Here is a 71,633-nt window from a genome sequence, read left to right as displayed (position 1 = left end):
TTCCGGGGAGATTCAGACAAAACACTCTCAGGAAGCATCTTCAAAACGAATGGATCTAAAACCCAAGTCCTCCGATTGTGTATTATCAACGATGGGCATTCCATCTCACAAAAATCAAAGGACTCACTTGATTTACCTTTCTTGAGCTTCAAATTCACTGTCTTTCAAATGTGGGTGACCATACCTGTTTGACCTCCTAAAGAACTGCTGGAACTCACCAAGGAATTCATGCATACGCTTTCTAAAGCATGACATGCTGAACCAATGCAAGGCGCTGTTGCTTAGTATTAGTTCGATGGTGTTATAGAGCCTTAACTACCCTGTTGTGGCAGCCTTGGTGAGCACAGATCGCCCCTGCTGACATGCCCCTCCACTGTGCTCTGGCGGCAGACACAAGAAAGAGGTCACGTTCTTTCTCATTCCACCTGCCAACACCTGAACCTTCCTGTGCCCTATCCCACTGTGACCTCCTTTGGGACAGGGAGCTGTTCCTGCTCCTTCCTGTACCACAGGCAAAGCCTACCCCCTGGCACCTTAGAGATGCTCAGTAATTTCTGCTGACAAATAAATAAAAGAAACCCCAGCTCCCGAGCTGCCTCTGGGAAGCCTGTCTCCGAGCCATTCTAGCTCCTTCTCTATGTCCCTTGTCAAGCTGGACTCCAGGGTGGGTACTACAGTGGAACATCTCCTGAATCCCACTCCTCCAAGACTGGTTTCTCACCTGGGCCTCTCCCCTCCCCATACCTGACACTCCAAACAAGGCACTTGGTAGTGGTTTTGGATGAATGCTTTTCATCTCTTCAGTTTGGTGTGTTTCTTTCTGCACATGCTGTTCCCTCTCGGGGCACCCTCTTGCCTCTCTCCCCCACCCACTAATCTATCACCCTTCAGATCCCAGACAGCATCCCCCAGGAGCCCTCTCTGCCACTCTGACTTGGAGGATCCCTTCTCTTAAACCCTCTCAGAGCCTCACGGATCCCCTGTTCCTAGTGCTCACCTCGGTAGAAATGTTGCAGCATGGGACTCTTTTTTTCTAAATGTCCAGCTCCTAAACTGGGCTGTGAGCCAGGGTGGATCCAGAGCCGTTGCCTGCCTTGTGCACTGCTCTATTCCCAGAGCCTCGCACAGTGCCTAAGGGACAGTGAATGGAGGTCAAACGGGAAGACGCTAAAGTGGAAATGTCTGGGAGCTACTTGGAAGATCAGGGTGGGCGTTCTGCTGGCTCCACTAAAATCATGATCGTGACCACGTCTTACCAAGCACCTCCAGTGGGTCTGGCCCTGAGGCTAGTGCATATATGTGTGCGTGTGTGTGTATATGTATATATGTATATATGTGTATATATATATGTATATATACACACACATATATATAATATTATATTTATATATATATTACAGCATGTTGGGAGGATTAAATGTATAATATATATTAAATTATATATATAGGAGCACCTGGGTGGCTCAGTCAGTTAAGCGTCTGCCTTCGGCTCAGGTCATGATCCCAGGGTCCTGGGATCGAGTCCCACGTCAGGGTCCTTGCTCAGCGGGGAGCCTGCTTCTCCCTCTGCCTGCCGCTCCCCCTGCTTATTAATTTATTTATTAAAGATTTTATGTATTTATTTGTCAGAGAGAGAGACAGAGTGAGAGAGAGCACAAGCAGGGGTTACATGAGTAAGTACTCATGTAATCCTCCCCACACATGCTGAAGAAAGATTCCGATTTTACAGATGAGAAATATGACACCCAGCTTTGACAGCTGAATTACACCAGGGAAACACTCAACTGGATAGTTTTACCAACCACATCACCCACAAGTCCCAGATGTGTACCAAGAGAGGTGTATATGTGAGAATGTATTGGAGAGCCTTAAAGAAATTCTAAGAAATATAATTTATGACAACTTTCACTTTTTTTGTCCTAGTTTTCTGTCCGTGTACGAAGGAACGCAGAGAGGCCTAATTTTGTTTTCCCACTTTCTCCTAGAACTGCGTTCTGGCTACGATGTGCGGGCAATCTGGAGTTGGGGGAGGGGGGCACCTGCCGAGCATTGCCCTGGGCAAGTCTCCTCTCCTTCTCCCTGAGTCTCCTCACCCACAGAAGGTGGATAAATAATACTTCTCATGAGGAGTTTGGAGATTGACTTAATACTTGCAAAGCACTTTGAGATGCAAGTGCCAGTATAGGAGCTATTTGTGCCGGCACCCAGAACCTGCCCCTCCTGGGCCACCCTTTCCTCCACAGAAGCAACACCGCCTTTGCTTGTTCCCTACACCCAGGCTTCTCGTACCACACTTCTCCCCGTTCACTGCCCGGTCTGCAATGACCCTGCTCCTCTTCTCCACATATTGAAGCTCCAGGAGCACTTCTGATCCCATCCACTCTGTAGTCTTCCCTAATCATTCATTCCTTCATTCCTTCATTCCTTCATTCATTCCTTCAGCAAGGCTTTGTGGAGTGCCAACTATCCCAGGCTCTGTGCTAAGCACCAGGGACACTGAGTTGAATATTCTTGTCTCCATGTAATGGAAGAAGGGACTGAGGTTCAGACAGGTCATACAACTCGTCCAAGGTCACACAGGGAGTTAGCAGCTGAATCAGGATGGAATCGGGATGGAAACCCACATTTCCCAGGCTCCAGAACCCCCAGTGTTGCCTCTGCTTGGCACCACCCCCCACCACAAAGCAAGGTATGTGGTCCAACAGGGAAAGAGTTCTGAGTCAGCGAATATCATTCACAAGCTCAGTACACCAGGTGACTCAATCTCACCTATACGGACTGTCCCTGAAATTCCTTTCCTCACTAGTTCCCTGTCCATAGTGTCACCAAGTGGATGACTTGTGGTTGCAGCAAGAGAAAAGGAAAGCACTTCATTCTAAGAAAGAAAAACCTGTGCTCTCCCCCCAGGCCCACCCCCTTCCAGTAGCATTGTCATTGGCCACGGTCCCCTCAAATAAAAACCTCACAGACCTCTCTTTTTTGATGCCAGGGAGGAAAATTCAGGAGAGTAGATAGTAAAGTGGGCTTTGAAGAGACCCAGAAGGGATTCCTGCCCTGCCACTTACTGCCTGCAAGACCCTCGGCAAACCAGAAAAAACTCCTTGGGACTCAGTTTACTCATCTGTAAAGTGGGCACAGTGGTGGCACCAATCTGCTCGGGCTGCTGTGAATACAAAATGAGTTCCCATTTGTTCAGCCTCAGGCCTGACACAGTGAGGGCTGGATAAACTCACTGGCTCCTCTTTCTAGGGTGTGGACACTTCCAGGCTACCCACCAGTATGTCAAAGAGGCATACCAGAAAGCCAGCCCTGGAGTCTACCTCTAGGCTTTGTGCTTCAGAAATGCACACAGGACTCACTGTCCATAGTACTTACCTACCTTGTGATCTGTGATTTTGCTTCAACACTTTTGCCGTAAGAGTATTAGGCTCAGACAGCTTTGCTGAGGTGCTCAGGAAGTCTGCACGTGGATTAATATTGGCTTCCTTTCCTCCCCCTGGAGCTCAGTGCAGCTAGGGTGTCATTCGCCACCAGTCAGAAAACCATCGACACAGTTAATCATTGCACCAGTCACCCTGGACTCAGGCTAAGCAGGAGCCAAAGCACAAAGGTTTATGATCAGCCCTGAAGAGAAGCTAAGTTTCCCCCAGACTCATAAGGAGTTCTTGAACAAGAGGCAGCAAATGGGGACACTTGGCCCCTGACAGGTTTGGGTTGGCTGCTTTTGAAAATTAGATTTTATATTAAAGTACAATTTCTGACTTCTCTTGATACATTAGAAGATCTGGCAAATTTGGGCCTATATTCTGGTATGTCGGCAATGAGCTAGAGCTGAGGGGCTTGGGCCATCTGCTGCCCAACACCCTGCCCCCGCCATGCACGGTATCCCACAAAGGAAAGGGTCTGCTTCACGCACTCGCATTCTTTGCCTAGACCTGGTAGACATTTGAGTCTTCCATCCCTAATGGAGCCGTATCCAGGAACTAAAACCTATTATTCCTTCTGCCTGGAAAGCCTTTACCACCCAACACCCTTTCTCTGCCACATGGACTCCGCATCCTTCAAGACCAGTTCAATTACCACCTCCTCCAGGAAGCCTTTCATGATTACTATCCCCTCCCTTCCCAGACTGGGTTCCTGAATGTTTCAGTTGTCTACTGCCGCATAACAAACGCCTTGAAACAGCAATAAACACACAGGTCAGCCTTATTGGTGGGAGAGAGAACTGATTACATCGGGCATAAAATACAAGGATGTGAGGACCACTGGGAGCCATCACAGAGACTAGCTACCACAGAGTTTCTGTTGGTCTCCAGCCTCTGTCAAGGCACTTTCCATGCTGTATTGAAGTTCTTGCCTTCTATATCTCTCCCCATAAAATTAGGGCTTAATATGGGATTGTCTCTGTAATTCTGATACCCCCAATGTGGGCAAATATTTCCTGTGAGCTTTCTGAGGGGAGAAGTCCATCTTGTTCCTGATAAAGCTCTAGCACCTAGAACACAGTCGGTGTTCAAAAAATAAGCATTGATGTAAACAAATGAATGAGCTGACTCATTTATTGGCACTTCCTGGATCAGATGTCAGGAACGTTGTTATGTTATTTCAAATCGTAAATTTTAAAAATTCAAGATTCTCTTCGATAGGGAAGGTTCTAGAGATGCTCAGAGGTGGATCCACCCATGAGCATTTGTTCAGGATGCAAAATGAGCTCATGTAAGCAAAGGGCCTCGCTCTGTGCTCAGCACACAGCGGGCACCCAGCCAGGATTAGCTCCTGTCACTATGGAAACAGGGACTTGCCCCCCCACCACCACCGAGCTGCAGGGACCCCTCCTCCTTCAATATAGTGCGGTGGCCAAGGGCATGAACTCATGGAGGACAACTAAGCTTTCCTACCTATCAGCAGAAGTACCTTTAGCACCGTATTGAGCCTCTCTATACCTCCAGCTTCTCATCTGTAAAATGGGGGTTGACATAGATGCCTTTTCACATTCTTGCGGTGAGGACCGAATGAGAGAGCATGGTGTGTCACTCCGCCCAGGGCCTGATGCAAATACAGGAAACGTGGAAGAAATGCTAAATAATATCACTATTCAGCACTCCCACTGCAAGGCTGCAATGGAATATATTTAAAACGTCAAAAAGATAATTTAATAAACAGCATTTTTAATGTTTCCATTAGTATGGATTAGAGGATTAAATCTATTCTAATTCTTGCTGTCTAGGTGATACGTCAGCTAGGACTCTGTTAATATAAAACTGCTGCACTTACCTTTCCTTTGAGGAGGAAAAAAAAAATCAATGCATTTTTGTTTTCCTCTCTTATCCTTTGCTTATTTGTATGCCCAAATAAGGTTACTGCACAAAACACAGTTGTGTGATCCATAAATAATGAACAGCCTCTCCATGCACTCAGCATCAGCACAGAAAGGTCTAAATAGGTTTTTTTGCCCGAATCTTTTCCTGCCCCAGATCTGGCCCTCCGCATAAATATAGGCAAGCCTGGCTGGCATATAAAAGCCCGATTGACCTGTTGACCCAGTTTACAGAGACGGCACCACGCAGAACCACTTCAGCAGCAGCTGTCGAGAAACCTTTGGCCACAGAAGCCAAAAGCTGCTCGCTGACTCACTGCAATTAGTCCTTGAACCCCTGCTGCATCGGGGCCCTGGACTCCAAGCCCCTTGGAAGCTGTGCCAAAGCCCCCTTTTGTCCTGTGTCTATTACGAGCAAAGAGCAAAGAATAACAAAGGCTTTGCGGATGTTCCTAGAAGTGGCCCGCGGTAATGTGGCAAGACTGAGTGAGCAAAGCCTCCCGAGGATGCTCCCCCAAGCAGTGCTTCCCTCTGCAGCCCGCATCTGCCTCCTCTTCTCCCCGTTGCCCCAGTCTGCCCTGCTCTTCCTGCTGCCTAGGGCAGAAAGGCAGAATATTCCAGCCAGGCATGGTTCTCCCCCACAGGGCTAGGGGACTGAAATACTGGGGAACGTGGCCTGCTGCCTGAGGCTCACCCCAAAAATAACATTCTACGCAGACAGCCCCATCTTTTGGAAGGTGGTGGTCAAGTAATCCCAGCTCCTCTGTCTCCACTCCTGTTGGAACTCAGAGTCCCACGGTCACTAAAAGCCGTCAGTCCGACTTGGGGCGCCTGCTTGGAGGAGTCAGTTAAGCATCCGACTGTTGGTTTCAGCTCAGGTCATGATCTCAGGGTCGTGAGATCAAGCCCCACATTAGGCTCTGTGCTCAGCACAGAGTCCACTTGGAATTCTCCCTCTCCCTCTTCCTCTGCCCCTCCCCACCGCTCTCTCTCTCAAATAAATAAATCATTCTTTAAAAAAAAAAAAGAAATCAGTCGGTCTTACTTTGAGCACTTTCCAATTGACAAAGAGCTGTCCTGTGTTGTTATTTATTTCATTTGATCATACAACCACTCAGCTAAGTATGTGTGTCAGCCCCATTTTACAGATGGGAACATTGAAACCTCTCAAAGCAAAATAGCTTGCCCAAGGCCATGTGTTAATCCATAGCAAACCCAGGAGTTCAAACCGTGGTTCTCCACTCTGGACCCTGCAGTACGGCCTAGCGGTATGTGTGTGGTCCCTAGGGCTTGCCTGCCTGGGATCACATCCGAGTTCTGCCGTTGAGCCGACTCATCTGTCCGATGGGCGTGTCTCCCATGGCAATTGTGAAAATAAACAAAGATAATTAATACATGTGGCCAACACATAGCGAGTGCACATGGAGACTTCCTGGCTGGGACCCTCATCGAACCACCAGACTCTCCACAGAGATGAGAACTGCTACTTGTCTTCCTTCTCCCAATAATAAAATCCCAGTTTCCAGCCTCTCAGGCAAAAGGCATAGCTAGACCTATACTAAGTTCTGCTCAAAGGGATAGAAGTGGAAATGGGATGTCTTCCCGGAACTGTCCTTATGGAGAGGGGAGGTCCATCTCCCTTCCCCTTCTCTTGGCTCCCAGGCAGCTCTCTTGGACCCTTCAGGAGAAACCATATGTTGAGGACTGTGGAGCATCAGGATGGAGCCCTAAAACCAGCCCTGGGCAGCTACATTTTGAGGAGAAAAAAGTAAACCGAAGAACAAAAGAAGCTTGATCGCGAAGTTGCCTCTGCTGTAAGACCAGAGCTCGTGCCTCTGCTCACCGGCGCTCCTGCCGTGCCAGCCCTTAGGACCAGCCTCTCTGCACCTGCCATCAGACTGGCTTCATGCAGGCTGGGAGCTACATGATTTGACGACCTGCTGAATGCCAGGCACAAGGGTAAGGAATGCACATTCTCATAAAATGCTCGTGATAACACCACAAAGCCGCTGTTGGTCCCATTTTGCAGGTGAAAAATCTGAGACCCGGGGAGAGGCCATCACATGGCCACTAGGCATAGACCCAGACCTAAAACCAGGCTTCTTGACTCCCACCCCGAGTTTTCCCACCAAGGTCTTGAACTTGGAACTCAGGAGCGCCCCAGAGTCCTGCACCCACAAGCAGAGCTTTTCTCGCCACACGCAGATCTTGGAGCCGGAGGAGTACAGAGACGGAAGCCAACCAGCGCCTTCCAAGGTGAAACCAAAGCCAGACTTGCCGGGTTTGCCTCCCAGTTTAGCAACTCTGTGAACAGAGGCAAACACCTCAAGCCTTTCTGATCCTCAGCTTCCTTGTCTATAAAACAGGGAGGACAACCCACGGGGTTTTCTAAGAATTCACTAAGTGATCCCGTGCAAATCTTCTGAGGTCAAGTTATTAGTAGCAGTACTGTTGCTGTTGCTGTTGTTCTTTTGTCTTTTTTTAATGAGGAACAAATATGTAATATCATAAATGGGTATCACAAAGGGGTATCGTGTTGCTGTTGTTCTCTTGTCTTAAGCCTGAATCCCTGGAAGCAGAGTCCAAGATGGGGGCTCTTGCGTCAGTGGTTTCCTGGGGAGATGCTCTCGAGACAGACCTGCAGGGAGAAGGGAAGAGGAGGAAGAGGCTGGGGAAGGGCAAAGTGGTGATGTCAACTGAAATCCAGTCTCAGCCCGATCCCACGGGGAGCCCAGGACGGTGAATGGAGCCACAGACCTGCCTCACCTCTAAGCAAGGCACAGATCTGCCACTGGCCTTGAGGAACCCATAGGGAAGGGGATAGCCACCCACAAAGGGGTAACAACCTCCCAGGCATCTCAGGGAGAGGGGCTTTCGTTGGTAGAAGGCAATGCTCCAGAGGAGGTGCAACTCTTGGCTTTAGTAGCCAACCACCCCAGCAACCGGGGATTGGAGTGAGGCATCAAAAGATCAGCCGCTTTAGCATGAGTAATCCATGGTCCTTTCCCTCCCCAGGTCTGTCTCCATCCTCCCAGCTACTCCGTCCTTCCCTAGATCTGTCCTTCATCTCCAAATCCCAACCGCATCTTGACTTCCCCTTTCTTGCAGAACTCAACTCCTTATTACAGCCATTTAAGTACAGTACTTTATGCGTACCGCCCACCCCCTCCTCATCCCTACAAGAGTTCCATGAGAGTTAAAATGGGGCTGAAGATGAAGGGGGTTCACGGCGTCCACCAGTGTATCCCCAGGAGTTAGCACAGTGCTTGCCATGTAAGAGGTATCCTGGAGCGTTAGCTCAGACAGGTCAAGACGCTAATCATGCCAATACGAGCTCTTGCAAATATGTGAATGAAAGAATTAAAATTGAAGTTCAAAAGTTTAAAAGAAGCCAATACATCTATCTTGTGCAATGAACGTAGATGGATGCTTTCAGTAACTCCAATAGGAGTGCCCTGGGAGTAAGTGCCTGCTTCAGGCTGCGATTGGCCATGGTAGATTTTGTACCCTATGCACATTGTTCACCTCACCCTAGTCCCAACCTTAATTCCCCAAATCATAAGATTGGTAGCTGGTGTGTGCACCAGGGGCAGCATTAAAAAAAAAAAAAAAAAAAAAAACTTGTTCACCAACTCCTTATCCCTGGCCCAGGGACTAAAGTCACCAGGATGTAAATCACAGTCATTTTCTCAAGGAGCTTCTGCATTTGGAGAATACAGACATGAACACAATTTCAGCACAGAGGACTACTCTAGGCACCAACATGGAAGGGGGGTTCAGGCAACTGCCCTGAGCTCTGCCATAGGTAGAAGTGATCACAGTGGGCTTCACAGAGGAGGTGATGCTCAAGTTACGTCTCGAAGGTTGAGGAGAAATTTGACACAAAAGGACAATGATGTGCATAGAGATGAGAGAAGGGCAACGTGGATGGGAAGGGCAGAGTGATTCAGAATGGCTGAATCTGAAGACAGAAAATGGGTCATCTCAGATTCCTGAAAGAAATGTTCATTGAGGAGCTTCCAAGTTGGTGAACACGTGGAGTTCCTGGGAGGACAGCATGCCTGGAGGAAGCTCCATGCCACCAGCCCATACCGCACCTTATGCATCTCTTCCATTTGACCGTTCCCAAGATGTATCCTTTATAATAAATCAGTAACTGCAAAAAGAAGGAGGAAGGGGAGAAAGAAAAAAATTTTCATTTAATAAATGAAGGAAGGAAGGAGGGAAGGAAGGAGGGAGGGAGGGAGGGAGAGAGGGAGGGAGAGGAAAGGAAGGAGGGAGGGAGGGAGGGAGGGAGAGAGGGAGGGAGAGGAAAGGAAGGAGGGAGGGAGGGAGGGAGGGAGAGAGGGAGGGAGAGGAAAGGAAGGAGGGAGGGAGGGAGGGACGGAAGGAAAGAAAAAAAGAAGGTTCCCAGAAAGAGAGGTAGGAAAAAAAGGGGAAATTGTTGCTAAGGTAAATAGTAGCATTATAATATTATAAAATCATAATAAATTATTGCAAATCAGTTACATTTCAAAACTTTTACATCCATTCATTATCTCTTTTCATTTTTACCATGATCCAAAAGATAAGAATTCAAACCCCCCATGTGACAAATGCAGACCACCAGAAGTCAAGTGACAGCCAGCGCCCTCTACCTAAGTTGGAGACATGGCTTGGGTGCTCACTTGGGTCTTTCTAACTCTTTTCGAAGAAAGATTGCAGCCACCCCCAGGGATTGACCTGGGCGTTTGAAATCTTGTCAATCCGTGCCTGAGAGGGTTCATAAAAGTTTGGTTGAGCCCATCAAACTTCTGAACAAACTTCTTCTCAGTTGACTGTTAATTCCTTAAATGTTTCCCCTACTTTAAAAGGATGACAGGTTCGTTAAGCTATGAGACAGTATCCACTCATTAATGCGTGCTAAATTGCCATGCAATTTCTATAGAATTAAATTGCATATTCACTGAATAAGCAAATAATTCATCAAGACTAATGTTACTTCCATGAATGCCAAAGTACGATTTGGGCCATTTACTTATCAAATGCTGATTTTTAAAAAACTCACACTGAAATAATAAATAAATCATCAACTTGAAAGTTTAATTTGGTATTCTGGCTCAATCAGGAAAATATTCATAGTACCAGGTACCCTTCTTGCTTTCCAAATAAGGCGGCACATGGAAATATGAGCCCATCCATTTTCATTCAGCTGTGTGATTACCTGCTAAGGCTATGGGGCTAAAATACACACAAGCACACAAACTCACACACGCATAGCCAAGTGTGGATAACCATGCTACTTGATAGGGACCATATGCAAGCTCAGTAAAAGTAATTAAAGCAAAGTTAGTATTTTATAGGATCTACCTGACTCCGAGCACCAGCAGACTGAGATAAGATAAAGAATCACTTTCCTGCTCTAGAGTTCCCCAAGTATGGTCCCTAAACCAGCAGCATCAGCATCACCCGGGAACTTGCTAGAAATACAAATCTCAGGTCCCATCCCAGACCTGCTGACTCAGAAACTCTGGGGGTGGAGTGATTCCTCTAGGTGTTTCTGATACAGCTAAAGTCTGAACCACTAGTTGTTTAGCTGTCTAAAACGTCAAAGGAACTTGAGATTTTCCCTTATATATAGACTCACGTTTGAATCCTGATGGCTAAATGCCAGTTGTTTGATTCTAGGCCTCTGAACCTAAAGTTTTAACATTTATTTTTTTAAAAAGGGGAGGAGGGTAAAGGATGAATGCTAGCTCCTTCCTGAAGTTGCAGCTGGGTTCGCAGAGACCGTGTGGGTAGGGCCTGCACAGGGAACAGCACACATTGGGGAGTATCCTACAGTTAGTTGGCTTCTCCCCTTTACCAGATGGTCTCTTGTGGAAACCACATCATTTCCCTTCCTTCTAAGTTCTGCTCCACTTTGCACAGAAGAAGCGGGGTTCTTCTCCCCGAATACCCCTCCCCCAGTGGTTCCCAGAGACAACCGGCCAATGAGAGGGCCGGGCTAGATCTGAAGGGCCCAGGAGAGGAGGGGCCTTTGCTTTGGAGGGAGTAGCAGCCCAGCCTGAGAGATTTACAGCAGCCTCCCAGAGGGTTTCTGAGAACCACCGTTTTCCTGCCATCATCTGAGGACTTGGGTGGGAGCTTCCCAGACATTCTTGTGCCGCGGAGTTCATGAGAACCCGTTTGGGTGCTCCGGGCTGACTGGCCGTGGTGGTGTCCCCTGATGTCCTCTCCCCCAGTTATTCCAACAATCCTATATGCCCCTCATTCCTTTCAGGGGAAAGCTATCCCTGAAAGCTACAGAGCAGAGCTTGTGTCCTAACAACCAGGCCCCCACTTACACACATCTGTTTATCTCCCTTCCCCAGAAAAAAACTGTATTCCCTTGCTAACCAGCAGGATTTCGCTTCCTTCAGAGTTGGGAGGATCTCCTGATTATCTAAAGGCACCCAACCTAAATGTGCAGCTCCCCACGCATGAACCTTTCTTCAAAGAATCCAGTATGTTTACTGTCATGAGACATCCATACTCCGGGCCTCTATTTGGTATCTTAAAATAACTGCTTAGAGATTTTCGACACTTCTCAGTGTGATTCTGCTTCCTTGCAAGCCCCCTGCCCCCGTGGAAACCAATCATCATTCTTTATGCAAATTGATGGGGAAATATGATTCAATTAAAAGAAACTGCCTTAACAGTCATCATGCACTGGCTTGTTTTTTATTTGACTTTTAATGTTTTTATAACGTCATATAAGCCATTTTTCTCCCCTCTTCCAGAAAACGGTTCTAAATATAAGAGACAAAATAATAATGAAACCTCAAAGAGGTAAAGCATTTACAGCACTTCAAAGCCCCGTGATATTTTATCTCTGGTCAACAGATATTCTCAGACTCACACAGAGAAAGAGTCCGCAGCGCGAAGAGGTCTTTCGTGTTACACTAGGTCACGCAAATCGTTAGAGGAAGTGTGATAACTGGTCCTTCAGGTCCCCGACACCCCATCTCAGGTCCTTACTGTGTGGAAACATGTCTGTGATTAGATGCTAAATAAATTATCTGGTCCTTAGGAATAAATTCCTTATTAGCAGAATTAGGTCAGAATTGCAGAAATAACTCTCTCTCGCTCTCTCTCTTTCTCTCTCTGAGAAGAGACTTTTTTGGAATTTTATTCATGCAAATCTGAACAGAAGTTTGAGTTCTTTGGCTAAGAGATTTTCCCCAGAACATGGGCAGGTTTCCATACTTCTGTTGCATAATGAATATTCCTACTTGGACTCCTCAGTTTTCCAAGGCCATGGCTACCCAATCTGACTGTGGTAGGGATATCGTTACACTAAATCAATTAAGTTCTGTAATGCAGAACTTTTCCCAGAACCAATTCACAGAGATGGTATCTTTGAGGATAGGAAGGAGGAAAATGTCCTGAGACATGAGTCCCTTGATTTTCAAGTTGGATACAGAAAATATAACTGGAGGTAAAAAAAAAAAAAAAAAAAGAAAGAAAGAAAGAAAAGAAAAGAAAAGAAAAGGAAATTGAGGCATATTCTAGAATGAGGTCTTTGAGCAAGATGCAAAAGAAAATTAGAATAAGTGGCAAAGATCTGTATATAAATTGTTTAAATCTCTCATACAAAATTGAGCGTAGAGGGGCACCTGGGTGGCTCAGTTGGTTAAGCATCTGCCTTCAGCTCAGGTCATGATCTCCAAGTCCCAGGATGGAGCCCTGAGTCAGGCTCCCTGATCAGTGGGGAGTCTGCTTCTCCCTCTACCTTTGCTCCTCCCCCTGCTCATGCTCTCTCTCCCTTGTTCACTCTCTCTCTCAAATAAATAAATAAGATCTTTTAAAAAAAAATTTTTTGAGCATATAAAAAGGATCAGTGCTACCAGAAACCACAGCTTTTCTCTTCTGGAGGAAGATGGTATCTCTGGGTCACCCTACTGATCCAGACCGAAAATAATCCCACAGTCTCTCTCCCAGAGGTGACGAAGAGAGCTATTTCACACCGAAAGGGCGGTTTGCTTTACCATAGGAGTTATCCTTTGCTGCACATCCCGTCACCCCAAAGCTTAGTGGCCCAAAACAACAATGACAATTGGTGACTTCTCAGGGGTTCTGGGCATGAGGAACTCAGAAGCAGCCCGGCCGGCTCTGACTCGGGCTCTCAGACGCTGCGGTCAGATGTCATCCAGGGCCGCATCATCTGAGGTTTGGCCTAGGGCTGGAGGGTCCCCTGCAAGGTGACTTCCTCACATGGCCAGCAAGTCGGTGCTGGCTTCTGGACAATTCTTTTCAATGATGTCATTTCCAAAGGGCTTCTTGAGTCCCAGAGAGAGAAAATCAAGGGACCAAATCTATAGTGTCATTTATGACCTACCATCAGAAGTCATCAACTGCGGTATTCTACTGGTCACACAGGTCAGCCCTAATTCTGTACGGGAGAGCGTCAAAATCAGGAGGCTAGGATCAGCAGGAGCCATCTTGAAGGCTGGTAGTATAACATCTTCAGCATACTGCATGTGACTTATGCTGAGACGTCTAAAGGGAGAAAGGCTCACTGAAGCAGCCAAGTCAGCAAATGTGCGGCAAAGGATGTGGGCTTCCCATGGACCAGATGTGGCCTTTCTGTGAAAGAGCCCAGGGGTCATCTCAGATTGGAAGCATGGCGAATATAACAGGCCAGAGGCAGGGTCAGCTTCATGCAATCACACAGGGCCTTGCTCCCTGCCACACTTGGGTTTAATGCTCTGCTACAGTCATCTTGAAATCCCTACTAATTTTTGCACAAGGAGCCCAGCGTTTTTATTTTGCACTGGGTCCCATGAATTACGTAGGCAAATGAAGAAGATAACCATCCATGGGAATAAAGATGCAATTGCCCGGGCCAGGAAGTGTGGATGAGACATTCCCAGGAACAGGGCTCCCTGAAGAACCCAGGAAAGCACCTACAAAAGGGTCAGCTCGAAACCTCTGAGAAATCTGAAAGGGTATCGAATTGCTGCTAGACTTCTAGTTTAGCCTGCCTTCCTCCAAAAAGCATAGCTTAAGACAACGGCTTCCATGAAGGTAGTCTGTTATGGGGCATGGCCACTAGACACAGGAGGGGCAGTCCAGGAATCATCCAACAGGGTAGGGGGAAGAAGCTGGCCCCTGGTGCATTATTGAGCCCGATTTTCTGTGGGTGACCAAGGTTCCATCTCACTGCAGGGCCATCTAAGAGTTTGTAGCATGCTCCTCAGTATCAACCTTCTGAGACATGGGAAGAGGAGCACTTGACCTCCACCTGCCACCCTCAAGGGTCAACTGTTGTCCAATGGGGTTATCCTCCCCTGGGCATACATGAGAAAGCTGGGGGGGCGGGCATCCAGCAGGGTGACACCAAAGCAGCCCTGGGGCAGAAAGCAAAGAATATGGAGTTGCTCCTGCTTGAACTGGTTGCTGAAGCAAGAGGTGGAGTGAGAAGTCGGGCTCACACGGCTGTGCAGTGTCCAAGCTAGTGTCCCCCACCTCCCTCCTTCCCTGAACCCCACAGCAGAAGCTCAGAAGCCCGGAGATGTGGGGCAAGGTAGGATGGGAAGAAGCAGCAAAGGACAGAAGGAGCCCACCCTATCCCTTCCCCACCTGCTGACTTCCCTCCTGAGCCAGAGGAAGACAAAAGCCTCGACCTTATTCAATTTAGAGTGGTATTGGATGAGACATTTTAATTCCTCCATTGCTGATAAAATGAAGAAGGACCAGGACAATCCTGGGGCCGCCCTACGTTTTCTTCCAGGGCCAGGAGGATTAATAGGCCCCCAGAGTGGACTTAACAGGAAGGGATGGTGGGCCAAATTCAGTTCCTGTATGATTACCTCCCAGGGGTCTTGCTTGCTCACCCTAACAGAATACATTAGAAATATTCAGAATGCACTGGGGGCGAACAAGAAGATCATGTGAAGGGGGAAGCAGTGTGTTATTATATGATTCCCCCTATGGTTATATGAATACCACTGAAATGGAGCCAGAACCCACATCCATTTTTTTTATTTTTTTTATTTTGTTCAGTTAGCCAACATATAGAGTACATTAGTTTTTGATGTAGTGTTCAATGACTCATTAGTTGAGTATAATGCCCAGTGCTCATCACCATACATGCCCTCCTTAATACCCATCACCCGGCTACTCCACCCCCTCAACTCCCTCCTCTCTGAAACCCTCAGTTTGGTTCCCGGAGTCCAGAGTCTCTCATGGTTTGTCTCCCTCTCTGATTTCTTCCCATTCAGTTTTCCCTCCCTTCCCCTGTGGTCCTCCACGCTATTCCTTATGTTGCACATATGAGTGAAACCATATGATAATTGTCTTTCTCTGCTTGATTTATTTCACTTAGCATCATCCCCTCCAGTTCCATCCATGGCGATGCAAAGGGTGGGTATTCATCCTTTCTGATGGCTGAGTAATATTCCACTGTATATATGGACCACATCTTCTTTATCCATTCGTCTGTTGAAGGGCATCTCGGCTCCTTCCACAGTTTGGCTACCGTGGACATTGCTGCTATGAACATTGGGGTGCATGTGCCCCTTCTTTATTTTATTTTATTTTATTTTATTTTATTTTATTTTATTTTATTTTATGTTTTTCTTGTTATTAACATATAATGTGTTATTTGTTTCAGGGGTACAAGTCTGTGATTCATTCATTCGCACAATTTACAGTGCTCACATCCATTTTACAACTTTCTGCTTTCTCATGCACAATTCATCGTGCCTGAAACCCCCTCCACCATCAGACTCACCCCCCTCTGTCACATGTCAGCTGAGGGGTCCCCTCCTCAGATGGGGGACAGTTAATTATTATCATCATATCAATCTTTTTTTCTGCTTTATACCAGAAGTATCCATGGAAATTTAAAAATTAGAGCAAACATACATAAATTAAAGGAACTTAAGGAGGAAAGATTAGAAATTTTGAAAGGGATAGGAAATTATAACAGACTCCAAAATCTGGCTGTAGTGCTCTGCATATGTTGAGTTACTGACGGGCGCTACGGTGAGCTCCAACTTTGGCCCCAAACTCAGCAGCCGCTGATGTGGATCCTGCCCCGGTCAAGGTGAAAATGAGCCACTTCTCAGGAAAAAAAAACAGACATTTCTGGTTCTGAAGCCAGATGAACACTTGTTCCGAGGGCATTCCTGAGAGGACACACAGGGTCCACACATTGAGTAACATTCCACCCGTGACAACAGCACCACAGCCAGGAAAGAATCGCCAAGGCCCCAATTGGTGGCCAACACCATCGGGCCCCCTTGCATGCTGGTTCTCGGCCCCTTCCTCGCACTTAGCATTTTGTGTTAGAACAGTTTCTACATGTGTCTTTTTTTTCCCTTTTTGTTTCTGAGTGTCTCCAGGGCTAAAAAGTGTGTCTCACGTGGCCACACATTTTCCTCAGTGTGTCTCCTGAGCGCAGACATTTTCTGCATCCAAGGGAGCCTTACAGATGAAAGCTCTTGTACTATGGGAGGCAATGTACAGAGCAGGAGACAAACAAATGGGTGTCAATCCCGAGCTCTTGAGAAACGCACCTCACACAGTAACCAGATCGGCTGGCCTCTGAGGTGTGAGGAGCCAGGTGGGACCGACTTCTCTGCCTGAAGGAATCAGAACACGTAGTACAAAGATCATGGCTGCTAAAAGCCTCAAAAGTTTGTCAACACCCATGTTGGTTATTTCTCCTGCCCATGTCCCCATGCGGATGATGGATAAAATTCTTTCCAAATAAAAATATCCTTTGTGTTCAACTTGAGGCAACAGAGCGGGAAAAACAACCCCGCGGTCGTCATCCCTCTTTATGTTGAGTGGAGCTGTCTAACACAGCGTTTAGGATAGATGGTATCTGACCTCCCTTTCTTCAGTGGTCATTAACTGAACACTGCTGTGCTTGGTACAGAAGATGAAATGGTGAACAAGACAGAGTTTTTGTCCCCAAAGAACTTATTGTCTATTTGAATCTTTTTAGCCATGTGCTGGGTTTCTTCAAACCCTAGTTATTTCTTTTGTTTAAAAGAAGAGGAAGAATACTATTTACTACACACTGTAGTCAAAATCCACACCAAGATTTATCCCACTACTTTCTCACCAAAGAGACCTGTCTGAGTAAACACCAGAGATGGTATGAATTCTCAAGGAGGGGACAAGCCCCCCTGCAGCTTTGTTAACCCTAGCTTCAAGATTTCCTGCGCAAACCTTGTATTTTCCAGAAGCTCTATGGGATAAGCCCGGAGTGCCCCTCCTGGTGATCATGTTCTGGGAACCCCTTGGGATATGGAATGATATGAAACTAGGAACAAGTGGTAACAGATTCCTCACACTTGCCTTGAATTAGAGAAAAAACAAATCCCTTGCTCTCCTTATGTGGGACATAATTCTTCTCTATGGTACCACATTGTGATTTCCTTACTCGTCATGTGTCCAAAGGTGATATGCACATTTTTCACAGGAAAAGCCGGCAAATGTGCCCATTTCAACACAAATGTGCTTTATTAAATGCATGCTACACAGAACCCCCAAACAAACCCAAATGTGCTTTTAAAAAATTGCTGGACTGGTTTAAAATATTCTGTGAACCAAAGCAACCACCCCATTCCAGAGCACTGGAGAAAAGGCTGTTGGACAATGTCTCGTTTCTCACCAGTGGTATCTGAACGACATATCTTGCTATGAACATAATTTGAGAAGAGTGGCTCCCTTCTAAACCACTATTTTTGGTTCCCTCAAAAAAAATTTCTTTCAGCCTTAAATTTCTTGGCTGTGGTCTCTAGTCTGAGGACCATATCCCTTCTGAAGATTTGGGCAGTTCTATGGAGCCATATTTAAATTGGTTGAATGAAAAACTAACTCCCTTTAATAAAAGTGGCATTGTTTCTGCAGTCAGGTAATTCCAAGTGGGCTCACTTTTTACTTTCCATGGGAATAGTCCTTGAGGAAGAAAGAAGCTTTGTTGAGTTTTGTTTTGTTTTGAGAACAGTCAATTGGTTCTTTCTACCCTTCCTCCTGGGCGCCAATCTCTCCGAGAAAAACCACAAAGTTCAAGCAGAAGTATTAAAAAAGGAAAGAAAAGAAAGAATCTGCACATAAACTCCATTTATCGACCATATGGGGTCGTTTTGTGTCATTCTTGCCCCTCCCACCAGCCCTGCACACGGAGGACCCCTGCCCGAAACTCTGTTCTGTACATACCCCCCTTCTGCTTTGGAGAAGTGTGGGGTGAGACCTTGTTATAAATGTCCTGTTCTCAAGGAATCCTGCTGTCTGAGTTTCTGCTTAAGTGACTTCTCACCTTCAAACCCCACTGAAGTTGTCCTTATTTGGCTTCTGATAAGTGACTGAGATTTTAATTGTTCTCAATTGGTCTGTTTATCAGTGTGACTGTTTCAGTTTTCTTCAAGACAAATGATTAGGTCCTCTAGGCTTTATCAGTGTATTTAAGTATGTTCTTCAGGTGTGGACTCAACTTTGCCCTTGGCTTCAAGCCACCATTTCCTTTCCATACTAGGGTGTAAATAGTGTGAACACACACATACACACACAAATCTGCTCCACGTTATTTTAGAAAGTTGATTCTTTCTCAGCCACACCAGAGCAACCATTTTTGAAGTTCTCTTCAAAAAAGAAGCAATATTCTGTATCTGAGTAAGGATTGAGAAAGCAGGGAGAAAAGAAATAAATGAATAAAGCAGAGTGATAGGAAAAACTAAGGGATCTCAGTGTATAAGAAAGAGAGAGATTAAAATACACTAAGTGCCTTCAATGAGCTCTTATATTTTCCACTGCACTCTTTAGGACAACTTTGGCAGACATGGAACACAATTATCTCTTTCCTACAGAGAGGACATTGAAGCTGGGCAAGAGGAGTCACTTGCTAAAAGTTATACAGGAAGTAAGTCATGGGCCTCCCAAAAGCCCAATCATTTTCAACTTTTCATCACTGAAGTAGTTGAGGTTCAGCGAGGTAAAGCAACTTGCCCAGGGTTCCCAGGAAATCAGTAGCAGAGCTGGGATTCAAGCCAAGTCTGTTGCTTCAAAGTAATTTCAAGGCAAAGCCTAAACACCAGGAATTGGAAGGTAGATCAATATAAATGACAAGACAATCTTGTTTATATACATCTCAGGCAGCAACCATCCTATGAGTCAGCTGGAGGAGAAATGCAGGCTTCTATTAGTCAGGATAGGTTAAGCTATGCTGCAGTAATAAATAAACCCTGACATCTCAGCAGCTTAACATAAGAAATGTTTGATTCTTACTCAGCAACCACTGCCTGTCAAGCAAGTCTTTGCAGCTCTCTTTGGTGACTCTGGGATCCAAACTTCTTCCATCCTGTGACTTCACTATGTAGATAAAGATTCCATGATCCCCCCCACAAGAAAGAGAGAGAAAGGAGGGAGCACAATGTTCTTAATTGCCTGGGCTTGGGAGTCACACGAATCACTTCCTCTCACAGTCTGTTGGTCAGAATCAATCACTGGCTCCAACCTTCCTACAAGGGAAGAAGGGAGGCTGGGACACAATGGAAGCCTCTGGACATCTCTGCAAGATGTCTCCCCTTTCCTTTGCATCATACATGAATAATGAGTATCTCTGTAAAAAACGAACACAATTGAATTCCCTGACAGGTCTATGGAAAACATAATGGCAAAATGCTTTGCACAACCAAGTAGCAGCATCTATAAGCTGAGTGATGATGGTGATCTCTAGATCTCTAGATCTTCTAGCTATCCCAAGAAATCTGGAGATCACATCACAGCCCTCACTGCATATAGTCAAGGAAATGCAGAGGGCCCTGGCACCTCTGCTTTTGAGAAGAGCTGATAACACTTACCTTTTCAACCCCATTACGACTTGTGATTCTCAGACTAAAGGGATGGTCTGAAGTCAGCAACTTTAAAACAAACTGAATGTTTAAAACACGTAAGTAATAAATAACATACAGTAATAAATAAACCCTGAAATCTCAGTGGCTTAACATAAGAGACATTTGATTCCCATAGGATCTTGATTCCCACAGGAAGAACCTTCGGGTAAGCTTACACTGTTCTGCAAGATTTGCCTAGGGAAGGCGAGCTCTTGTTAAAAAGTCCTGAACTCAAGCTTCCTGGGAAGCAGTCAGTGAGAGGGACCTGAGGTACTAGGAGACTCAGATTCTTCATCCTCAGGCTTCATTTCTTTCTTCATCCTATATATCTACACCATGCTCCAAAGAAGTGAAAGAGTAATAATAGTCAGCATCTTTTCTTTTTTGAAAGTGACAGAAACCCAGCTCAAACTGTCTTAAGGAAAAGAAGGGAATGTTTTGGCTCATGAATGAAGCCAACAGGGAAGAAACCTGATCTAAGAGAAGGGGATGTTAGGACATTTGGGTGGCTCGTCAGTTAAGTGTCCAACTCTTGATTTTGGCCCAGGTCGTGATCTTGGGGTTGTGAGATGGAGCCGCGCACCGGGCTCCACGCTCAGCAGGGAGTCTGCTTGAGATTCCCTCTCTCCCCCTCCCTCTCCCTCTGCCCCTCCCCCTGCTCATGCTCATGCTCTCTCTCTCTCTCTCTCTCAAATAAATAAATAAATCTTTAAAATAATAAAAATAAGAGTTGTTAATTTTGATGAGTCAATCAAACTCCTCGATCTAATTGTACCTTAAAAAAAGATATAGTTGGGTAAGCAATAAATGTTGCTTTTTAAAATGTGTTATATATTGTTCTGTTTGATTAGGCTCCTCCAGTATAATTTCTATTGTTTACAAGTGAAAGAGCTCCAGCCAATAAATGTTGAAGTATTGGGCTTATTTTACAGGCCATGGGGAGCCATGGAAAGATAGGATTTGGGACAAGAGAAGAACACAGTCAAGTTTTCCTATGAAACAAATCACTGACTTTGGTCTCATGGATCTTCATGAATCAGTATTCACTCAGTTGTTCCATAGATATTTGTTAAATGCCTCCTGAATATTAGACTCTGACTTATATGTTTAATATAGAAGTAAAAAGGACAGACAAGTCTCTGCCATTGTGAAGTTTATATTCTAATAGGGGAAACAGACAACAAAACAAAACAGATAAGATTACTGATCTTCAGTCAAAGGGCAAAGTTTGATGACTACTGCTTTAATTCCAGGGTAGTCTCAATTCTGGGGAGATGAATTAGTCTCATATCCCTGGAGGAAGATCAGTTTTTGGGTAAATCACATTCCAACCTCCTGTCCCCAACTCTGAGATAGTGAATTTGCTCTTGCCTTTGAGAGCAGCCAGCCATTCCTTTTCATTAGCCAAGAGAGCAGTGGGACACAATGGAAAGAACCCCATGCCAGAAGTTCATGGACGTGGCTAGATTGGAGTCCCAGCTCTGCCCCAATAAGCCATCCCTCTATTGTCCTCATTTTATAGTTTAAGAATAGAATGAATTGGGAGTGCCTGGTCAGCTTAGTGAGTAGAGCATACAACTCTTGATCTCAGGATCATGAGGTTGAGTCCCAGCTGTGGTATAGAGTTTGCTTAAAATTTTTTTTCAAATTTAATAAAATAAAATAAAAACAACAGAATGAACTGGATGAGACAATGTCTATATTCTGTGACTCCAAGAGCAATGTAAGCCATTCCATTGCAGAGGTCTATCACAATTCCTGGTTCATGGTACATGCACACTAAATATTTGCCGAATTAGTTCTTGACTGATTGACTAACTGAGATGCATAGGAAGAATACAATTTAATACCTTCAACATCAGAACATGGATATCAGAGAAAACTGAAGTGATATACTTCTCTTTAAATTATTTAACTGCTGGGTTAATTGTGTATCTCCCTCCTGGCAAGTTTCCGGAGAGGTGTCTGGTTTGTGGCCGGGGCCCAGAGCATAAAAGAGACTCTGGTATGCAGATAGTGCTCCATAAAATGAGTTAATGAGTGAATTAATACTGTAAGGGTTTACAGAATGAGCCAGGGAAAGTTTTCAAAGGCAACTGCAGTTGACCAGAACCTAGAAAGATTCTTAGAATTTCAAAAGTGAAATTAGAACTTTGCTTGGGCAGATCGATGTCCAGGGCAACAATACAATGGATTGTTGACCAAAAGACTAAAGTTGGAAAACAATCCAGGAAATAACTTGGACAAGCCAAATTCAGAGAGGCGTGAATGCAATGAGGAAGTATATAACAGCTATTTACCGGGCAAACCACTCCAAAATGCAGTGTCTTAAAAAAAAAGAGTAACTTTATAATGGAGAAACCTGGAAAACACTGTTCTAACCAAGTGTCGAAGTTAACATCACCAAATGATGTCAAGTGGATCTCACGTCCCCCCTGATATGATGTGATAAGAAGGACACTTCACTTCACATCTGTGGTATTTCTTTCCCAAACGTGAAAACTCCAGTCTAATCATGAAAAAAAAATCAGGCAAACCCAAGTTGAAGGACATGCTATAAAATATCTAGCCAGTGATCCTAAAGCTGTCAAAGTCATGAAAACAAGGAAGACTGAGAAACTCTCACAGATCCGAGGAGACAAAGGAAAGACAATAGCTAAATGCATTGTGGCATCTTGGATTGGATCCTGGAATAAAACAAGGGCATTATTCCAAATAATACCTTCAGGTTAGTTCAGAGTAATATACCAATGTTGGTTTATTAGTTTTGACAAAGAAACTTGAGCCACAATAGTATAAGATGATAACGTTGAAGGAAATTGAAACTGGGTGATGGGATATTATCTTTCCAACTCTTCCACAAACTTTGAATTATTCCAAAAAAATGGAGTGCCATACATTTAGCTCACAACTGTGTGGGGTAGGAGGTTTGGGCTGGACTCTGCTGGGTGGTTCTAGTCTGGGCTGGGCTCACACATGCGTCTGCAGTCAGTTGTAGGTCAAGGAGGTAGTTCTGCCTCTGGGACATGGCTTAGCTGTGGGCTGGGGCACCTTGACTTACTCCACTTCATATCTCATCCTCCAGCATTCTAGCCTGTTTGTCTACATGGCAGCTGGGCGGGTTTCTAAGAAAGAGCAAAAAAAGCACACTAAAGTTTCTTGAGACCTAGACTTGGAACTGGGATTCCACCAGGTCTGTCTCATTTAAATGGCCAAATCAGGTCACCAGACCAGCCCAGATCCATGGGAGAAGAAACAGGTATCACCTCCTATGGAAGCGCTGCCCAGGCATCTTGTGGAAATGTATGAATTCCTGCCATCTCTGTGGTCTTTCATGTAGTATCCTTAATCCCATTCTTTCTGAACCTCCCAACAGTGGTGAACAGCCCAGAGAAGTTCGGTGAAACAGATTCTTGCCATTCGTTGGCAACCACTGGCAGGGAGAGCTCGGGGTGGGGAGGTCGAGCCCCAGTAACTCTCATTAGGATTCCCAGGGTCTGAGGAAGGTCACAGACATGGGTCTGAATCCCAACTTCTCCACTTATTAGCTCGGGAATCTTTGTCAAATTTTACCTCCCTGCACCTCAAAGTCTTCCTTTACAAATGGGGAGAAGAGTAATAACATTAGAGCATTGTTATAAGGATAGGACATATGCAAAGCAGTGCTTGGGCTCCCCTTTCCACTGCCCAGCCTACACCTCACTGTAGGAGAATGAAAACACTACAGTTGTGACGTCAGCTCTGTTAGAAAGGGCAACCCAAGCAGCTTCCAGTCCCTTGAAGGACCAGACTATCCTCTGTAGAGTTGGAATTGGACAACAGCTAACTAGGCGCCAGACTTCGGGCTGCGCCTCTCTTTTCTATCTTTTTTTCTAAAGAGTTATTTGCGGGGGTGGGGGAGGGACAGGGGGTAGGGAAAGGGACAAGCAGACTGGTGCTGAGTGCAGAGCCCCACCCGGGTCTCCATCTCACGACCCTGAGATCATGACCTGAGCGGAAATCGAGTCGGATGCTTAACCGTCTGGGCCACCCAGGCACCCCTCTTTTCTTTCTTAAGACATCAGTCTGGAGGGGTGTTATCATTCTTGCTTTATGGAGAGCCAGGCATGGAGAGCTTGGGGTCACATAGCCATGGCGGGAGAGAAGAGAGATTAGAACCAAGCCCACACTGACAACTGCAGTGTACTGTCCCCATCCCAGGTGTGTTATCCTCCACCACCCAGCCCCCACTTAATAACAGGCTCAATTCCAAACACTGTATAGTCCTTGATTGAGACTGGGGTGCCCCAGGGACAAACTTGGAGCAGCATTTGGTCACCGAGATTCTAAATTAAAAACTCCGACTATCCTTCACCTTCCCCAGTGGAACTATTTCCAACACTGTTATTCCAACCCCCTTCCCCCAAGAACTACAGCTGTTTAGAAGCAAAGCATTAGGGAGTAAGATAATGAGACTTCAAAACTGCCAACATTATTCAACCCCAAAGTTTAAATAGAAGCATTCACAGCTTCCCATCCTTCCCCCGATAGTCAGTATCTCCAGTTCACCACAGAGGAACCCAGAGAGGTGTGAAGATGCAAAATCCTACACTTCCAGAACTGGAAAGGAGTCCAAAGCTTTTAACTGCACAGATGTGACACATGAAGCCCAGAGACACAGTGACTTATCCACTGTGCTAACTGGAAACATGAGAAATCCAAAGTGGTTTTCTGCCCAGGATTGCATTTGACAAGGACATTGTGAAGCAGGAGGACACATTCAACTGTTTTACAGAAGAGAGGCTGAGGTAGCAAGATCAAGGGCATCCAGAGTGTCTGGACAAAACTGGGGGTAGGACCGCCTTCTGATTCCTAGTGCATCACATCAGCCACCAAGACACAGTCTTGTCTAGTATGGCTTTGACCCTTAACTATGTGTCTTTAAGTAAATCGTGACATTCTGAACCTCAGCCTTCTCGTCTGTGAAATGTGGATAGGGATGATCATAGCACTGAGCTGCTGAAAAACTTAAAATGAAATCATAGTAATCACCCTCCTTGATATTTATCCCAAACTACTGAAAGCTAATGTCCACACAAAAACCTACACACAGATTTTTTTTTAGCAGGCTCTCTTCATAATTGCCAAAACTGGGAAGCATCCAAAATGTCCTGTAGATAAATGGATAGATAGACTGCAGTCCATCCAGACAATGGAATATTACTCAGGGCTGAAAAAGAAATGAGCTAGCAAGCCATGAAAAGACATGGAGGAACCTTACATGCATGTCACTGAGTGAAAGACACCACTCGGAAAAGGCTACATGCTGTATGAATCCAATTATATGACATTCCGGGTAAAGCAAAACCATGAAGACAGTAAAAATATCAGTGTTTCTGGATAAGGGTTGGGGGGGGTGAGGGAAAGATGAATAGATAATACAGGATTTCTAGGGCTTGGAAAAACTAGATGATACCGTAATGATGGATACAGGTCCTTATACATTCGTCCGAATCCTAGAAACTACAATGCCAAGAGTGAACTCTCAGGTAAACTGTGAACTTTGGGGGATCATGATGTGTCAATGTAGGTTCATCCTTGGTAGAAAATGTACCACCCTGGTAAGTGTTGTAGATCATGGGTGAAGCTGTGCGTGTGTGGGACAGGGAATATATTCGAAATACCATCTTCTCAATTACGCTGTGAACGTAAAATTGCTAAACTAAAATAAATAAATAAATAAAGTCTTTAAAAATATCTTTTAATTAAAAATGTTAACAAAATGAAATCATGGTGCATCAAGCTTTTGCTGTAGAATTTAGAATGTGGCCAATACTGCAGGAATTATTGCTGTTTATATGATGATTTCAGTTCCAAAGCCCAGTTTTTAAAAAATGTTATTTCGTCCAATGCCTTATTTGGAGTTTCAAAGGATTGTGATTGTCTCCTTGGGCTCCATTCAACTCTTTTCCTTTTTTTTTTTTTTTTGTTTTAATAAAAAAATTGATTCAAAGTGTCAATTTAGAGACACAGAACTTTTGCTTGAACTCTGATGTAATTTTTAGATGATTTATTCACAGCAGGTGATCTGCAAATTCAGGCACCTTGTTTTATGGCCTGAATTCTTTCCGATTCATTCAACTCAGCTTTAGCTGATTTTGCAGAGACAAGGTCTAAACTTTGCTTTCTAACAGCGATCGCTATTTTGGTTTTGGTTTGTTTTTTTTTTTAAGATTTTTTTTAAAGTAATCTCTACCCCCAACGTGGAGCTTGAACTTACAATCCCGAGATCAAGAGTCACACGCTCTACCAAGAGCCCCAGAGATCACCATTTTGACCCTAAGTAATGGGGAAGCTCTAATTTTTCCCTTTTGTTTTATCTTGCTCATCCTAGGCAGCTAAAAGGAGCAGAGGCCACAGCCCATGTCAAAAAGACCTCAGTTCTGTGTGCCTGGGTGGCTCAGTTGGTTAGGCATCTGCCTTTGGCTCAGGTCATGATCCCAGGGTCCTGGGATTGAGCTTTGCATCAGGCTCCTTGCTCAGCAGGGAGCTTGCTCCTCCCTCGCCTTCTGCCCACTCCCCTGCTTGTGCTCTCTCTCTCCCAAATAAATAAATAAAATCTTAAAAAAAAAAAAAAAGAAAGTCCTCACTTCTGGGTGCTTCTGAGTCTGTGTTCTAGGGGGACCATGTGTTCACTCCCCTTGTCCTGACCCATCTCTATGCTTGGATCAGTTATGAAGTCCTGTTGCTCAAACATTCTTACTAATCACATTTCAAGGCAAGGGACTTTCATAGCTAAAATCTTTGGTCTCAGGACTTTGTCTTATCCCCTTCCTGGGTCAACCAAGACATTTCCACTAGCCCAGTGAAGTACAGGTGAGGCTAAGCAAACAGTTGCTGAAAGAGAAAATCACTACGCATTAACAGTGAGCATTGATTGAGCACTTGTGATGCGCCGGACAAAAGAAGCAGGTTGTATGCATGGTCTCGTTTATTGCCCCCAAGGACCCGGTGAGGTTGATATCATTATTATCCCCATTTCAAAGATGAGAGAACTGAGGCTCAGAGAGTCATCTGGACTTACAGAGCATGGACAGCGGGATTTGAACCTAAGGGCCTCGTTCTCTACCCACTTCCTGCTTCATGAGTTCTGAATGTGGGAACAAACAAGTGAATGGGGACTGTTAACAGGAATGTTCCATTTATTTCTTCAGATTCTGACCCTTATGTGGCCACGTGGGGCTCTACTGACCCTCCCTGATCCATGTCTTCTGCTTACTTCAACTGCTCGATTTCATCGACATCTTTCAGGAAGCCAAGGTTGGCTAATCCCATTTTCAGTGAAAATTCAGGTTTTTTAAAAGTCAGGTTATCTACTCCTTGGGGCGCCTGGGTAGGCTCAGTTGGTTAAGCATCTGCCTTCAGCTCAGGTCATGATCTTGGGGTCCTGGAATCCAACCCCACATCAGGCTCTGCACTCAGCGGGGAGTCTGCTTGCAATTCTCTCCCTCTGCCCCTCACACTCACGCTCTCGCTCTCTCTCAAATAAATAAATAAATCATTTTAAAAAGTCAGGATATCTATCCCAATGGACCACATTTTCCCAATGACTATCCACTAAATCATAGTTCATACCCTCCAATTTCAGAGCCTCTATCCTGCCCTCTTCAGACTGCCTGCGTTTGAATCTCTGCCCCACCCTTTACTCACTGTTTGATTGTAGACAGATCATTTAACCTCCTTGTGTGGTGGTTACCTCCTCTGCAGGACTTAAATGAGAATGGTATCCATCAGGTTGGGTTGCGGCAAGGACTCAGTGATTAGGACATGTTAAATGCTCAGAGGAAAATCGAAGGACAGAAATCTCTCCATCCTGTTGCATGTCCCTGGGATCGCATTTGCACCTCATCTGGAGACAAGGGCCAAACATCTCAAGGCCCTTTGTGAATGACAAGAGTGGACCAAACAGCCCTCCTCCTTCTCCCTTCCACTCTCCCCCCCACCCGGCTTCCATGTTGGGATTTCACACAGAAATGAACTATTCCACCAGTCAATTAATCTAAAATAAAATGCTTGAAAACGCTTCACCTCCTGGTGTTGGCTAAGCCTCCTCCAATCCCAACCTTCTGTATCTTTAGTTCTTTCCTCCACGCCAGGAGCTGTCTCCAGCAGCTCTTACTATCCACCTGCAGCTAGCAAATCTCTTTATTGCACGGCCAGGTGTAGCTCATTTGCAGGGGAGCTGGCGTCTACACTGATAAGGCATAAAAAATGAGCTATGGAGTAATCGTCCGGCCATATGTCCTTCTGCCTTATCTGCAAATCCCATTATCAACAGTTTTATTGAGGCTGTTCGGGCCACTTCATTCTCTTATCCTCACCAACAAATGCTCTCATTCACTCTTTTTCAGGTCTCCTTCAGGAAACTACACCCATAATGTGGTATCTATTTTTTTTAATTGGCCTATCAATTAAGATGTGCTTCCACTGTTTATGTAATTATTAGATTTGTCCCCACTGTTAATCAAAGAAATGCAGATTAAAGCAAAGCTTTTTTTAGAAAGACAATAAACCCAGCGCTAACACTGTCATACATATTTGGGGCAGTCTAAATCACTGTAACACCTCTCCACAAGGGCTTTAATAGCAATGTACATCAAGGGCCTTACAAATGCTTCCGACTCAATAATCCCACTGTTGAGACTCTACCCCAGGGAAATAATCCTATAGATAAAAAAAAAGCTTTATGCCCTAAGATGTTCATGTCAGTGTTCTTTACCTTAGCAAAGCAATGATAAAAACAAACATTTTTGGGGGGACAGTGGGCTAAAAAAAAAAACTTAAACATTTTTAAAGGAAATGGTTAAATGAGCTATTTTATAATCACTTCAGAGAATATTCTTATAGCCACTTAAAATTATGCATTCAATTACACCGTTGTCTTGGTAATGCCGTGTTCAACTTTTTAAAGTGGAATACAAATGAACACAAAGCTCATAATTAGAAGAGTACAAAACAAAAACCTTTTGTTTAAAAGAAAGACAAGAAAATAGAAAGACACTAATGAATGGATGTGATTATGGTCGGTCCAGAGTACTTCGAGGGCAAACAAGTGCCCAGATTTGGACTGGAGGGAGTCAGGGAAGCCTCTCAGAGAATCTAGAAGATGATCAAAAGTTAGCCAGGGAAAGACGGCCCAAGGTAGAGGAACAGCACATGCAAAAGTCCTGAGAGAGGAAACACATGCTTAACTAGGAATTAATGAGGTACAGACTGTCCTCTTTTGAGATTTACACTCCTATCCAGAACCAGGAACTAAAATTCCCTTATGTATAACAAGAATTAATTTCAGCCTCCGAAAAGAAAGCTTGCCACAGAAAGTCTGCGCTTGGGGTGTGTTCAGGAAGCATGGTAATAATCATACTTATCTGTCAAGGTTGTTGTGGTGCAAAGAATTAGTGCACTTAAGCGCTTACCACAGGGCTGGCAAATGGCCAACACACACATGAAAAGATGCTCGATATTACTAGCCACCAGGGAAACGCAAATCAAAACTACAACGAGATACTACTTCACACCACTAGCAGGACTATATAAAAATATAGATAAGAGCAAGTGTTGGTGAGGCTGTTGAGAAACTGGAACCCTCATGCACTGCTGGTGGGATTGTAACGTGGTGTCACCACTTCGGGAAGTGGTTTGGAAGTTCCTCAGATGGTTAAACATAGAGTTACCCTATAATCCAGCATTTCCATTCTCATGTATATATTCTCATACCCATAGATGTGTGTGTGTGTGTATACACATCCGCAAAAGAAATTAAAGCCTACATCCACACAAAATTTGCACAGGAAAGTTCATAATAGCATTAGTTATAATAGTAAAATGTGGAAACAACCCAAATGTCCCTCAACAAATAGAGAGATAAATAAAATGTGATACAGCCATACACTGCCATGTTACTCGGCAATAAAAAAAAAAAAGGTACTGCTAGATGCTACATGAATGAACCTTGAACACAATATGCTCAGTGAAAGAGGCTGTCACACAGGGCCAGATATTGTGTGATTCCACTGATATGAGTTGGCTAAAATAAACAAATCCATAGAGGCGGAGAGCAGAGTAGTGGTTGCCTAGGGCTGGGTGTTGAGGAGAGATAACAAGTAACTGCCAAGAGGTACAGGGTTTCTTCTGAGGTGATGAAAACGTTCTAAACGTTGGGGCACCTGGGTGGCTCAGTCAGTTAAGCATCTAACTCTTGGTTTCAGCTCAGGTGATGATCTCAGGGTCCTGAGATCGAGCCCTGTGCCGGGCTCCATGCTGGGCATGCAACCTGCTTAAGATTCTCTCTCTCCCTCTGCCCCTCCCCACCCCCACGCATGCAAGCGCTCTCTCTCAATCTGTCTCTCAAAATAAATAAATAAATAGTATGACATGTGAATTTTATTTCAATAAAGCTATTATAAAAAAAAAATAGTGGGGCACCTGGGTGGCTCAGTCATTAAGAGTCTGCCTTCAGCTCAGGTCATGATTCCAGGGTCCTGGGATTGAGCCCCACATCGGGCTCCCTGCTCGATAGGGAGTCTACTTCTCTCTCTGCCCCTCCTCCTGCTCATACTCTCTCTCTCTCTCTCAAATAAATAAAATATTTAAAAAGAAAAGGGACAGGCACATGGGAACATAGTGTGTGCTTCATCTTAGCTAGTGTCATCATTATTCAAGAATATTTCTTACGTACCACCTTTCTAAAGGTACGAAATCTTTCCTTGTAATCAGAACTATAGATAGACCAGGAAATTTTCTCACTCAGAGGTGGCAAACTCAAAGGCCTGAGAGGGCCAGGCAGAAGCCAGGAAGGGACTGTAAGTTGAGTGGGCTCAGCATCAGGAGTGGGAAAGACTGAAGCTGCAACGCTCAAGGCTCTTCTAAAGCAGTGAGTGCTTCTCTGCCTCCATCCACACGAGAAGGCAAGCCCAGGATTAGCAGAGCCGGCTTCTCAAGGGAAGCAGAAATTCAGACTTTTATGTGAAATCTATTGACTTTTAAGTGTTGGCACCTATTTTTAAATGTCATAAATGCTGAGAAGGTCAAAATCTGCATATGAGCCAACATATCAGCAGGCAAGTGTCGGTCCTCAAGCCAGCTTGCTCTCTCTGCTCGAAGCACTTTAGCCTGATTCCCAAAATGATCCCCGAGCCTCAACCTCACCCCCCCGCCAAAGCCAGGTTTACCCCTCACCGCCTCCACCAGAATTCACCCAAGCAGCAAAGAGAGACGGAAGAATTCATACATAAGTCCAGAGTCCCAAAACACTCTCGGAGATGCCAAGGTAAGGGTAGGGTGGCACAGAGAGGGCTTGGTGCACACCGGTTTTGATTCCTAATCTAATTAGAGAACCCTATAACAGGGTCTTTGTTCAAAGACCAAATTTAATTTACAACTCAATGTCTCCGGTGAAGCCAGTTTTTATTAATTTCCAGCACAACATTCAGATATACTAGACAGAACTTCAATATGTTCTTATTTAATGTTTAATCCTCTAATGCATTAAAATTAATTATTTCAGTTTTATGGCAAACTGTCTACAGCCAGCATCCAGGCTGGGTACCCCATGCCTCCACTCCCACCCAGTCAGCTGGGGAAGTGTCAATATAATTATTTAAGGGGTTGAAAGGTAAAGGGCACAGAATGGGAAGGGAAATGAGCCTGCGATTATACACTAATGCGTTAACAGGGAAGCAGACAGCATTCCTTGCGTAAATTATTATTTATCCACGGAATTCCCCTTTGCCTATTACCAAATCAACCCTTTTAAGAAATTCTTTGTTGGGCCTGTGAAGTTCCCTGGCCAGTGTCCAACCTCTACTTCCCTCCCTGCAGAGAAGGAGTGAGGGTAACAATTCCAAGATGAACTCCCAGACAGCGGGCAAGGGTTTCCAAAGGCATGGATGGTCCCAATCGGTTTGGACTGAGGGGCACAGAGAGGAGTCCGCTTTACCTTGTAGACTGGAGGCTGGGTGCAACCAGAGTGATGAGCAGAGTCACCAGCCTGGGCTTCATCCCCAGTCATAAGACCTCCTGGGTGCACGTAGACGCCCACCAAGATGCACAGCTCGGAACTGACCACACATTCCCTCCCAGGCCCCCTGAAGAAGCCCCTGAGGGAGGCAACAGTGTTCCAACCTGAGAAAATGAAGAAATCGGAAACTCTGAAGCAGAGAATACTGCTCATCTTAACAACAAAGCAGCTATCGTTTCTGAGGGCACGTGTTCCCATTTAACCTTCAGGATAATTCTAAGGGGTGGTTATCATCACTACAGAAACTGGAGAAACTGAGGCTCATTTCAGTGAAGTACTTTTTCCAAGGCTTCACATCCAAAGTCAGCATTTGACCCTAATCTCATGGGGATGCATAGGACTGCCGGGGTTTATAGGATTGCGGGGCTGCATTCTCCCCTCTGTGCACCACCGCTGCCCTTGCTCTGCCCTCATCCCCTCACCAACATAAAAGTCTACTGCACAAGCAAAAATGTCGCTAACCTGCCTTACAGAATTTCCCAGGCAGAGAGAGAGAGAATGTGGGCTTTACCAAGCTCTTTAGAGGGCAAGGACTCATCCATTTATATGAATTCATTGTCTTGACACTCATGTTCTCTTTGACCCCCAAATGTCTTTGCCATTATGCACCATGGAAAGGGGTAGCAGTGAGAGGTAAAGTGCTCTATTTGTTTCCTCCAGCATTTCCCACAGGCAACTTGCCCCGGTCAGCAGCCTCAGCAGCAGAGAAATGACAAGTGCCTGGTCCCAGGGTCTCCCGAACTTGAGAGTAGAGCAGATCCCGGCAATGCCGTGGAATCAGAAGCACTTGGCGCTGCAACCCATCTCTACCACTCTCTGTATGAATCTGAGCAAGTCTTTGTAACACCTCCCTTTGCCCATCTACAAAACGGAATACCAATCTACACCTCATAGTGTCACTGCGGAGATTTAAGGAGAGCTTACAGAGGCTGTCTAACATTGTTAACCCACAGTTAGCGACGATGCAGTTTGCATCATGGCCAAGTTCAGACACAGAGAGACAGAGAAACAGAAAAAGAGAGAGGAGGGGCGCCTGCGTGGCTCAGTCGTTAAGCGTCTGCCTTCGGCTCAGGTCATGATCCCAGGGTCCTGGGATCGAGGCCCACATCAGGCTCCCTGCTCGGCGGGAAGCCTGCTTCTCTCTCTCCCACTCCCCCTGCTTGTGTTCCCTCTCTTGCTCTGTCTCTCTCTGTCAAATAAATAAATAAAATCTTTAAAAAAAAAAAAAGAAAGAGAGAGAGGATGCAGGAAGCCATCCTTGGTAACATTCTTCAATGTCTTTGCTATTTTCTGTGCTACTCCATTTCTGTGAATAATATTGATCACTGCCAATTACGTTGATTTTATGACCCTGTAAAGGGTCATCACTTTCCATGGGAAAACTCTGACACCGTGAGCTTCTCTCGGCCTGGTACCCATCACCATCTTCCCACACTTCCCTCCTCTCTTCAATTCTAGTGGATTTTCCTCTGGGTGGGTTTATAAAATTGGGAGGAAAGAGACCTACAGGGGGTGGTGTTTAAAGCTGTTGTGAACTTTGGTTTGGTTTTTATTTTATTGCTTTTGTTTTTTGGCCAGTGAGTCCAATCGACTTCTCTGGGCTAGCTCCTGTCTTCATCCCCCTCCCTCCAACCATTTTGGGTCTCACCTGTCATCCAGGACACGCGCACACAAGGCTTGCCTGTCAGTGGAACTGAAGCAAGGAGGAATTCTCAAAGCTTTTCTCTCTCTTTTGAATAAAACTGGGCTGGGCTGGGTATGCCTCCTCTTGGAAGCTCCCTCTATTTGCTGGGGGCCTATCATGCACCAGGCAGCACTGTCTTAGCTAGACCCTGTAGACCCACGTCTTCTGTGAATGGCAGCCCCAGAGTAGTGCAACATGTTGGCTTTCTTGACAGATGCAAATGTGAATAAAGCACAATCTTCCTTGACCCCTGGAAGCTTTTGGTCAAGGAGTGGAACATGAAAACCCACCAAAGTAGTAAACTGTTAGATTCCCTATCACGAAAGAATGAGGGGATGGTTAATACCCTCAAGGGAAGGGGGAAACCATCAGGAAAAGCTCCTAGAAGAGCCCACATCAGCTGGATTATTAGCTGGATCACTAAAACCTAAAAGCAGAGATCTCAGACTGGCAGCCGGAGAGTTGAATCCATCCCACAGATATGTTTTGTTTCTACATGTAATTTTTAAAATTAGTTGCCAACATTTTAAAACCTGAATTCCCACCTTCCCTGAGAAACTGTAAGACCCCTATTGAAGGGGTCAACTAGCAGGTTGTTGCAAAGCACTGCCAGCCTCACACAGGCAAACTTTGGTCTCCAGTTTGGCACAGTCCCCACCACTCCCTATTGTGTTCCTAATTTACATTCCCCACTAGGCTCCCATAAGCATCTGAGTTAGCCACCCTTAAACTAAAATCTGATAGGAAGAAACATGGGCTAGAAGTCAAGAGTTTCTAAATCTGAATGTTGGTTGATGCTTCGAAGGCGAAGTTTTTCCAGTGTCCAGGCCAGCTCACCAGGGCATGAAAGCAGAGGCAGATCTCAGCGCAAGCCTTAGCAAGCCAGGGACCAAGCTACTCCCTTGCACTCTGCATCTGCCAGGACCACTCCCTGTTGGTCAGCCACTGGACAGCAGAGGAATTCAGTCAAAGGAGGGAAATTCTCACACAATGCCTTCGTTTGTATTAAATAGGAACAATGCATAATTCTGCCTTCCGGAGCTTCCAGAATTTTGCTCTTTCTGGATGGACAGGTCTATAAAAGGGCACACGTTCGGAATAGTAAGTCCTGTAGCAGTTGGAGACTAGAGGAGGGTGGGTCAGGAATTAGTCCCCAAACATCAGGTAATCTCTTTGTGATGCCAGACCTCACTTTCTCCTCTGTCCAATGACAGGCTTCTCTGAGCCCACCATTTTTCATGCTTGATGAAGAGATAGAGGATCTAGATGTTATGCAATTGTCTGTGGGGGACCATGAAATAGTGACGCATTATACTTAAAATAGCTCAATAAATAATTTTCTGCTAAATCAAGGATCCACGCTAACAACTGTGAACATTCACGAAGCGTGGGCCAGGCACAAGGCTCTGTACTAAATGCACCAGCTCATTCAGTTCTTACAGCATCTTCAATAAGATAGGTGCTACAGTGATTGTAGTCCCATTTTACAGATGAGAAAAGTGAGGTTCCGGGAGGTCATGGGACTTGCTAGATTTAGCAAGTGGTCATGACAGAATAGGCCCCCAGGCAAACTGACTCCCCAGCCTCCACTCATAAGCTAGATTCTTCTATAACCAAAAAGTAATTAAAAAATTCTACCCATTAGATTTCTTACCCAGTGGCACAGGGGGTGCATCCATTCTCTCTAAAAGGATTAACTGATCCCTCACTTTGGGGCCAGATTTGATCCCCGACTTGTGACTCTTTTTTGTCAGGTGCCCCCTTGATCCCACTCTGAGAACAAACGCTCGTGTTTCCAAACTACTTAACTAGAAAGTCTCCAAAACTGCTTCCAGCTCCAAACTTTCATGATTCTGTCCGATGGTCACAGGTGAGGGTAGTAAGGGGAGACTCCACAGAGAAATGGCTTTCTCCGGGTCCTGGAGGAAGGGTCGATCTTGGATAAATCAAGAAGCGGCAAGGAAGACTGGAAGAAAGGCCTGAGCAAAAGTTCTGAGGTAGGAACTTGCGTGTCACTCAGAGTGACTCTAAATCACCTGTTTCTCTGAAGTGCAGCATTGGTGGGAAAGAGAAGGCAGAGAGCAGATGCAGGAGGGCCTGGAACGCCAAGCCCAGGAGGCAGAGCCTCGAACCCTCTTTCGGCCGTCGGAAGCTACTGAAGACTTCCCAACGCGGAAGAGAAGGAGTCCGGGCATAAGGATAAATGGAGTGTTGAGCTAGAAACAATGAGAGTCCTTTGCAAGAGAATTCCAGCCGCGGCATGTAGCTACATGTAGGAGGAAGAGCACCAGCAAGAGAAAGGGAAGAACAAGTTGGCGAGGTGGGAATGACCTCAGCACAGTATGTCAGGGACTCTCAACCTGACACACCTGCCCGACACCTTTCTGTGGTCGAGCTGTGCTGGCCATCTGGGGACACTCAGGAGTAAGCCCCACCCTTTTGTAACAACTCAAAATGTCTCCAGACCTTGCCAAATATCCCCTGGCGGGGGAGGGGGGGGCAAAATCACCTCCAGTTAAGAACCATCATTTTACGAGAATCAAGAGCAATCATTTCCGAAAGCCATCAGTTTCCCTTTAGAGCAGCGAAGGCAAGAGGGAAAATGGGAAAGAGGTCATGGGCTTTGGTGATCACTAGGTACCCGCGAGAAAGCTCCTTCAAATGGAGTTACAGAAGGAACAGACAATCTAAAAAGGAGAACAAGCAAGGGCGGGCTACACGCAGCAAGTTAGAAGCCTTGGTTTGGGATTTCTACAAGTCCATCAAAGGAACAGGCTCTTAACCCCACCGGCTTCCAAAGGAAGGTCAGAGATTAAGAAGCTAAACTCCTCACTCCCATCCCCCAAGTGTCCTTTACAATCATTTCCACCTCCCACCCAGCTAGGGTCCATCCTGGGGACAGATGTCGCCCAAAAGGACCATAGCAAAAATGGGCCAAGTGAGCGACAAAGTGTGGAGACTTCTGAGATTGGCTTGGGGTTGGCACTTACAGAACAATAAACTGAGCCTTTGAAGAGGCTAAACAAAGGAACCATTTGTCTACTCCAGCAGCTACAAAGGGAGGCAACCTCGCAGAGGACTGAGGAGTAAAAGAACGCCGCGCTGGGGAGAGGACCAGAGTAACGTTTAGTGGGTTGAGCCCAGGACCCTCCGCAAGGATATGAAGTCAGTGGGTAAGAGCAACCAAATATACTCAATGCAACACAGGGAATGTAGGGTCTAGGGTTTTGAGTTAAAAACATCTTTTTTTTTCCTTCTCGGTCGCTTTAAGGGGTGGGGAGAGGGAAACAACATTTTTTAAAAACATGCATTTTTTAAAATGCACCAGGATTTTCTTCAACTGCCTTTTTGTTATCATTCCTACAAATGAATGATTGGCCAGATTCCATCTGCTAGTCTGCTGAAGAGCTTTCCAGGGTTCCTCTCCCTGGGACACATGGTTGGCATGCAAATGCTGGTGAGACCTTCCCTGCCTTCAACGTTCCCTGGCTGGCTTGGGTTTGAGTCTCATGGCCCTTCTTTCAAAATGATCTTTCTGCTGGAGATACAGATTTATCATTTTCCCCTCTTTCCTCCCTCCTTGACGGGCCCCATATGACTTCAAGGGGTTTTGAAATTACAAGCCAGCCTTCCTGGGGGAGGGAGGAAGGGGAGTTCTGTCTCACCCCCACATTGAAGCTGGTTGGATCACCAGGGTCCAGTTTCTATCTATATTAGTCACTGCTCTTATCTGTCAAAGATCAACTTACTGGGTAGGAAACTTTTTGAGGGGTGGGGGAAGAGATATTCAAAGAAGAGGGGAGATGGGGACTGGTGTTATGTAAGTCACACATTCTGAATGTCTCTTTTTGCGTCTCTGGAAAGAGTGGAGAAAGTTGGATCAAATTGCTCATTCTTTCTGCACACTTCTTTTTTCCTAAGCCTAAAAGTGGCACCCACAAAGTCATTGTGAGAATATGCGTTTGTGAGAATTAATGATTCTTATTTGTACCATCCTGGAGGGAAGAATGTTCCTGCAGTGACACACTGTTCTCTTCCGGGAGACAAATCTCACTGGACTGTTCACCTGGAGTCCCAACCCTGTGGGTGATAACAGAGCTGCCCTTCTGGAGACCCACTTCTTAGAACCCCAACAACACCCTAAAACAGGAGAGACACAGCCTTAGAGTGTTCCTAGACCAGCAAACCAGGAATGCTTGGTCAGCCGACACCTACTACTAACTTCCAAAAGGATGTAGAAAGACCAAAGCTGTCCCTTAAACAGTGTCCTTAAAAGGTAAGCCCCAACATCTATCTCTGGGTGATCAGGACTACAAACTCTTTCCGTTCTCTGATTCCTTTATTTTTCTGTTTTACAATTTTCCCTTCACAGTGAGCACACACCACTTTGGTCATCTGCAAAGATATTATTCGTTTTAATCTCCCCAGCCATGTTCAACCCAGCAATGTCTACTCTAGGTCAAGTGGTTCTTAAAAATTTTTTAAAGACAGTGGAGTCCCTGAGCCTGGTGGAGATCTGATTTTCTGTTTCCTTGGCTGTAAAATGGGATGACCCCCACAACGCCAAGCTGCTACTTGAAAGTAACACCCCAGGTGATATCACCAACCTGGGGGAGAGTGTGGTTGAGTCCTGAAGCCACAAGCAGCATATCTGCCTGGGGTTCACACATCCTCAACGGTCCCACACCAGGCTGGCATAATTCAGTTGTCTGACATTAAGATAGGGCATATGTGCCATCTTCAATAGCTTTCCAAAACTACCCTCTGAGGTCACGCTAAACTTACTTTTGCTGTTGCTGTTTGATTAGGTTGGACGGTTTGGGGTTTTGTTGTTTTTGTTTTGTGTGTCCTGTGGAGTGCAGTCAGTTAGCCTCCAGCAGAGCAAAGCCCAAAGTGCCAGATTCCTGGGAAACTACCCTAAGAGGCCTCTTGCAGGAAGGATCTCCTGTTGCCAAATTTCCTGAGGATATACTTAGGTGATCAGACACTGTCAAAGCATCCTTCTCATCATAAAAAGACTATTGAGATAGTCACACCCCCGAAACATGCAATGTCAGTTCCCTTCACATTTACTGCAACCTTTACTACCGAGTTGTTTCGGGATGAAAACTTTTTAACAAAATGTTCTCTTATACTCTTTTCCAGTGGGATCTCAAATGCCCCTGCCCCATCACTATCAAAACATCTGGCTATTGTTCACCAGCCCTGTTTGGGAGGGGAAAAAAATTTTTTTTAAATAATAATAAAACACAAATACCGCTCCCCTTCACTGCGCCTGGCCTTCCCCAATGAATCCAAGATCTTGCTTTAAAAAACTCGATGGTTAGGAGACGATGGCTTTCTAAGACATGCGGGCTAAAGCTTGTTTTGCTGCTTCAGAGTTTCGTTGGACCTTTTTTTCGTGTCTGTACTTGTTAATTATTCCGTGTTTTCCATAAATAGCATCAGTTCTCCATGGGGTGATAATTTATTGTCGATAAGTAGTGATGGATTTATTTTCACCACTGCTTCTGCGATCGAATAGCCGCCTCCGAGCCACTTTTCCTTCCAGTAATTCCTCTTCCTTCCTCTCCGTTGCAGCGGGCCTGAAAGAGTTGGTAAGGAGGGAGCTGGAAACTCGTTTTAAGGAGCCACCACATCCTTCACCCCGCAGGAAACCCCCGCGCGCCGGACGCCCCTGCCCCCACCAACCTCCCTCCCTCAGTTGGCATCCGGACGCGGTGATCTCGGCTGCCAGTAGAGGGCACACTTACTTTACTTTCGCAAACCCCAGCGTGGGTGCAGCCTCGGGAGGGGGGCGGGGAAAAGACGCTTTGCAGCAAAACCTTGACTAGGGATTGGTCGCTTCCCAGCGTTTGCGGCAAAGGCCCAGAGGCTGGAGTAATTTGCAACCCTTAAAGACGAATTGCGCTGTGCGCTTGATTTGGAGGAAGTTGCTACTCACTTAACAATTGAACGCTGAGCTGCAAACTCAACGGGTAATAATTTATCTCAAACATGCTCTGCAAGATCTTCTCCTCCCCCCCCCCCGGATTTTCTTCTGTTTGGAATGGGGAGGGCGGGTAAGGAAAAGTTTACTTAAAATGCTTTCGGGTCAAGGACCACGGTGGGGAGATTGCCTTTGTTTTTAATGCCTCACTGTAATGCAAAATAGCAAATCCCGAGGGAATATGCATTATATCTTAAATATAGATTTACTTAGGGAGCGAATAAATGTGTTGTGTTGGGCAACATTCTGGGTTGAATGTGTACAAGAAATGTATATAGATGTGCGCGGATTATACCTAAGCACTTCACTGAACACTGTGGTGTTCAGAAAAAAATTTAGAGTCAGTGAACTAGGAAATTAATGCTTGAAATTTGGCCAATGTTTAATTGGCCCAAGACCCACCAAAAAGGCACGGAAGTAATATTTGACTCCTCTACTTTGATAAGAATCGATGCATTTTTTAAATTTTATTTTGTGCATAATCTCGATTCCAATAATAAAGTGGAAAGAAGACCCAGAAAGGAAGTAAATATCCGGTTTGCCCGAAGAGGAAAGAGTTAACGGTCTTCTTCACCAGGGTCTCTGCAAACTCCCGAAGCAGGGTCCTCCAGCTCGCCTCCTCCCCCGCCTTCTGGGAACTCCCGTCCCGAGGCTTACCCCCCCCCCCAAAAAAATTCTCGCGTCTAGCGCCTTTGATTTCCCCCAAACCTGGGAACCCCAGACTGGTGCAAACCGGCGCCACGGGGCGCAAAGAGGATTTGTCTCTTTTCTGAAACCTGGATGCGGAATTGGGAACTCCGAGTGAGAGGCGTGGGGGTGCGATGCGGGTGCAGACTGGGGTAAAGCGGGAGGGGAGGGTCCCCGCCGCGCGCACCCGCAACCGCGCTCCTCCCTAAATCCAGTTCGGGAGCACGCAGGGAAGATCTCAGGGATTAGCGCGTCCTGGGGGGAACAGCCGGCTCCCGCGGATCCCCCTGGAGGCCTGCGGGGGCGTGGGTGTCTGCTGCCTAGGCAGCAAATTGAGGGATTCATTGGGGGTGGAAGGTGCCCAATCGCGATAGGTAGCCGTAGGCATATAAGGCATAACACCGCCGACAAATGCAGTGGGTGTTTATTCATAACGCACTCTCCAAGTATACGTGGCAGTGGGTTCCTCAGTTATTTTAATATTCCAGGCACCATCGTCTTCCTTGTATCTCTTACCACTTATCCCCATCGACACTTAACACCCCACACACTCAGAGCGCGCGCCCATAAATACCCCTGCTTCCCTCCCGTTCTTCGTAGGACTGATTTTCCAAACGCTGCCCTGTCCCCAGCCTTCGGGAGGCGCCCGTCCGCCCGGGACGTGCGTGGCGGGGCGGTGGGTACACGCTGTATTCTGTGTGGAAGCCTCAGCTGTTCCGCCTGCGATGATTTAAGCGCGCAGGACAAGTATGCGGTTTGTCAAACCGAGTGCTGCGCCAGAGGAGCAACGGAGAAAGGGAGAGGGTTTGAGCGGGAGCGAAAGAAAATGGTAGGAGCGCGCAGTTAATTCAAGCTGTGCTCTGACTGTTTACATCCGAGAGCTCCGCGCACTGGAGTGCCAGGCCGAAAGGACTGAATCTCCTCCCCGCTCCCCCACCCCCGTCCCTCCCTCCGCGGTATCGCCCCTCCTCGGTTCCCAAAGCGGAGGGCGGGGGGAGAGAGAAAAAAGATCCTCTCTCGCGAATCTCCGCCCACCGGCCCTTTATATGCGAGGGTCTGCGGGGCCGAGGACCCCCCGAGCTGCGCTTCTCCGAGCTGCCGTTGCTGCTGCTGCCGCCGCCGCCGCCGTCATTGCGCCCCGGCCGCCGCCTGGCTCCCCGCCGGCCTCGGGAAGGGCAGGGCTATTCAGAGCTTGGCGGGAAAAAGAGAACAGAGGGAGGCGGGATCGTGCCTAGCAATATAAAACCCGGTTTTTCGGGCTTTATCCGACTCGCTGTAGTAATCCCAGCGAGAGACAGAGGGAGCGAGTGGGCGCGCCCGCTAGGGTGGAAGAGCAGAGCGAGCCGAGCGAGCCGAGCGAGCCGAGTGGCGCTCCGGGCGCCCGGGGAAGGGAGATCCGGAGGGAAAGGGGGCTTCGCCTCCTGCCCAGCCGCCCCCACCCCACCCGGCCCGTCGACCCGTGCCAGCGGGGCGCAACCCCCAGCGCCCCCACGAAACTTTGCCCGTTGCCGCGGGCTGACACTTGCTCCTGGAACTTACAAGACGCGAGCGAGAGCGCGACTCTCCGGCCGCGGAGAGGCTATTCTGCCTATTTGGGGAGACACTTCTCCCCTCCGCTGCCCGCGACAGGCTCCTCCGAAAGGCGCTCCTCGCGGCTTTTTGGACGCTGGATTTCCTTCGCATAGTGGAAAACCCGGTAAGCACCCGGATCTATTTGTGTTCTCATTTATTTTCCCTACCGCCTTAATGCAATGTCGCGACGAGTCGGAGTCGAATGCCCGAATTGGGGTGTCGTCTCAGCCATTCCTGCGCTATTGACACTTTTCTCAGAGTAGTTGTGGTAGCTCGGGGTGGGGTGAGGACGAACCAGAACTAGATGGGGGAGAGCGGCTTGTCAAGATGGGAGGGGAGAAAGCAGAGGGACGACGGGTGCGTTTCTAAAACTCGTCTTTAGAGATTTTTGCTTATGTATACTGACGCTGCCCCCGACCAGCTGGACATTCCTGCTTTATTGCACTAATTGCTTTTGCTTTTTTGGAGGGAGGGGGGTTGCTGTGCTTCGCGGTGGGCAGAGAGCCCTGTGCATCCTGAGCTCCTGGGAGTAAGAATTACAAATTGTGTGTGGGAGCCAGAGAGCTCCGCAGCCGCTGACTTTTCCGCGTCTCGGAAAGGGCATTTAAATTTCCGTCTTACCGCATTTCTGACAGCCGGAGACAGACACTGCGGCGCGTCTCGCCCGCCGATCCCCGCGGCGTTTCCCATTCACCCCCTGCTCCTTTTAAGAAGTTGGCATTTGGCTTTTTAGAAGATTAATAAAATTAGGGATCTTGGGCTTCCGAGGGACTGTCTGGGGACCGGGTGTTGGGGAGGCGCAGGGACCAGGGAAAGGGAGGTTGGGCAGGGATGTGTCCGATTCTCCTGGAATCATGGACTTGGGGGAAACGAGGGCGAATCTCCGCACCCATCCTTGGCTCTCCCCGCCGCCGCCCCTGGTGTCCCCGCGCCCCTGAGATGCGGAGGGACGGCAAGGAGCGGGGCTCGGGGCTCTTCCAGAACAGCTGCTACCCTCGGCTGGTGAGGGGAAGACGCCCGGCTCCGGGCGCGGGATCGCAGCAGGGGCTCTGGCGCAGTTGCGTCGCCGTATTGGGTGTTGAAGGGAGGTGCCCCTGTTATTATCTAACACCCCCCTTTTATTTATGGGGGGAAGTGTTAAGGCCGGCGGCTAGGCTCGCCCCACCAGCCGGCGAGAGACACGGAGAAAAGCCGGCGGAGGAAGGAAGGGGGGCGCGCTGGGGGTGGGGATGGACGGGCGGCGGGGAGGGGGGTTGGGAGGGGCGGCGGCGCCCGCGGGGGAAGGAGCGCGGCGAGGGCGCGAGTGGGAACGGGCGCGGCGCGGAGGGGCCCGGCGCGGGAGGGGGCCGCGCGCCGCCGCTCCCGCCGCTCTCGCCGCTCCCGCCGCGCCGCCTCTCGCCTTCTCCTTCAGGTGGCGCAAAACTTTGCTCCTTCGGGTTTTGCGGATTGTGTTCCCCGCTGCCGCCTCCCCCGGCCACTTAAGGAGGCCAAAACCAATTTCGATTGCTCGGCGGCGGCGGGGCGGACTCCCGTGCTTGGCGCTCCCGGCACCGGGGCGGAGGTGGGTGGGGGGAGGGGAACGCAAGCTCCGCGGGCGCTCCGCAGCTGGTTCACCAAGTGTGTGTCCCAGCTAGCAGGAGGCCACCTGGAGATGGTGAGAGGGTGCCCTTCCCCGCCACCGGCCCCCTCTGGGGCTAGCGCTCGAAGGGGAGCGCGCGCGGTTCGGCGTTGGGGCGCGCGCTGCGCGGGGCTGCGGCACCCACCCAGACCCTCTTAACTCACGACCGCCCCCCCTTTGTGTGCCCCCCTCAGCAGGCTGCCGCGATGCCCCTCAACGTCAGCTTCGCCAACAGGAACTATGACCTCGACTACGACTCGGTACAGCCTTATTTCTATTGCGACGAGGAGGAGAACTTCTACCAGCAGCAGCAGCAGAGCGAGCTGCAGCCGCCGGCGCCCAGCGAGGATATCTGGAAGAAATTCGAGCTGCTGCCCACCCCGCCGCTGTCCCCGAGCCGCCGCTCGGGGCTCTGCTCGCCCTCCTACGTTGCAGTCGCGTCCTTCTCCCCCAGAGGGGACGACGACGGCGGCGGCGGCAGCTTTTCCACGGCCGACCAGTTGGAGATGGTGACCGAGCTGCTGGGAGGGGACATGGTGAACCAGAGCTTCATCTGCGACCCGGACGACGAGACCTTCATCAAAAACATCATCATCCAGGACTGCATGTGGAGCGGCTTCTCGGCCGCCGCCAAGCTCGTCTCCGAGAAGCTGGCCTCCTACCAGGCTGCGCGCAAAGACAGCGGCAGCCGGAGCCCCGCCCGCGGGCCCGGCGGCTGCTCCACCTCCAGCCTGTACCTGCAGGACCTGAGCGCCGCCGCCTCCGAGTGCATCGACCCCTCCGTGGTCTTCCCCTACCCGCTAAACGACAGCAGCTCGCCCAAGCCCTGCGCCTCCCCGGACTCCACCGCCTTCTCCCCGTCCTCGGACTCTCTGCTCTCCTCGGCCGAGTCCTCCCCGCGGGCCAGTCCCGAGCCCCTGGCGCTCCACGAGGAGACACCGCCCACCACCAGCAGCGACTCGGGTAAGCTGTGCCCCTCCCGGCCTGTCACAGGGGGCGACTGGGTCTCTTAATGATTTTCCCGGGGCGGCTTATTCAGCTGGCCACTTCAGTTGACCCAACCTTTTTTTTTTTTTTCTTTTCTCACGTTTGGGAAGGGAAATGTTAGATCTGGAGGCATCTGGGAGCTCACCATACCGGAACACAGGGCTTTAGGGTTCCCTCCCATCCCTTCTAAGACTGCCCCCCCCCCCGTAGCCAGCCCCCTCCTCCCTCTCCCTCCCCTTAGGAATTTCATTTGGGTTTTTAAATCTTCTGGCTTATCTTGCAACTCCATCCACTCCCTCTTACTTTTCTTAAGCATTTTAATTGCCCCGGGGTGGGCGGTGAGGGTGTGTGTGAAGGGGGATAAGAGAGGTTTGATCTCTGAGAGTGAATGAATTGCCTCCCGAGAAGCTGGTGGGATTTCGTGGACCACAGATCCACGGAAAAATGAACCTGGGCCGTGGACAGAGGCAGAGCAGCCTCCCCACGGGGTGCTGGGAACTAGTGAAAGTGCCCTAAGAGCCAACGGCCTGAGGAGCTGGGATCTGTTCAGCCTGTTCTGAACACTTAAAAGCAAATCCTTGCCAAAATTGGACTCTTTTTTTTTTTTCCTTCCCCCACCCATAGAACTTTTGGCAAAGCCGCGGGAATTTTTTTTTCTTTTTGTACTTCCGGTAAAATAGGGAGTTGCTAAAGTCCTACCAAGAGATTTGAAGCTCTCATTTGCAACACCTGAAGTGTTCTTGGTAAAATCCCTTAAAAATAAAAAAAAATAAAAAAAGAGGAGGTGCTTGGGAATGTGCTTTGCTTTGGGTGTGTCCAAAGCCTCATTAAGTCTTAGGTAAGAATTGGCATCAATGTGTTATCCTGGTAAATTGTAATTTCCTTGTCCGTGCCGTAAAAAGCTAGCTGTCATTCTCCCTTTCTGACTCGGGCCTTCGTGGCAAGAAGAGCAGGGTCGGTTGGCTAGTTTGTCCTCTGCGGATAACTGGGTGCCAGGGCTCTTTCTCACATAATAATGCCTTATAGTTACACAGCATTCATTTAATCTGGTCACTGATTGCTTTAAGGAAACGTGGCTAACCGGGTGGTTTCTATTTTCTTTCTTAAAGAGGAAGAACAAGAGGATGAAGAAGAAATTGATGTTGTTTCTGTGGAAAAAAGGCAGCCCCCTGCCAAAAGGTCAGAATCGGGGTCACCCTCGGCGGGAAGCCACAGCAAACCTCCTCACAGCCCGCTGGTCCTTAAGAGATGCCATGTGTCCACCCATCAGCACAATTACGCAGCGCCCCCCTCCACCAGGAAGGACTATCCGGCCGCCAAGAGGGCTAAGTTGGACAGTGGCAGAGTCCTGAAACAGATCAACAACCGCAAATGTGTCAGCCCCAGGTCTTCGGACACAGAGGAGAATGACAAGAGGCGGACACACAACGTCTTAGAACGCCAGAGGAGAAATGAGCTGAAACGGAGCTTTTTTGCCCTGCGTGACCAGATCCCGGAGTTGGAAAACAATGAAAAGGCCCCCAAGGTAGTCATCCTTAAAAAAGCCACCGCGTACATCCTGTCGGTCCAAACAGAGGAGCAGAAGCTCATTTCAGAAAAGGACTTGTTGCGGAAGCGGCGAGAGCAGTTGAAACACAAACTGGAACAGCTAAGGAACTCTGGTGCCTAAGTCCACCTATTGGAGGGAGGAACTGGAATTGGTCATGAATTCTCATTTGTTACTAAGAGAAAGTAAGGGAAAAGGTTCCTTCTGACAGAACTGTAGCAGCTCCTCATATCTGAACTTTTTTCAAATGCATGTTCAAGTGCAACCTCACAACCTTGGCTAAGCCTTAGGATTGAAAGGTTTAGCCATAATGTAAACTGCCTCAAATGGAACTTTGGGCATAAAAGAACTTTTTTTTATGCTTGCTATCTTTTTTTTTCCCTTAACAGATTTGTATTTAAGAATTGTTTTTAAAAAATCGTAAAGTTTACCCCACTTCCCCATGTAAATATGTCCATTAAATGTAAATAACTTTAATAAAACGTTTATAGCAGTTATACAAGAATTCAAACCATGTATTATAAACCATAATTTTTTTTTATTTAAGTACATTTTCCTTTTTAAAGTTGATTTTTTCTATTGTTTTTAGAAAAAATAAAATACCTGGCAAATATATAATTGAGCCAAATCTTAAGTTGTGAGTGTTTTGTTTCTTTTCTTGCCTTTTTTTTTTTTCTTTCCATTCTCTTTTCATCAATTCCGATTCACAGAATTTGGCCCTCAAGGGAATGAGTTTACAAAGATGGGAAAAGAAGTTATTTAAGAAAGGGCAAGGGCTTTTCTTTGTTAAAATGGGTCTGGGGCCTTAAGGGCTTTATTTTCTCAGGGTTATAAGATGCTTCCTGGAGATTTGTGATAGGGCCAGAGTTGCTACATGAAAGAATGAACAGGCAGTAGGCTGGTGAGAAGGCAAAGGGGTGCCAGAGGTTAAAGATAAGTTAAGTACACAAAGGAGGTAAGGGCTGGGGGTGGGAGGAAGATGAAGAAGAAACTCCAGTTGGATTAACCCATGCTACTCCCCTGCTGCTTAACTACTACTAACCAGGTGCTAGGCTCTTTACATGGGTTATCTCCAAAGTCTCAAAGTTGCTCCCAGGAGACAAGTTACTAACCCTGTTTTACAAACAATGAAATAATAGAGGCTCAGAGGGCCTTTGTCGCTTCTCTGGGGCCACACAGTAAAAGGCTGAATCCAAGGTCCCTGTTCCATTGGAAAATACTTAACACTTCACTATCACGCCTCCGTTCATCCTAGGTCTAAAGTGCTGAGGTCAGGAATACTTTTGGTTTGTGGGTCTGATGGACCGACTCAAGTAATAACCATAATAACCTATTTATGTGTCAGGCATTCTCAGAAGCATTTTCCTTGTAATAATTCCACAGCAACCCTATGAAGGAAATCAGCCCAATGTTGATTTCCCTATAATAACAGGGGAAACTGAGGCACAGAAAGACTCAGCCAGGTGCCCAAAGCCCACTGATAATGAACAGTAGAGCCAGAATTCAAACCCAGGCAGCCCACTCATAACCGGTGCTAGAAAAACACCCCGCCAATAGGCCAGTGGGAATAAACTGGCCGCTCACAAGAACAGGGGTTACCAATCTAGCGGGTTACATGCCATAAATCTCAACATTGAGGCCCTGTAGGACCTCAGTTCCCCTTTTGTTTTTGTTTCATTTTGTTATTTTGTTGGTTCATTGTTTCATGTTTTCTTTCTCTGAGAAACCCACAAGTCATTCACTCCTATCTTAGCCACTTGTTAAATGCGATTCACCCCGTTGCTCCTGGGAAGCAGCCAGTTTGGAATGCTACTGCTCAGATCATAAAATAAAACATACTGACTCTTTTGTCACATGAGTCATTATTTTGGAAACTACAAACTCCCCTTCCTTCCAACCTCTTTGACACATGGACACTCATGACACATGGTCATCATTAGAACATGAAAAGGCATTTTTGAATGTAGACATTGTTAACTATAAGCCTTTGCAAACCCAGGGTCTGAACCGGAAACGAGAACATTACGTAGGCAAATGGAAGTCACTATCGCTGTTCTAATTATCTCATTGTTCCAGCCTCAGAGTAGATCTTAAGATCCTGTACTCTTTTTAGAACTTTAGCCCACCACCACCAGCACGAACCACCACCCATACATCAATAAATAATTACTGTCTTTGGTTCTGAACTCTAGAATAATTTACGCAAGCCCTTAATGTCTTTTTCTGGATCCCTCATTTTGGATCCCAAGTCCCACCCTAATAGTTTCATGTAGTCACACCCTATACCCTAAATTCAAAGGGAGATACAATCCATAGAAGTTGAATAGTTCAAAGTGTAAAAAGCGGGGGCGATCTTAAAAGATTCACTCTTTGCCCCTTTGTGGCTGGAGTGCAGCTCTGGAGTGACTCACTTGAGAACAAGGAAGGTGTTAATTTGATCACTAAGTCCAGGCAAGCCAGCAGAATAGGAGAGAGTGTTCCTTACTGGGAAAACAACTCCCCATTCCAAATAATCAGGAAACAACTTAGGGATGCCGAGCTTGGCTGTGGGGATGGAAGGGAGTCATTCCAACTACCTATTAGCCGCCCCCCTCAGGTTTATGAAGCAAGAGTAAGGTCAGAAAACAGGGCAGATGCCAACTTCTTTCCAGAAAGTCAGGCAGATCTTGACCCCAACACAAATTGGCTCTCAGAGCCAACCCAGGGAATCCCCAGGGTCTGTGCCATTGTTTGATCTATTTTGTAGATAACCATAATCAAGAATCTGCGATGGAGGGGAGGAGCTTGCAATTTGGTCAAGAATATTCGGGAAGGAATGAGCTACTACTGATTATGCCTCTTACCCAGGATGATGTCCAGGAATTAATGACTCCCCCAGGGGATTCTGGGATGGTTTTGTTTAGGGATGGAAGGTATAAAGAGGAAGGAAGTGTTATTTCAATGCTGCCATTTGGAAGCAACATAGGAGATCCACAATATAAAAACAATCAGATTTTTAAATGAACAAAGTTTTCAAAATCCCAGCCTAAGTAGAGTTCTCTGCTGGTCTTTAAGACAAACTCTGACACAAAGCTTGGGGAAGATGACAACAAGTGTTAGGGGGTTTTCTGTGGTTTGTTTGTAATAGTTTATGATTGGCTCACTCAGTAACAATTTTTTAGCATACACGCTAGGGGCCCCTGATGCATTTCTTCCCAACAATAAATAATCCTTACGCTAGAAAATGTTGAAGGGTATCCCACAACACGATCTATAAATGCACTGGTAGCTTCACAGAAGGCTCCTCATTTAAGGTTATAGACCATTACAGGCCTATTTCAAAGGAGAAGGAGGGTAAAAACAAGCTAATAGGATGAGAACAGAGACGCAGTAAAAAAAATAAAATGAAAAAGACTACACCCACCACTAAGACTGTAGCAATAACCTTTCTCTAGTCTAGATCCTTCAGGAGAGAATTTAGACTAATTCCAAATTTAGAAGAAATCCCCAAGAATATTTGCTTTGCCTAATTGCTTGGAGGTGACTCTAAATGACTCTTGAGTTGATTTCGCATTTTGTTTTTAAGTTTATTTCTTTCAATATTAGTCTACCCTAAGAAGACACAGTTGAGGGGAACCAGTGTTAATGGGATGTAGATCCTCTGAGGTTAAAAGGAATGTTCTTTGTTTTTAAACAATGCCTGGGAGCTCAGCCACAAACCCCAACACTTTCTTCCCATTGTCACCCCATCAGCTGATCAAGAGATAAAACAAGCCAGTGAAGTCAGGGGTTTCTGGGGGTGGAGAAAGGGGGAGCTTGGGGAGAGAGAATTAACCTTTCCTACACACCTACTATCTGCCAAACCCTCCATCTCACAGACCCTCACAACAGCCCAGTTGGAGAGTGATTGTTGAATGTGACAATACTGAAGTTTAGACAAGTTCAATAGCTCTCCCAAAGGCACACAAAGTACCAACAATAAATACAACAACAATGGTAGTTAATGTTTACTGTGTGCCGAACACTTCACATGCATTATCTTATTTCATCCTCAAAGCAAGTCTTAGGAGATGAATTCTAGTTCTAATCCCCATTTTATACAACAAGAAATGGAAATTTTGAGAGATTAAGTAATTTGCCTTCCTTCACAGAACTGGCAAAGTGGTGAGCGCAGGAATTATTCATCTGTTCATAAGTATTAATTAAGCACCTACTGTGTGTGAGGCACTATGCTATGGGTGGGAAGAGATGCATAGATAAGGTCATGGCCCGGAGTCACCTATGGACTAATAGAGAACAAAGAGAACTGGTAATCAGACTAAGTGATTTTACAAAAACTTTTAGAGCAGGATGGAGTTGAAGCTCTCTACTGAAGACCCCATCCCTTCCCCCCAGGGAAAATGGAATCAAGCTCAAGAAATGCTAGAAGAGGAACAAAGGAGAAGGGTCTTCAGAGGGTTGGAGGAAACGTAAAGGAAAATGGTGTCAGTGAAGCCAAGAGGAAGCTCCTCTACAAAAGCAGAAAGAGGTGCAGCAGGATGCACAAAGAATGGTCCATTAGACTTCCCAGCATGGAGGCAACTTCTTGGCCACGCCTCCTCCCCAGGATCCTCCCTCTTCTTCATGCCCTTCCTCCAGTGATCTCTTCAAACAGCTGCCCACTCCTTTCCCCCACATCCTGCCTTTCTGCAATACCTCCTCCAGGAGTTCCCAAAGTGTGATGCCTAGACCATTGGCATCAACATCACCTGTGAATTTGTTAAAAATGGAAATACATAGTCCCCTGAATTAGCATCCCAGGAGATGGGCCCCAGGAAAGTGTGCTCTAACAAGCCCTCTGGGGCTGGAGAAAGTTGGAGAACCACAGCCTTCCCCATCACTGCCACCCCAGTGATTTTTCGAATCACAAATATGAATAGGCTCCTCTTAAAACCCCTCAAAGTGTTCCCGCTACCACTCAGATGAAGTCCAAAGCTGTTCTACACCTACAAGGTCCTCCACACACTGCCTTCTGCTCCCTCACAGGTCTCGTCATCACTCCGGTTTCCCTATGTCCTGTGAGATTTTTCAGACACTTTGTCCCCTCGGCGCAAAAACACTGGTGACACACCACCCACCCAATCCACCAACACTGAGCCTACAGGGCTAACAAGTTTTTACTCATCCTTCATTGCTCACCTTCTAGTACTCTCTGACCACTGAGACAATGCTCCTTAGGAGACTTGGATTATGTGTCCAAACACTTCTCACTCTTTATGGACATCACTTGTCCTGCTTTGAGAAATGGAAACACATGGGTCCTGTTCACCAACGAATCCTCACTCAGCACCAACATAAATGCCTGGCATCAAACAGGGACTCAAGAATTCTTTCACAAATGGCTGAATGAAGAGCCATTTTGTTGTTGTTGTTTTTTAAGATTTTATTTTATTTGAGAGAGAGAGAGCGAGCGAGAGAACACAAGCAGGGGGAAGGAGCAGATGGAGGGGGAGAAGCAGACTGCCAGTTGAGCAGGGAACTCCATCCCAGGACCCTGAGGTCATGACCTGAGCTGAAGGCAGACGCTAAACCAACTGAGCCACCCAGGCGCCCGTGAAGAGCCATTTTAAAGCAAAGGGGAAACGTTTCGCACTAACCTTTTCAAATGGGTAGCTGTGAGGCTAAGGAAAGAGATGGATACATGCAGTGAAGACAGGATTTTTATTTGGTGTGATGGGCTGGAGTGGCTTTTGACTTTATCTTATTGAAAATGGAAGAGATAATTCATTTGTATGCTGATGAAGCACAGCTGAAAGGGGGAGAACTGAAGATACAGGAGGAAAGGGGGATGAAGCCAGGGGTAGTCACCTGAACGGCAGCTTCCCTCTATCTGCCTGCTACAATCACCTGGAATTCCACAGGCCAGCAGCTGAGTGTAGAATGTGAGTGAGCTAAGGTGACGGGGATGCATTCCAGACAGGGTCACTCCTGCACACAGTGATTTCTCCAGGTAGTGACAGCAGAGGCCAGCCCAGGTCTCCTCCAGGCTCCCAGAGCTCTCCGCGCTTGCCCTCTCACAGGCCATGTTCACCTGTGTTAGAAATCACCTGCTTCATTCTCTCTCTCTTGCTAGACTCTGAACCCCTGGAGAACAAGGTCTCTGATGTTCTCCCTCATCATTGTACGCCGTAGGGCAGGTACATGTCTAATATACAAAATTGCATCCAGTGAATGAGTGAGTGTATCAACACATGAATGAATGAATGCATGCATTTGACATACCTTTTTTTAAGTTTCTACTTCCTGGGGCCATCAGTCTTTTTCACTCTGTTCAACCCTATGCTTTGTGCTCAGCTCATATGAAATCGATTCCCCCCCTCTGATGTCTACATAATTCGTTGGGGACAGTAGGAGCCTCAGCAATAGCTTCTCTAAGTCTATCCGTCGGGATCTCTACATTACCAGCCACAGAAACTCAGCTTAAATTGGCAAATGAAAAAAAAAAAAAAAAAAAAGCCAAGCAAAGACGAAAAAGTACACATTAGCTTATGCACCACAAAGACCCAGGGGTGGCTGGGTCTAAGGGCTCAAACAGTAGCTTGAAGATTCTTTCCACACCTTCATCTCTGTCAGGAGGCCCCTACCCGACCTGGGGCAAAGATGGCTACCCACATCCTTGGAAGGGATTCTGATTGGTCTCCTGGGATCACATGCCCACCCTGAGGCTGGTTGATCACAGGGTTCTCCGCCCCCTTCCTGTGGTAGAGCTTTGACTGACAGCCCCATCCAGCAGGAGAAAAGGCAATCCCTAAAAGAAAAAGATGGGCACACAAAAAGAGCAGGTATTCCCCGGATGGACTCACGGGATAATTGTGGTGCTAAGCTCCTCAGAGCTGCATGGAAGAGCCCATGTGTTTTAAAAACCCCGACTGACTCTCAGAATTGCCTGAGGATCTTTTTTATAAAATAAAGATTCCCAGAATCCACCTCAGAGCTGTGAGACCAGAGTGTCCAGAATGGGGGCTAGGATCCCATAATTTTTCAAAGCTCCACAAGTGACAGGAAGGAACAAGTAGGTTTGGGGACTAATGTCAGAGCTGAAGGCACCTTGCTTCTTGAAGTCTCCCAGACCTGAATTTCGATCTGGCTGTGCCGCCAGCTGGCTGTGTGACCCAGGCCCAATGACTCTGCCACTCTGAGCCGGACTTTCCCAATTGGCAGGGGGAAATGAAAATAAAGGGGTGGCCAGAGGCATATGGGAATCATACCTCGGTGCCAGGGCTTTTGAGAGAATTAAATGAGGTACCATATGAGAAACGGTGTAGCTCAGATTCCGTAAAGGAGAATTCCCTCTCCCTCTTCCCCTTTTCACCCCTCCCTTTCAGTACCTCCCCAGGTCTGTTAGATTCTACCTCCAAAATACCTCCCGGCTCCTTGCTGCTGCTACCATCTTGTTTTCATCCACCGTCATCTTTGGTCTGGGTTTCTACTAGCTTCTCACCACCTCTAGTCTGGTCTTCTCAAAGGCCCAGGAATGGTCCTCAAAAGATGGCTGACCGGATCATTCTCCAGCCTACAAGAATAGCGGCTTTTCTTACTCTGCCTGTAAGGACAAGTACCTTGGTATCCGTTCCTGACCTGGCCCCAGCTTACGCGTCGGGCTTCAAGCCACATCACTGCCTCGGGTAGAGACCACAGCTGCACTGAGACAACTGCATTTCTTCCGAGCTGCCAAACACATGCTCTCCTCTGGACCTCTGCTCTCCTTCTTCCCCTGGTCTGAATGATGTTCCTCTCCACCACGTCTCATTTTGAATGTCACCTCTTCAGGGAAGCCCTCCCTGATCTCTGCTCCCTCCGCTCCCTTTTCCATGCTTATCTTGTCCCCAGTAGCTAATAGCACTGAAGCACCGTGACTCTCTTCTCATGCACAACGTTGTTGTCACCTGTTCCGTGTCCCCTCACCACATGCCCAGGAGATGAAAACACTCACTTCCTCATCAGCATACTGAGATTCGGAGTCATCAGGTAACTTTCTCAAATTCATATAGCAAAACAGTGTCTGGGCAGCAACTCAACCCTAGGTCATCTGATGCCGTGTCACCAGGTTTCTCCATTTCCTGCTTCTTTAAATCTACCACACTACACTCAAATAGCCCATGTCCTCCACTTGCTTCCCCATCGGAACTGGAGGTGCTTATTTATGTGTCTTGCTATTACCAGTGCTTAGTGCTGACTAAGCACATAGAAGGGACTCAATTAACGTTGCTAAATAAATGCAGTCAACGCACTCATGTGCCAAGATCCATGGCCAGACAGAGACTGGTGACAAGTTTATGTCCAAAGGAATTTGTTTCTGCCATGCTGTTTGAGGGTTAGGGTACGGGACACATGGTCGAGAGCTAGAGGCAACCTTAGCCTTTGCTTTCTAGATGAAGCCCCCAGAGAAGATATGGTCTTCCCAAGGGCCTTCAACTAGTTTCTAGCCAATTTGGTTCAGATGTCAGGTCTTCTGAGCTAAAGGCTTTGTTTCCTTGTGTTATCTGAATCCAGGATAACCTCCAGCCCAGTTCTCAAGCCTATGCCAGATCTTAATCCCACCCCCAGATTTCCCCGGTCAACAAATTATTATTGGGTACCTTACTGGGTACCTCCTACATACAGAGTAGGCACCAGTGTGGAAGAAATCAACTTAACAATGTAGTAAAGAAGCATGACATTGAACACAAGTAATTAAATAAATAAATTCAAGCACCCAAAGCAGTGAGAAGAACAGAGTATTAGGGGGCTGTCTAATAGCCTAGGGGCTCAGGGAACATGTTCAGCCAAGACATGGAGGATGGGTACGGGTTAGTCCGGCCAAATATTCTGGGACCCTACAATAGAAGCGAGGAAGACATGCTCAGGGAACCCAGAGCAAACTAGAATGGAAGGAGCGGATAACGTAAGGAGAAGAACATCCCTGGATGAAGCCCAAGGGGTGGGTCCCAAGCTAGATCACTCAGGAACCTCGTGAAGGCATTTGGATTATTGTCTGAGGACAGACTGCTGTGGAAGGGTTCACATGATTCCTACCATGTTTGTTGGATCCTCTGGTCGTGGTGACACCATCCACATAGCCTTGGGTTGTGATCATGTCAGAAGTCATAGTGCTGATTCTCTGCACTGCCATTGTCTATACCCATTGTATTTTGTACCTTTGTCTATGACATAGATCAGTGAGCCTAGACCAGGTAACCATAAATATTAAGTTCTTTCCAACTGGGACATAACAATAATAACAAAAATAATAACAACACTAACATTGATCAAGTATTTTCTTATGAGCCCAGTACTGTGCAAAACACCATGCATGTTTTTTCTCCTTGAATCTTCACGGCAACCACGTGAATAAGAAACTATGATTATTCCCATTTTACAGATGAGAAAAAAGACTCCGAGCAAAATTAAGTAAATCCCTCAAGGGTCCCGAGTGCAGAGGTAGAAGAGGGGACATTCAAGCCCAAGTCTGCTCCACTCCCCAGCCCAGTTCCTCACCTGCCATATCACACTGCCACAATCCTTCAGAAAGTCCTGAGGCCTCAAAAACCACAATGGCCTGGGCCAGTCTATTTTTAAGGCTGTTTCAGGTGCTTTGAAGTTTTAACAAAGTACCCTACATGACACCAGAAGACGAGCCCTGCAGGAGCCTTCCATGAGGTGTAGGAACACCCCCAAAGTCCATGGCACTGCAGTTGGACATGAACCACATCTTTGCACCTCAGCCCCTGAACGTCACCAGATATACACAGGCCAGACAAGCCTCCTGAGGTTGTCTGTCTGGGAGCCTGGCACACCCCCCTCTCTCTTCTCAACCTCACAAATCTCCCTCCCAAGCATCGAGACTGCTACGCATTCTTCTGAAGTACATTTGAAAAATTGCTGTGGAGTGCATCCCTTACTCTAGGATTTAGCCCACGGTCCTCCTACCTGCAGTCAGCTCTTCAGAAACTGATCTCTGACTTGTCAGTCACTCGTGACCATCAGGGCAGGAGGTTTAAACACGAGGAGAGGGGTGATCAGAGCAGTGGGAGCTGCTGGGGGTCAGAGAACATTCTGGAAGGATAAGCCCCCAATATCACATGAGCTGACCATCTCATTTCGCCATTGAGAAAGTTGAGGTCCAGCCAGGAGAAGGGCTGTGGACAGAGCACACAGACATTGAGGAGCAGGTGAGGATGGTAACCTGAGTTTCTTAGGCCTACTTTTAAAAGTCCTTGTGGCACTGGAGCTCCAGGCATCTTTTCTTCTTCTTTGAGTAATGCAAAGAATTGTGGAATCTCCTCTTACCCAATGTGGGTGGTCTTGGGAGTCCCAGGGGAGAGCCAGGCCTCTTCTAGCCATGGAGGTGCCCTGGGGAGACCAGCCAGACTTTTTCTCCCTGGACCCTGCAGGACTTTGAGTCTGGACTGGAGTGATCCAAGAAAAGAATGTAGAGGTGGGAGCCCATTCTTTCTGGGTGCTGTCCCTGGAGAGAGCAAATTGTCTGGCTTTCTAGACGCTTGGCATTCCCCCAGCCAAGACTGGGTCAACCCTGTCATTCCTCGTCCCCATCAGTCCTGGGAACTCTCCAATGTCCTTCTGGAAAATTCTGTTTAGGATTCAGTTCGTCATTAGAATTTTTTGTTTCTTGTAACTAAAAAGCTCTGAGCGATGGAGCATTTCTCAAATTTTCCCCACAACATCATGCTGCCTTGATCTGGGCAAGACAACAACAACCTTCCAAAAAAAAAAAAAAAAAAGAGAGAGAGAGAGAGCGAAAAAAAGAAAAGAAAATGGCAAAGAGGCAGCAAGCTGAAAGCCATAACAAGGTAGAAATACAATCAAATCCTGGGCAGTAACATCTTCTGTGTCGCGTCTCATTGTCTCATCGGCTGCATATTTTGTTCTTCGATTATCTACAATTAGGGATAATTTGTACCGGGTTTCAGGTCTCCCGACACAGCTGATAGCAGGCCATCTATATTGTGGCGTCTGCACTCTGTCTAGAAGTACTTCCTCCCATCAAACCCAAATAAACCCTGCACAACTTAAGCACAATTCTTAGATTTTTTTTTAACTCTCATTGAAAAGAGAAACAACGACAACAACAAAAAAACTCCCATTTAAGAAATCGTTGTTTTGTGACAGGTATTGTGCTAAGGGTTTTATATGTACCGTTTAATCAAACCAGCAATTCTATGGAGTATTGAGATTTATTGCACTATTGTTAGCACATATTATTATTAATACATGCAATCATTAATTAGGGCAAAATATTATTACTATTTTTAATATTACACTATAATTGGCTCCATTGCATTAAGGAAAAAACTGGCCCTCAGTGATGGGGGTGTTGGGGATGTGGTAAATGCTAGCGGGCCATAGGCCTTAGATATAAACCCACGTCGGTCCAGCTTCAGAGGTCTTGCTCTCAAAACCTAGGCTGAATTGTCTGAAAAAAACTCAGAGACACCCCCACTCAAGTGGTTCTCAACCAGGGTAATCTCCCTGAGGTAGCAAAGCTAAGTATCAGAATCTCCAGGGAAACTGTTGCTTGAAAAGCATATGTAATGATACAATTTCATACTTGAAAAATAGAAAATAAACCCCACCCCAGTGCTTTTTTTTTTTTTAATACAAAGCAGAACACCTTTGAGAGGGGGAGGGGCTGCTGTGAATGATCAGGCCGGTGTTTGCAGGCACACTGAGGTGTAGGATCACAGGTGAGAAAACATAGCCTCAGGTGGACTGAGACCTCAGAGCAAATACGTGGTCCAGTCGGAATTAGAACCCTGGAAGAAAGACTGCAGGCACCCATCATTCCCCCCGTGACATTTCTGAGGGCCTGCGTTCCTCCAGCCTTTCAAAACTGCAGCCGACACTTGCTCATACCAGGAAGCCCTTCCTGATTTTTTTTTTAAAGGACTTACATAGCCTTTTTTTAAAAAAGATTTAATTTATTTATTTGACGGAGAGAGAGAGCACACACAGGGGGAACAGCAGAGGGAGAGGGAGAAGCAGGCTCCCCGATGCAGGACTCGATCCCAGGACCCTGAGATCACGACCTGAACCAAAGGCAGGCTCTTAACCGACTGAGCCACCCAGACGCCCCAAAGCCCTTCCTGATTAACCAAAGTTGGCTCTGCAGCCTCGTCTTCTGTTACTCACCGGGTGCTGTGCTTTATTAATTTTCTCCCGATTGTGAACTGTTTGTGCTTTTTGCAGGGGTGTGTGTGTATGTGGGGGTCTGCTCAAGCTTTGCACGGTTCCATGTCAATTGCAACTAGAGGTCAGTTACCACTGAACTGAAACTAGACATCAGTTAGCCCCGAACATGCAAAGTGAGGGCGCAACCCTGATGTGCACAAGTTTCTATTAATATGGTGCCTTGCAAAATGGGGAGTATCTGCATTCTGATTTTCTCTTCCATGGTATCTAGTTTCCCCAGGCTGCCATGGCCCTAAAAGGGTGGCTTACAACAACAGGAATTTTTTCTCGCAGATGTCCGCAGGGCCTTGCTCCCTCTGAAGGCTCCGTGGACGACCCTTTTTCCCCTCTTTCTAGCTCTGGTGGACACCGCCACTTGGCATCCTTTGCCCTGTAGGTTCATCACTCTAGTCTCTGTCTCTGTCTTCGCATGGCCTTTTTCCCTGTATTTGTATATGTTTCTGCGTCTCCTCTTCTCTTATTATAAAGACACCAGCCATTAGATTTAGGGTCCACTCTAAACCAGTATGACCTCATCCTAACTAAGTACATCTGCAAAGACCTTACTTCCAAGCAAGGTCACATCTGAGATTCCCAGTGGACACGAATTCCAGGGAGACACTCTCCAGCCCAGTGCAGATGAGTAGGCACCTCCAGGACTGGGTGTGGGGCATAGATCCACACCCCTCTCAGTGCCTAAACTGGGGAGTGCACACAGTAGACCCTCATAATCCTGGTTGGACGCAGGGCAGCCATGAACTCAGCCCAAAAGAGGTGGTTTTCTCTCGACTCCAGCTCTCTAAACGGCAAACCACTCCCTAGCCCCTTCCTTCCTTTTTTCATGGCTGTCTTTTCTGGCTCCCCACCCACCCAAACCTTCTCTTCTCTTTCCTTCCTCCTGCCAGCCACGAAGGGCTGCGGGTGGGGGGAGGGGTGCGCGCGCGCGTGTGTGTGTGTGTGTGTGTGCGTGCGTGTGTGTGTGTGTGCGCGCGCGCGCGCGCGCGAGGATCTCCAAGCTTCCTCACCCCACCCAGGCATTTCTTTACTCTGCCATTAGCAGCCCACAGAAAGCCAAACTACATTTTCAGCCCTTTGTCAAATAAGCCCTCTTGGCTACACACCCTTCCGATTTTTTTCTCCAGAAGCCCCAAGTGAAAAGTTTCCCCATTGCAATCACAGCCCGTGCCTTCCTCTTTCTTTAGTTTCTGGGCGCTAGTTCATTTTTTCTGATTAAAAATTAACAGCATGTTGTCACTTACTGAGCTGTTGCTGGGTGCCAGAAAGTGTGCCACACACATCAAAGTCACTTGTTCTTGACATGATACCCATTAGACAGAGGAGAACACTAAGGTCTTAAGCAACACGTAGTTTCCCCAGGGTCCCACAGCCAGTTGCAAGGAGAGTCCGAATTTGAACCTGTGTTCATCCGATTCCATAGCACTTTCTCTTCATCACACAAGGGTTATGAAAGTGACCCTTAGATATTTTATGCCTTCAAACTGCCTCCCAGCCAAGCTTCCTGAAAATGTATGAGACCACTGAGTATGATCTGCTGTTTTCTTGAAGGAGTTAAGAAGATTCTTCACAGTTTCCAGCTCCTCTGAAATCACTAAGGGGGGGGGGCGGTTGCTGTTCAAAGGGAACCCTGTAGACAAAGTGACAGACTGCAAATCATTACCAAAGATTCTCTTGGAATCAGTTTTTCTCATAGCAGCTGCTTTGGGCTTCTGAGTGCAATATCTTAAGCCCTAAAATGCAAACTTCTCACAGTTTCTAAAAGCTCCTTGTTGGCAGATTTCCACTGAACTTGATTCAGCATGCTCCCCGGGCTGAGGACAAGAAGCCAAATCAGAGTCAGCCAACAGCCTTACATCCTGGACACTCAAATCCTGCTCAGCTTCTCGTAGCTTTATGAGTTGAACCCGTTCTCTCCGACCCCTCGGCACCTGCTACCCCTCTGCCCAACACCTCCCCCTGAATCCAACCGCTTGCCAGTGAATCTGTCCGTCAAGGCACCATAGCACCCAGGAAGGCATTTCCCCGCCCCACCCAGCCTAGAAGGAGGAGTCCTTATCTGAACCTGAAAGCTGACCCGGATGGTTCTCTCTCCTGGTAGCAGAGGGGAGGGGTTTAACACCCGGGCTTTGCCTCAAATCTTCTATGTTGGGGTCTCCAAGGTGGAGCCTGGGAGGTATGCATCTTAACAAGTTCTCCAGGCACTTGGGAAGATGTCCGAGGCCTAGCTTTCCAGAATTGAGTCATTACTTCATCTTCAAAATTTTTGTTCCTGTCCTTAAAAAAAAAAAAACCAAACAAACAAACCATTACACATGGCTTATCATGTTCCAGGCACTGTGTGCATTTCACTCTATCAGCTCACACGAGGGCCAGAACAATGTTCGTGAGGAGGGTACAATTATTATCCCTATTTTTCAGAGAAGGAAACTGAGGCACAGAAAGGTTAAGGAACTGGTCTAGGGTTATTCCTCCAGGAAGTGGCAAAGCTGGCTTATCTGTGGATTTCTTTCTTTAAATCTTCTCATTTGTTACATTCAAATCGTTTATTTGGATTTAATGTAAATTCTAGAAGGGCAGAGATTTTTAGCTGTTTGTTCACTTCTGGACACTCAGAGGCTCGAGCGCCAGGCACAGTCACCATCACCACACATTTGTTGAATGAATGAATGAATGAAAACAAACATTTAATGTGGGGTTGAGGTGTTGTTTCTATTTCTTTCTCATATGAAAAATACATGGACATATTATCCCACATTTAGGCAGTGTGCACTGCCTAAAATCATACCATATTGCGGTGCTGGTATCTCTGCCCTGGGTAGGGAAGCCTGGGGCTGAGCAGTCCTTTCTCTTTTCAGTGCCCACAGTCAATTGTAGTTTTCACTTCCAGATTTCGAGCTCTTGCAAACAGGGACTGGATTTCTTCATCTTCGCATCCCTGTGCCTGGGGTAAAAGTCAACTACTGCATTCCTCATTCTTGTCAGAGAACTGATTTTAGAGCCATTGAAATCTAAACCCTTGCAAAACGCTTAGAGAGCTGGAAGGAGGCAATAAGATTAAATGCATGGCGAAGAACAAAGAAGCTGGGGACGCCTGGACTATTGCCCGCTAAAGGGGTGTCCGAACTGCTGGGCATCGGGAGGCCTGAGCTCTGATTCTTCTGGCTGATTCTTCATACCCCAGAGACAGTCCACTTCTTTGAGATGGTGGCCTTTCTCAGGCTGTAAATTCCTTGCATTAAAATGTTTTAATATTTAATAATTAATTTGTTTTATCGGAGAGGGTGGGGGAGGGGAGCAGAGGGAGAGGAACAAGCCGACTCTGCTGGGCTCCGTCTTATGACCCTGAGATCATGACCTGAGCCAAAACCAAGAGTCGGATGCTCAGCCGACTGAGTCGCCGGGGAGCCCCAAAGATCATGTCCTTCTTGTTGTCCCCCACTGTATCTCCAGAACCTGCTTACCGCCTGGCATATAGAAGATGCTCAATGAAAGCCACGGGATGAATGAATGAGAAATTTGCGAACACGTTCTAATGAGAAAAGTATAACAGGCTTACACACACATTTTCCTGTTTCCGCAGTCCGCTGTGGCTCTCGTATTTCCATATAAAATGTGTTTGTGGGAGGTAATGTGGTTGGAAAAGCTGACTTCAAGCTGAGAAGAGCATTTTATATAAGCTGGAAAAATAATAATTAGCCACATAAAAGGAAGGGGACGATGAGAATCCAAGGAGCAGATTGTATATCCAGCCCCAGACTAAACCCTAGCAGGTACCTGAATTCCAGTCTCTTGGCTGTCACGTTCTGGGGGTGGAGCAGTGACCTCACCAGCTGGCAAGAGCTCCTGCTCATTACTCAGGATATCGGTCCTGCTTCGGATGAGATGCCAGCAAGAGTATCAAAAGCTAATGGCAGGGAGGCAGGCAGGCAGGAAGTCAACGGTAATTCAACTTTCCTTGGTACGCAGCAGGGAAGCCCAAAGCACACAGGAAAGATACAGGTAGAAGCTGCCAAGAACCAAGTAGGGAGCAAAGCATGAAGAAGCAAACCCAAGAAAGCACCAAGAGTCCTATTTTCGCCTGGAATACCAGGCTTCAGTGGCTATCCAGGTTGGTTGGTGAGGGAACCAGACCAGGGGGACAACGAAAAGGAGGCTGGTGGTCACGCATCAGATCAGCAGATGGATTTGATGATATGTGAAGTCCTCTCCAGCCCTGAGATTCTCCATAGAATGGCGAGTGCCCCCAACAGCTTTATCTAATAGCTTGCCAATGTCTTCGCTTGAAAAAAGAGAGTTATCCTCCCCTGATATATCAAAGGGCCTTCACAGGTCAAGGGAGGGGGAAGGAGAGGACAGAGCCAAAAAATGAGAAATGAAAGCTTAGGGGCGCCTGGGTGGCTCAGTATGTTAAGCATCTGTCTTCGGCTCAGGTCATGATCTTGGGGTCCTGGGATGGAGCCCTGAGGTGGTTGGGCTCCCTGCTCAGCAGGGTATCTGTTTCTTCCTCTCCCTCTGCCCCTCCCCCAACTTGTGATAGCGCATCCGCGTGCACGCTCTCGCTCTCTCTCTCTCTCTGTCTCAAATAAATTAAAAAAATCTTAAAAAAAAAAAGAAAAGAAATGGAAGCTTAGAGAGTGTTTACTACCGACCTGGCCAGATATGTTCACATCTATGATGGAATATTAAATTATATCCACCCATTGCGGTACGTTCTCTTACAATTGGCCTCATATATTAGGAAGTTTGGGGAAATTGAATTGCATGTCCAAGGTCACCCAATAAATGGGCAGTAAACTTCTAGATTTTAGAGTTGTTTGTTACCTACTCTGCTTTGACTGATACAACCCACATTGTGTCTTTGACAAATGTAATTTAACTCCAGTTGTAACTTAACTCAACCTTCAGTTCATCAACAGACCATATTACCATTTTGCCCACTTGACTTATTACCAGCGTATGCATCTAAACCAAAATTTGCCACTGGCCAGGGTATGTCACAAAGCAGGGATGCCAATAAGATCATGGATCTACCGTAGTTGACTTTGTAAGAATCCATGGGCGAGCAGAGGGAGAGGGACAAGCCGACTCTGTTGGCCTCCATCTTATGACCCTGTCTCGGTGCCAAGATAGCTCTTCTTTTTGGAGATAGAGATTATAACCTTAATTTTAATATGCTTATTTTCTTTTCAGCTCTGGGAGCATTAGGAAAAACTAAATGGTGCTATTTCTTTCCTTGCCATGGCCCCTAGGAAGCTCAGAGCCAAATTAATGTCTACCTACAGCAAGTCTGTAAGACTTAAAGCACTTATTTTCAGTACTAACCCTGTCCTTGGCTTCATTTTATATTCCCTGTCATTATTTTTTTCTTTCTTTCTTATTTTTCTTACCCTGATTTCTTTACTTATCCTTTTCCTCGGTGTGATATATAGCCAGAAGTTACTTCACACTTACTTTGAGATGAAGGAGAAAAATAATGAAAATAAACACAGTGTAATGTGTGAACATCAGCAACCGAACAGCCTTATGCACTGGCGTCAGAACAAAAAATCTGGGTTGCCAACCCAGTTTGACCACTTAATAACTGTATGACCTTGCAAGACTTACTGTGCCTCAGTTTATTCCTTTTTTTTAGAAGATTGGGGGTGGGGGGAAGCCTAATTATACCTCCCTTGAAACTCTGTGTTGAGGATCATATTGGGAAAAGTACTTGACCCCTAATAAGTGCTCTTACCAAATTTTAGTTCCTTCCTTCCTCAACTCAAAACCCCTTCAGCAGCTATGTGCTTTTGGACTTGCTCAATCATGTTCCTGGGTGACCTGGTGAGCTCAGAAATATCTGCTGCTGAGGAAATGCATTTCAGCTGTATCAGGAGAATGTGAGGTCAGAAGGAAGCTGGGGAGAAAGTGCCGGACAAGAGGAAATCATGGCTGTCCAGTGCTTGCTAAGGAACTTAGCTTACGAGCTCATGGAATCACAGTGGGAAAGGGAGGGTGGACATTCAGGGCTGGGCGTCACTGCAGTGTGCCCTGAGAACAGCAGTGAGGCTCCCTCTGATAAGTTTCTGGAAGAAGAACATTTCTAGTATGGTCCCGCTGGAAAGCAAAGGATGGGTTAAACCAGTGAATATTCTTTTTTAAAGATTTTATTTATTTATTTGACAGAGAGAGAGAGCACAAGCAGGGAGAGCGGCAGAGGGAGAGGGAGAAGCAGGCTCCCCGCTGAGCAGGGAGCCGGATGTGGGGCTTGATCCCAGGACTCCGGGACCATGACCTGAGCCAAAGGCAGATGCTTAACCGACTGAGCCACCCAGGCGCCCCAAAGACCAGTGAATATTTTAAAAAATATTACCCATGTATGTAATTTTGTATGGTCCACAGAATGTAGAGCCCCAGAGACCTTTTAGGCCAGATAATCTCTGTCCTGTGTATTATAGGATGTTTTGCAGCGTCTCTGAGTTCTACCCATTAGATGGCACAGGTGATGATGATCCAATATGCCTCCAGACATGCCAAATGTCCCTTGAGGGGCAAAACCACCCCCTCAGCCCTCTGAGAACCACTGGTAGAGGAACAAAGCATCTGACATCTTTCAGTGTCTATGAAGTACCCACAAAGAGTGTAGGGAGACAAAAATGCTTATGACGTGTCCCAAGAGGAACGACGGGCATGTCCACATATAATTGCCGCTAAGTGTGGCCAGCACAAAAACAGAGAAGTGAATGAGGGACAAGGTACAGACGAGGCTCAAAGCGGGGGCATGACCAGCTCTTGTGAGAGTGGAGAGTAAGGGGGTGTTTGGGTGGAGCCTTGACCTGAAACCAGTGATCACCTCCCCACGTGGCCTCCTGCCCCCCCCACCATTGTGATTTTTTCATCAGCATATTTCCTTCATAGCAACGACTAGACTGCAATTTTTTTTGTTTCCTTGTGATTTTGTTTGTCTACCTCCTTTATCAGACTATAAACACCATGAACACAAGGTCAAGGACTGCTTCTGTCTTGTCTACCCTGAAACTCCTGGTCCCTAGCACCAGCAGGGACTCCAGAACTCTTTACAGAAGGAAGGAAACTAGACAAGAAGGAAAGAAAGAAGGAGAGAAAAACTAGGGATTCCCCAGGCAGGCGGTGGGGTGGGGGAGGGGAAAGCATTTCAAGCTGGGGGGAATAGTACGTGCAAAGGCCCAGAGGCGTCTGCGGGACTGGCTATGTTGTTCGGAGGGCCCAGTACAAAATGAAAATGCAGGGCCCGTCAATCAAACACTATTACACATTTCAGGACTGCGCTAGCGGAGCACAGACCAAATGTGGGCCCCTCCGTGTGCGGGGCGCTGCGTGAATGCGCTTGCCCAAGAATCACACGTTGGGGGACAAACCTCCTGAGCCCCCCGTGCGTGGGAGGTGGAGCTTGTCTCTCTCTGGCCCCACGGTGGTGGTCTGATAAGGTCGTCTGTTGGTGTCCAGCCGCCACACCGGGTTTTCTAACAGCTGAACTGCTTTCCCAGAGGAGCAGGACAGAGCGTGTGAAAGTGTGTTCTCCCAAACCCAGTGTTGAGACTCAAAACTACTGCAGGCTGAGGTAGCTCAGCACAGGTTCCACAAAGCCTAGCTTGGCAGAAAGCTCCCAACAACCCTCAGCGAGCCCCGAACAAAGCGTCAGTGTGTGGAGTGTTGGACCGAGGCCTGCTGGCCGAGGGCGGAAGGTGGACTGTTTCTCCTTAACGAGGTTCATTCAGAGTCGAGTCTAGTCCTCCTCGACGCTGGGCCTGGCCAACACGACAATGTGCCATCGGCCCACAGCGCGAGCTGTGGGTAAATGCTCTCGGATCCTGTTTTTGGTAAAACTGGTCATTTACAGGTTATCTTGGGGATAATTTTAATTAGGACTTCCGTGTGACGTTTTACTTCCAGTTGTGATTACCTAAGTTGTTTGCTAGGATCCATCTAAAGGGCATTGGTCCTGGGACAGGTTATTGAGGGAAATTCTGGCTGGTGACTACCGTGTGTGTGGTGTGAGTGGGGATGGGTGCGTGTGAGTGTGTGTGTGTGTATGTGTGCATGCACACACACGCCCTCTCACAAGATGTGCACGTACACAAATATAAAAAGCATAATTATTTACTTTGTCTCTTTTAAGCTAGAGAAAGCTGGTAATCCAAGAACCCTTGGAAATTACCTTGTCTCAGGGAATATAGAATATAACTCAGTCACAAAAATCTCCTTCAGGAATGGAAAGAAAGAGGAAATGAAAGTCTGTTTTACCAGGCCTCATGTCAGCCTCTTTCATGTACATGAAGTCATGAATTCTTCAAGAGAATCTGAGAAGTAGGAACTAATATACCCATTTTACAGATGAGCACACTAAATTCAGGGTTTCGGTGACATCCCCAGCTGTGACACCACATCAGGATTGTAGGCCGGGACTCTAAAACCTGTGTTCTTTCTCTCAAACCACACTGCCTCTCACAGGTGTGAAAAGGGATGGAAGAGGAGTAGAGAGTGAATTTCTTTTCCTTGAGGATAAAAAAAAAAAACACATTTTAATGTTGTCCCATGACTGAGGTCTTAGTCTAGACCCAACTCCCTACTGCGCTGGCACTAAATGCCCCATCTTTTTCTACCTGTTCAACCCCAAAGAGTCAGTAGGCATCATGGCTGATATAACCTACGTAATGGGACATCCAAAAGACTAACAATTTGGACTATGTATGATTTCAGAAGACATCTTTCACTACTTCCTGATATTAGAATTCCGGTCATTTCCACTATTTCCAGGAAACTATTCATTCCACACTACCCTTTAATTCTTGAAACTCTGATAGCTCTGCTCCCTTCTGCTCTTTGATTTTCAAGGGATAAGAGGAAATGCTGGGTCCCTCCTGGCCCACAGCTCGGAGCAGGGAGCAAGGACATAAGGGGTCCAGCTTGAGAGCATGGGAGAGTCATTTACTCTTCTTTGAGGCTCTTCGTCTTCTTTTTAAGATTCATTTATTTATTTTAGAGAGAGTTCAAGAGCACACGAGCAGGGGGAGGAGCAAGGGAGGAAGAGAGAGAGAATCTCAAGCAGACTGCCCCGCTGAGCACGGAGTGTTAGTTACCTATTGCTGTATAACAAATTACCCACAAACTTAGTGGCTTAAAACAACAACAAATACCTATTACCTCAAAAAGTGTCCACGAGTCAAGATTTCAAGGAGAACTTAACTAAATAGTTTGGGCTCAGGATTTTTCAAGAATTGACCATTGTGTTCCACAGCTGCAATCATCTGAAGGCTTAACTCCTGCTGGCTATTAGCAGTGGTCTCAGCTCCTCGTCCTGTGGACTTCTCCACAGGGCTGACTGAGTGTTCCCATGATGTGGCATCTGGCATCCCCCAGAGCGAGTATTCCAAGAAGGAGCAAATGCAGAGGCTGCAGTGTCTTTTCCGACCTAGCCTCGGAAATCACATGCATCCTTTCTGAATATCCCAGGAGTTACAGAGGCCAACTCTATTCAGCATGGAGGGGACCACATAAAGGTATGAATACAAGGAGGTAAAGATCACTGGGGGCCATTCTGGAGGCTGGCTACCCTAATTATATACATAAAGAGTTCCAAAAACTGTTGAGTACTATCCAAATGAGAGGGAGTCTTCCATTTCGCCCTTTCTCTTCCCCAGGGAGCATCCTGACAGTAATGTCTATATTTTTGCCGACTTGACTGCTCACTGTTTCAGCCCTGGATCTTCAAAGAACCCTTTCTCTGAAGAATTCTAAGTCACGTGTAGGGCAAAGCAGGGAGAAGGGCCCTAAGATCTTACTGTACATTTCTTTGCCTGTGAACCATCCATTTTGCAAATGGTGTCAGAATATTGTTTATAATCATTGGTCCCCTCCCCCCACCTGTCCACTTGCCCATAGATGTCCTTGAGTGTCCCCAGAAATAAAGAATGGAGCCTGTTTCAGGCTCAGTTAGCCAGGATTTCTTCAGGTTAGTACCAGTGTTGTATTCATCTCTGTGCCCAAGGGTTTGGCCCAGTGTTGGCTCAGCAGCTGCTAAGTCGTTACTTGCTGATTTTATTTTGTTTTGTTTTGTTTTGTTTTTTAAAGATTTTATTTATTTATTTGAGAGAAAGAGAGACCACAAGCAGGGGGAGTGGCAGAAGGAGAGGGAGAAGCAGGCTCCCAGCAGAGCAGGGAGCCTGACGTGGGGCTCGATCCCAGGACTCTGAGATCATGACCTGAACCAAAGGCAGACGCTTAACCAACTGAGCCACCCAGGTGCCCCAATGACGTGCTGATTTTAATGGTGTTAAACTAGGATCTGAAAGGTAAGTCTGCTCCTGCTGAAAGAGTGAATGCAACCAATGGCAAAAATAATCATTTGACCTCATCAGATCTCGTCCCCAATGCTCTACCGGCTCTCATCTTCTTTGCCCTACCTTTGCTTAATTTCCCATCCTTTACTTTTTGGTCTGATCCCTGGCTCAGCCAGGTAGTAGCTATCTGATTTTGTGCAAGTTCCCGGATCTGTGAGACAAGGATAATACTTCCTCACAGAGTTCTTAGAAAGCTGAAATTAAAGAACAATACATACAGTGCCGGGAACTTAGGAAAACTTAAATGCATATGATTTTCCTCTCTCTTCTTTATGTTGACATGAGCATGGGGTGCATATTTCACTTTGTGTTTTGCTTTTGTTGTTTAATATGAATTTGTGATCATTTTTATAAGTTGTCACCTCATGTTCATAGTGATAGATTTTATTGGCATAATATTTTATCAACCATTTCCGATTGTGAGACTTTCAAGGTCTTGATTATATCTCATTCTCAGTGGGCAGTACTGTGCGGTAGGTAGGGGCACAAGTTTTGGAACCAGACAGCCCTGAGTCTGAATTTTGGCTTTGCCACTCTTTGAAATTCGGCATTCTCAACTGTGAAATAAAGATACCTAAACCTACACTTTGGTATTAGTATCAGTTATGTGTTGCTGCATTACAAACCATCCTAAAGCTAAATGCCTTAAAATAACAACAATCATTTATTTGGTTGATGTATCTACAATTGGGCAGCATTGAGCAGGGACAGTTCATTTCTCTTCTATGCAGGGTGAGTTGAAGTATTTTGGGGGATCGGAAGTTTGGATCTGTCCATTTGGATGGATGGGGGATCCATCCATACTCACAGGGCTGGAATGTAGGTTGGGGCCAGCTGGGAACCCAGCTGGGGCTGTGGTCTGAGATTCTTGGTTCTCCTCCGCATGGATTTTGTCCTAGGTTTCTTGGGTTTCTTCAAAATAGGGTGGCTCAATTCTAAAAGTGAGTGTCCCAAGAGCTCCGGATGGAAGCTGTGCTGCTTTTTATGATCTAGCCCCAGAGTCATATAGTGTCACATCCACTGTAGTTATACAGAGGCTGGTCATCAGAAGCCCAAGAACAACAGCCACGCAGATGCTGAGCAATGCAGGATAAGACCCTACATGATGCAGGTGTAGTTATAAGCCTACCTAAGTTCAAGCGGAGGGACCTCCTGGTACAAGGAATGCCAAGTTGTATTGTAAGAAACAATGTTGAGGTGGGATATCTTGCTGAAGCCATTTTTGGAAAAGTAAATTTTGCCATCGAGTTGTAAGATTTAAAAATTAAACGAATCCTATATGTTTAAATGCTCCATAGAGTACATGGCTTGTAGTAGGTATTCAATTCATAATGGCTAGTTGACATGGATCCAAGGGCAGTTGTGATCTCTGGGTAGACCTTCAACAGATATTCAGGGTTGAGTGATTTTTTTCAGATTGTCTGGGTCACCTTTTCTCCTTTCATAAGAAAAAATGAAGTGTGTGTCTGTCCTGATATTTTGCTTTCCCCATTGTTATTCTCTTCTGTAAGTTCATAACCCACTTGTTTGGTCAATCATAAGACTCAATAGAAACAAGCAACACTGTGTCATTGTTTAGCCACAGCCCATTTGTCTTGTGGTTGGGTCTTTCCAAACTGTCCTGTATGGCTTGGCCCCAAAATAGTTTGTCTGCAATGTGTGAAAGAGGATGTTAGTGATAAGAGAGGATGTGAACCTGACCTACTGTCAGTCAAACAGGAGGCTTTGGTATGGAATGTTCCTGGGCCATTCAGTCTCAGCTGCAGAGATGCCAGCAGTAGAGGAGAACTTGCCTCTCTCTAACTGGGTTGGGTGGGGCTAGAAAGAACCATCAAAAGGGGGCCCAGAGACAGGATGGCACTTGCCCAAGGTCATAGAGCAAGTTGATGTCAGAGTCATAGAGAGATTAGAACAGGGTTTCTTAACCTCAGCACTAATATCATTTTGAACCAAACAAGTCTTTTTTTTTTTTTTAAGATTTTATTTATTTATTTGACAGAGGCAGAGATAGCGAAACAGGAACACAAGCAGGGGGAGTGGGAGAGGGAGAACAGGCTTCCCGCGGAGCAGGGAGCCCGATGCGGGGCTCGATCCCAGGACCCTGGGACTATGACCTGAGCTGAAGGCAGACACTTAACGACTGAGCCACCCGGGCGCCCGAACCAAACAAGTCTTTGTTGTGAGATGCTGTCTTGTTCAATGTGGTAAATTTAGAAGCATCCTTGACCTCCACTCACCAAATGCCGGTAGCATCCTCTTTCTCTAGACATTGCCAAATGTCTCTTACGGGGCAAAATTGCCCCCAGTAGAGAAGCATTGGCCTAGAATTCAGGTCTCCCAGTTGCCTGTGCATCAGTTGCCAGCTAAATTATCATTTTGATAGGTGCTGACTTGATTTACAAAGACTAAATTCAGGACATTTGAACTAGTCTTTGTAGACTAGCAGGGCTTTCGCTAGACAAAGAATACCCCCCGCAAATAAAGGTAAATCTAGAATATACGATAGTCTATGAAATAACTGGCCTGATCCCTTCAAAAGGTGAAGGAAAAGAGGTGAGGATGATTGTTACAGATGAAGAGACTCATGACCTTATCCTTGATTGGATTTGTTAAACACACACACACACACACACACACAGTTGTAAAACATATTTTAGGGACAATTGGGAAAATCTGAACATGCAATTATTATTTAATTATTTAGGTGTGGATATGGTATTGTGATTAAGGAAATGTCCTTGTTTGG

The 71,633-nt window shown here is 46.6% G+C and overlaps 1 protein-coding gene across 5 annotated transcripts; it reads left to right on the top strand.

Annotated features, from left to right (window-relative positions):
• The first annotated feature begins 39,819 nt into the window (after window positions 1–39,819).
• MYC (MYC proto-oncogene, bHLH transcription factor) lies at window positions 39,820–46,956 on the top strand. Of its 5 annotated transcripts, none has more exons than XM_028105652.2 (3): window positions 39,820–39,907; window positions 43,990–44,758; window positions 45,892–46,956. In XM_028105652.2, the coding sequence occupies exons 2-3, from the start codon at window positions 44,002–44,004 to the stop codon at window positions 46,449–46,451; spliced, it is 1,317 nt and encodes a 438-aa protein (XP_027961453.1). In that variant the 5' UTR covers window positions 39,820–39,907; window positions 43,990–44,001; the 3' UTR covers window positions 46,452–46,956. The 5 variants fall into 5 exon arrangements, with proteins under 5 accessions (XP_027961453.1, XP_027961456.1, XP_027961452.1 ...); XM_028105655.2 differs by lacking the exon at window positions 39,820–39,907 and adding an exon at window positions 42,125–42,301 and having other exon boundaries at window positions 43,993–44,758; XM_028105651.2 differs by lacking the exon at window positions 39,820–39,907 and adding an exon at window positions 42,125–42,301.
• Window positions 46,957–71,633: the final 24,677 nt, after the last annotated feature.

The sequence above is a fragment of the Eumetopias jubatus genome, unplaced genomic scaffold (genome assembly GCF_037043125.1).
Source record: "Eumetopias jubatus isolate StellerSeaLion01/CBP00866 unplaced genomic scaffold, mEumJub1_p1.0 scaffold_4, whole genome shotgun sequence".
Taxonomy (NCBI): Eukaryota; Metazoa; Chordata; class Mammalia; order Carnivora; family Otariidae; genus Eumetopias; species Eumetopias jubatus.
The sequence above is the reverse complement of the archived record's forward strand: the minus strand, read 5'-3'. Positions and strand labels throughout refer to the sequence as shown.

Bases quoted from the DNA above. Each gene is read 5' to 3' on its own strand.
- MYC (XM_028105649.2), top strand. The intron at 44,759-45,891 runs GTAAGCTGTGCC...TCTTTCTTAAAG, and splicing joins CACCACCAGCAGCGACTCGG to AGGAAGAACAAGAGGATGAA.